The 64061-nt window shown below is 49.7% G+C and overlaps 2 protein-coding genes across 5 annotated transcripts; one reads left to right on the forward strand and one right to left on the reverse strand.

Annotated features, from left to right (window-relative positions):
• Positions 1 to 2552: 2552 nt before the first annotated feature.
• On the forward strand, positions 2553 to 8825 carry LOC147110728 (telomere length regulation protein TEL2 homolog). Its single transcript, XM_086000979.1, has 5 exons — positions 2553 to 2673; positions 3993 to 4092; positions 5895 to 5959; positions 6872 to 6987; positions 7999 to 8825. The coding sequence occupies exons 2-5, from the start codon at positions 4033 to 4035 to the stop codon at positions 8100 to 8102; spliced, it is 345 nt and encodes a 114-aa protein (XP_085857105.1). The 5' UTR covers positions 2553 to 2673; positions 3993 to 4032; the 3' UTR covers positions 8103 to 8825.
• Positions 8826 to 10746: 1921 nt separating this feature from the next.
• On the reverse strand, positions 10747 to 46237 carry LOC147110729 (SEC14-like protein 5). 4 transcript variants are annotated; one of them, XM_086000981.1, is made up of 17 exons: positions 45504 to 46237; positions 43152 to 43221; positions 37623 to 37772; positions 36568 to 36699; positions 35943 to 36071; positions 34225 to 34465; positions 33259 to 33371; positions 27235 to 27264; positions 24346 to 24535; positions 23516 to 23604; positions 21788 to 21858; positions 20491 to 20662; positions 18634 to 18768; positions 18143 to 18280; positions 17033 to 17281; positions 15483 to 15658; positions 10747 to 14787 (listed from the first exon to the last, which is right to left on the reverse strand). In XM_086000981.1, the coding sequence occupies exons 2-17, from the start codon at positions 43212 to 43214 to the stop codon at positions 14682 to 14684; spliced, it is 2184 nt and encodes a 727-aa protein (XP_085857107.1). In that variant the 5' UTR covers positions 43215 to 43221; positions 45504 to 46237; the 3' UTR covers positions 10747 to 14681. The 4 variants fall into 4 exon arrangements, with proteins under 4 accessions (XP_085857107.1, XP_085857106.1, XP_085857108.1 ...); XM_086000980.1 differs by having other exon boundaries at positions 45360 to 46237; XM_086000982.1 differs by lacking the exon at positions 27235 to 27264 and having other exon boundaries at positions 45360 to 46237.
• Positions 46238 to 64061: the final 17824 nt, after the last annotated feature.

Below are 64061 nucleotides of genomic sequence, written 5' to 3' on the forward strand. Positions count from 1 at the left end.
TAGTTTGGCAGGAATCCAATTTGGCTTTTACTCAAGACATTGTGCTCCTCAAGGAAGTTTATAAGTCTTTTGTTTATGATGCTACAGAATACCTTCCCCAGGTTACTGTTTACACAGATGCCTCGATAGTTGTTTGGGTCGATTTTGTCCCCACTTTTGTATATGGGCGTTATGAGTCCTTTGTTCCAGATATCAGGGAAATAACCGACACTCAGAACCAAGTTGAAGAGTTTTAGGATAGCCAGTTTCATTTTGTTGTCTGTGTGTTTAATCATCTCGTTTAGTATGCCATCTGTCCCGCAGGCTTTTCCTGGTCGCAGGTCCTTGAGTTTTTCAAGAAGTTCTTTTTCTGTTATTATGGCGTCCAGCGGGTTTTGGTTATCTTTTATGGCCATTTCTAGCTTTTCCAGTTTTTTGCATATTTGGTGTTGCTCTGGTCTTAGTGTTTTTTTCTGGTATAATTTTTCAAAGTGGTTTACCCATGTGTCCCCATTTTGAATGGCCAAATCGTCATGTTGTTTTTTTGTGTAGTGTTTTCAAGTTTTCCCAGAAACAATTGGAATCTATGGATTCCTCCATGGAGCTGAGTGTATTCTTAATATATTGCTCTTTTTTGGTTCTGAGTGTGTTTCTGTATTGTGTTAGTGTCTGACAATAAGTAAGGCGTAGTTCCTCGTTTTCTGGATGTCTGTGTTTTTGGTTTGATATTTTTCTAAGTTTTTTCCTCATGTTATGGCAATCTCGGTCAAACCATTTTTCATAGTTTTTTGTTTTGGGTTTGTTCTTGCGAGCTTTCAAGTTTGCATTTGTTGCCAAATTATCAAAAATATTGTTTAGTTTACTAACTGCCCGGTTTACGCCTTCTTTATTGTGAGTGTATATGTTATCCAGAAAGGTGTCTAAGAGAGCTTGAGTTGATGCATTGCTAATTGTTTTCTGGTATTTTTCCGTGTCGTTTTTGGCCCATCTGTACGATTTTTTGGTGTTGTACAGTTTACTGGGTTGTGTTTCTATGTTGTTTGTTTCTGTCTTTTTGAGGAACATAGTAATTTGACTGTGATCTGACAGTGTTGTTTGTGGTTTGACTGTGAATGCTCTGAAAGAGGATGGGTCTAAGTCTGTAATCATATAGTCTACTGTGCTGCAGCCAAGAGGTGAGCAATAGGTCGATCTTCCTAGGAGGTCTCCTATGAACCTACCATTGACAATGTACAGACCCAGGTTTCGACAGAGCTGTAGTAGCTGTTTTCCATTGGTATTTGACTGCTTGTCACAGTTATGCCTGTATGGAAGGGAAGGGATGTCAAAGTGGTTATTCCCGAAAATGTAATTGTTTCCCTGATTATTGGTGAAGTCTGGTTCTTCGCCCGTTCTTGAATTGAGGTCCCCACAGATCAACACGTTCCCCTGGGCCTGGTATTGGATAATTTCCCCCTCCATGTTGGAGAAGGTGTCCTCTTTAAAGTACGGGGAATCGATTGGAGGGATATAAAGTGCGCAAATGTAAACATCTTGGGTGTTTGAGATAATCTCCCTCTCAAGTTTGAGCCACATATGGTTTTCGCCCTTTTTTATAAATTTGATGTAATTCTTAAGTTCTGTTTTAAACCAGATCAGTATGCCTCCGGAGTCTCTGCCTTGGGTTACACTTGGTAATTTATTGGAGGGGACCACCAGCTCAGTGTACCCTTGGGGACAGCCAGTGTGTCCTTTTCCTTTATACCAAGTTTCCTGTAAAATGATAATATCTAGGTCTTTAGTTTCATCTATGAACTCTGGGGTCCTACTTTTCACTTCTCGCAGTGAAGAGCGTAGACCTTGGATATTCCAGGTCGAAATATATAAGGATTTCATGTTAAGTTTGATCTTTTACTATGATAGGTTAAAGAGTGGTACGTGTTTGTCGTGTCTAAGTGTGGGAAAAAAAAGATCACATCAGTTGTCTACAAAAGTTAATACAATTTGGTTACAGTTCTTTCTATTAATTAGTCCTTGATCCATAAGGCGGAAGTAGATGCTGCTGCACATCTGCTTATTGTCTCTTAATGGATTGTTTCTGTCTGAGGTATTGCGTACGTCCTGTGCATCTCTCCCTCTGTCTGGCTGGGAGCAGTCCTATTCCCCTGTGGGACAGGAGTGGTGCAGGTCTGATATTGTTGTTTTTCATGGGGATCCTCTCTGGTCTCGGTTGGTGTGTTGGTGGTCCTTGTAGTGTTCCTGATATGTACCCCGCTGATCTCTGGTGGTCGGGGGGGGGTCCTCTTGGAGTCTGGGTATGGACCCGGTTAAAAGCGACGTCCTTCAGGGCTTTAGCCCCCTCTCTCTCTCTGCTCCCCCCCCCTCTCTCTCTCTGCTCCCCCCCCCCTCTCTCTCTGCTCCCCCCCCTCTCTCTCTCTGCTCCCCCCCCCTCTCTCTCTCTGCTCCCCCCCCCCTCTCTCTCTCTGCTCCCCCCCCCCACTCTCTCTCTCTGCTCCCCCCCCCTCTCTCTCTCTGCTGTTGTGTGGTGATCTCAGGGCAGTATGAAGGGGAGATCCCTGCTCCTGGTGTGTTGACGGATAATCTGACTGCTCCTCTTTCTCAGGGAGCGTCGAGACCAGAACCTCAGGCCACTCCTAACAGACTGGGCCCAGTAGCGGGATATTTCTTCTTCCCTCTAATCAAGAATTATGACAGGTAATGACTTTCAGTAACATTTCTATCTGTGAATCTTTGCAAGAATTTGTGTGTATCTCTGTTCATAATTTTCTTTTTAATTTGTTATCTCACCAATCACAATCCCCAAAACTGACCAGTCACATTCTGGAAAAAATTACTTACAGCCACCAAATAAACCTTGTCCCCAATCAGCTCATTCCAGCTGCCCCAACAAGAACAGCAACAACTCGAGTGCGTGAAACATAGAAGAACATCTCAGGGTAATTAACGGAATGAACGGCAAACTGGCAAAGCAGAGTTCAGTAGATGGGATGGGAAGCTCAGCTGGAGGTGGGCTCCAAGGGAGCCCAGACAGTGGGAATAAGGAGATCGCTCTACCATCAATGGTGGAGCAAAGAGCGGGAGAATAGGCAAGAATCAGAGGAGCAGAGCACTCCAAATGGCCCTGATTAGTCTGCACTCCACCCCCAGGCCCACCTGTTAGACCCACCTGTTAGACTCAGGCCCTGCTCCTCGCTACCTCAAACCCACAGCTTCCCTGTGACCGGCCCCAGGCCCACATTGATGATATTACAGGCCAGGGTTTACTGCTCCTCAGTGAAGGCCCTGACACTCTCTGATCCTCACCTCTGATTCTCAAGTCCCGCTGCTTTATCCCCGCAGGCCTCTCTCCCTGCTTTATCCCCCAGGCCTCTCTCCCTGCTTTATCCCCCAGGCCTCTCTCCCTGCTTTATCCCCCAGGCCTCTCTCCCTGCTTTATCACCCAGGCCTCTCTCCCTGCTTTATCCCCCAGGCCTCTCTCCCTGCTTTATCCCCCAGGCCTCACTCCCTGCTTTATCCCCCAGGCCTCACTCCCTGCTTTATCCCCCAGGCCTCACTCCCTGCTTTATCCCCCAGGCCTCACTCCCTGCTTTATCCCCCAGGCCTCACTCCCTGCTTTATCCCCCAGGCCTCACTCCCTGCTTTATCCCCCAGGCCTCACTCCCTGCTTTATCCCCCAGGTCTCTCTCCCTGCTTTATCCCCCAGGCCTCACTCCCTGCTTTATCCCCCAGGCCTCACTCCCTGCTTTATCCCCCAGGCCTCACTCCCTGCTTTATCCCCCAGGTCTCTCTCCCTGCTTTATCCCCAGGCCTCTCTCCCTGCTTTATCCCCCAGGCCTCACTCCCTGCTTTATCCCCCAGGCCTCACTCCCTGCTTTATCCCCCAGGCCTCACTCCCTGCTTTATCCCCCAGGTCTCTCTCCCTGCTTTATCCCCAGGCCTCTCTCCCTGCTTTATCCCCCAGGCCTCTCTCCCTGCTTTATCCCCCAGGCCTCACTCCCTGCTTTATCCCCCAGGCCTCAGACACCGTTTGACTTCCTTGGTGAACAGCCTCTGATGATGGGACGTCTGATTCACACGTTGGCGATTCTGATGTACTTTTCTGTGAACATCCCAGTGAGTAGCAGGGCTGAAAGTGGGGTGGGGGGGAATGTCGGGGGTGTCGGGGGGGGGGAATGTGAGGGTGTTGGGTGGGGGGGAATGTGAGGGTGTCGGGGGGGAGAGTGTGAGGGTGTCGGGGGGGGGGAATGTGAGGGTGTCGGGGGGGAGAGTGTGAGGGTGTCGGGGGGGAGAGTGTGAGGGTGTCGGGGGGGAGAGTGTGAGGGTGTCGGGGGGGAGAGTGTGAGGGTGTCGGGGGGGAGAGTGTGAGGGTGTCGGGGGGGAGAGTGTGAGGGTGTCGGGGGGGGGAAGAGTGTGAGGGTGTCGGGGGGGAGAGTGAGGGTGTCGGGGGGGGGAGAGTGTGAGGGTGTCGGGGGGGGGAGAGTGTGAGGGTGTCGGGGGGGCAGAGTGTGAGGGTGTCGGGGGGGGAGAGTGTGAGAGTGTCGGGGGGGGAGAGTGTGAGGGTGTCGGGGAGAGTGTGAGGGTGTCGGGGGGGGGAGAGTGTGAGGTGTCGGGGGGGAGAGTGTGAGGGTGTCGGGGGTGGGGGGGGAGGGTGTCGGGGGTGGGGGGGAGAGTGTGAGGGTGTCGGGGGGGGAGAGTGTGAGGGTGTCGGGGGGGGAGAGTGTGAGGGTGTCGGGGGGGGGAGAGTGTGAGGGTGTCTGGGAGAGTGTGAGGATGTCGGGGAGAGTGTGAGGGTGTCGGGGGGGGAGAGTGTGAGGGTGTCGGGGGTGGGGGGGGAGTGTGAGGGTGTCGGGGGTGGGGGGGGAGTGTGAGGGTGTCGGGGGGGGGAGTGTGAGGGTGTCGGGGGGGGAGAGTGTGAGGGTGTTGGGGGGGGTAGTGTGAGGGTGTCGGGGGGGAGAGTGTGAGGGTGTCGGTGGGGGGGAGAGTGTGAGGGTGTCGGGGAGAGTGTGAGGGTGTCGGGGAGAGTGTAAGGGTGTCGGGGGGGAGAGTGTGAGGGTGTCGGGGAGAGTGTAAGGGTGTCGGGGGGGAGAGTGTGAGGATGTCGGGGGGAGAGTGTGAGGGTGTCGGGGGGGGGAGAGTGTGAGGGTGTCGGGGGGGGGAGAGTGTGAGGGTGTCTGGGAGAGTGTGAGGATGTCGGGGAGAGTGTGAGGGTGTCGGGGGGGGAGAGTGTGAGGGTGTCGGGGGTGGGGGGGGAGTGTGAGGGTGTCGGGGGTGGGGGGGGAGTGTGAGGGTGTCGGGGGGGGGAGTGTGAGGGTGTCGGGGGGGGAGAGTGTGAGGGTGTTGGGGGGGGTAGTGTGAGGGTGTCGGGGGGGAGAGTGTGAGGGTGTCGGTGGGGGGGAGAGTGTGAGGGTGTCGGGGAGAGTGTGAGGGTGTCGGGGAGAGTGTAAGGGTGTCGGGGGGGAGAGTGTGAGGGTGTCGGGGAGAGTGTAAGGGTGTCGGGGGGGAGAGTGTGAGGATGTCGGGGGGAGAGTGTGAGGGTGTCGGGGGGGGGAGAGTGTGAGGGTGTCGGGGGGGGGAGAGTGTGAGGGTGTCGGGGGGGGAGAGTGTGAGGGTGTCGGGGGGGGAGAGTGTGAGGGTGTCGGGGGGGGCGGAGTGTGAGGGTGTTGGGTGGGGGGGGGGAGAGTGTGAGGGTGTCGGGGTTGGGGGAGGTGCCGGCGGGCAAGGCATTTTCCTCTTTCCCGAGCCCAGGAGACACTGCAGCCGATTTTGCTGCCGCCACTCCCTGCCGCCTGTACTCGTGCGATTCACTGACCGCGGAGCAGTGACCGCCCGGAGACCTCCCAAATCTCGGAGGAGCTGGGCTCAGTGTGTTTCTATAAATCAGTTTCTAAAAGGCCTGTATATTCATCCTCTCCTAGATCGCCATCCACATGGGAAAGGCTCTGTTGGATTTCACCTGGGCTGTTCGGTACCACACAGACGCGTAAGTAGCAGCTCCAACGCCTGTGGCCTCGGAGTTAACCCCTTCCTTCCTGCCGCTCGAAGGCCTGTAGCCTGTGTCCTTGGCGTTAACCCCTTCCCTCCTGCCACTCGAAGGCCTGTAGCCTGTGTCTTCGGAGTTAACCCCTTCCCTCCTGCCACGCGAAGGCCTGTAGCCTGTGTCCTCGGGGTTATCCTCTTCCCTCCTGTAATTGTGATTCTACAGTTGATGCTTTGGTGCCTTTTCATTTTTTGCCACTGCATCCTTTCGCCAGTTGCTCTCTCTGATTTTCTCCGCTTGCCTGCTCTCGAGTCCCCGCTCTCCTCACGCAAGGTCACTGTTTATGTGTGAGCCGCACCTAGGGGTATGAGCAAGATATTGAACCATGGTGGGGCATTGCAGTCACGATGCTGCTCCAGCAGTCAGTTGGAGTTTGACGGGTCTGGGCAGTTCAGTACAATCGATTGCTTGCTGGGGGGGTTGCTTCATGGATATTGGGGTTGGATGGTGCACAGTTACAGTGGGGTGCCGAGAGCGCGCTCTTATGGGAGGGGAGGGGGGTTCCTGGTCCCATCGATGGTGAGGGTACCTGGGAGCAGGGAAAGGAACGGCATCTCCGACAGTGCAGTGCTCCCTCAGTGGGAACGTCAGCCTGGATTATATGCTCGAGTCCCTGGATCTGTGACCACATCACCTGGAGCCTCTGCCTGTGTCTCCCCGCTCTTCAAGCTGCTTTGGCCACCCATGGGTGGGGGTTGTGGGGGGAAGTGCAGGGTCAGTGTGTGGGATAGATTAGCTGCTCCGCGTTTGGTCACTGTAGCACTGCCCTGATGGTTTGGGCTGTGGGCTTTCTGGTCAGTTGCCTTCGGGGGAGGGGATCTAACCAACTCTCAGTCTCTCTCGATGCTCCCACAGGTATGTGCGGCAGGGGACACTGTTTGCTGTCTCCTCGGTGTTGCTGAGCGTGCCCAGCGACAGCCTCCTGACAGAAGTCCCAGATGAACTCCTGGAAGTGAGATCCTGGCTTGCAGGTGAGTCCTTGTTGGAGTTACAAGTGGTACATCGCCTGGGTAACACTGCAGGTTGGACACTGGCCTTCCCGCTCAGGGACTTGGTGTCAAACCCAGCCCACATCTACTGGATGTGAATAGGTTGGGCATTCTCAATCCACGTTCTAGTGGGAACGGAACAGACCATAAAGCTGGACCTCAGCTAGTACAAAATTCAGAGACAGAGGACGGCTGGTGAGTAAACATGTAAAGACTGAATCGTCACAAGCACCTTCAGATTCCCCCCCCTCTTTGCATCACATAATAATAGCGCCTTGTGCAGGAGACCATCGGTCCCTCGAACCATCCACACATTCTGGGGCTGGTCAGCTTTGCTCAGTGGGTAGCACTGTCGCTTCTGAGTCAGAAGCTCACGGGTTCAAGCCCCACTCCAGGGACTTGAGGACAAAATCTAGGCTGACAATCCCAGTGCGATACTGAGGGAGTGCTGCACTGTTGGAGGGGCAGTACTGAGGGAGTGCTGCACTGTCAGAGGGGCAGTACTGAGGGAGCATTGCACTGTTGGAGGTGCCGTCTTTTGGATGAGATGTTAAACCGAGGACATGTCTGCCTATTGGATGAACGGTGTAACCGCCCTTGGAAGGCGTTGCTCTGGGGATTGGAGATCTCCTGAGGCAGTTAGGGGAGAATCCAAACAATTATCTCCCTGCAGGTGTGCAGGCCCTCAGCCTGTCTCGCCTTTGTCTCAGGTGGTCCAGCAGGCAACAAGGGTAGGAGGCCTAACAAGCTAAGTGCTGCCTTACAGGTCCCCAATGAAATGGGCTTCAGGCCTGAGGTGACTGCAGCAGTGGCTGGATTTGCTCCCTCCATACCCCAATTCTGGCCACAGGCTTCTGCTGAGGGCCAGGCCTGCCTCTGGGGAACGAGCAGTGGGGTGTGAGCTGTACCCTGAGTGCTCCGGATTCCACTGTGTACAGCACTGTCTGACTCCCATTGCTGCAGCCTTGCCTTACGCTGTCGCTCTCTCGCCAGATGTCGCTGAGAATGATCCGGATGAAGATTGCCGCAGGTCGGCTCTGCAAAGCCTGCTCTTATTGGAAAACCTCAAGAAGAAACTTGGTGTCTTTCCGGAATAAATGGGTCTGTCCAGCCCAGAGATCCAGAGGAAGCGGAGAGTTCTGGCCCAGTCCCTTCCATCAGCAATCTTGGAAACTGCAAAGGACGATTCCTTGTAATCAGCTCACTGCGAACTGGAGTGTGAGGCACCGTCGGAGCCTGGGCTGGGACAGGTAGCGAGTAAATGCATCTGTTGTTGTTTGGGCCGGTGAAAGATTCAGGTGGTGTGACGGAGGGGAAGGGAGACCAGTAACAGACTATCTATCCTCAGAGGCTGACGTGGGTGGGAGAAGCTGTCTGAACCCAGAGTAATTTGTTCTCCCATGTTCAAAAGCAGTTACAGAGCAGTTGGGTTGAGGGGTCAGTGCAGTGTTAAACTGTCAATAGAAAAGTGGATCATGGTCTCACAATCCCCTAACATACGTGTGTATATTTGAGAACCTGTTAATTGTCAGTGACCTGGAAGGGGGTGCGGAGTCCCAGGTTTGCTCCTCCTGTGCTGAGTTGGTGTATCTCCCCTGCGGGAAGGGCTCACATTTGGCCTAGGTTAGCAAAATTGGCCAGTTAAGCTCTATGTTCTTCCAGCACCAACCCATCCCCCACCAGGAATATTTTCCTGTAACAGAAACTAAAAGCTGGCACCAGGGCCCAATCTGCTTTTAGTTTCTGTTACAGGAAAATATTCCTGGTGCTGATTCCACAGTCAGGGTTTCTTGCATTTTCCGAATAAAAGATTTTTCTCACTTGCCTGTTGGGAGTTTTGTTGTACAGCCAGGGATAGCAAATAGCCCCATTCTCTCTCTCTCTACAGTAAAGCTGTGTAACTATCCCTTTACCAGTGTTGGGTTTGGTCTTACTACAGCCTTGAGCTTCCCTTCCACCACCTCCCATCTCGCTTGAAGCCACACAAGCCCTGACGAGGCGTCGAGCCCAGTCAGGCCGGGGTGAGGGTCGCGGGGTGACAAACCCGGTCAGGCCGGGGTGTCAAACCCAGTCAGGCTGGGGTGAGGGGAGCGGGGAGTCAAACCCGGTCAGGCTGGAGTGACAAACCCGGTCAGGCCGGGGTGAGGGGAGCGAGGTGTCAAACCCGGTCAGGCCGGGGTGAGGGGAGAGGGGTGTCAAACCCGGTCAGGCTGGGGTGAGGGGAGCGAGGTGCCAAACCCGGTCAGGCCGGAGTGAGGGGAGAGGGGTGTCAAACCCGGTCAGGCTGGGGTGAGGGGAGCGAGGTGTCAAACCCGGTCAGGCCGGGGAGAGGGGTGTCAAACCCGGTCAGGCCGGGGTGAGGGGAGCGAGGTGTCAAACCCGGTCAGGCCAGAGTGAGGGGAGAGGGGTGTCAAACCCGGTCAGGCTGGGGTGAGGGGAGCGAGGTGTCAAACCCGGTCAGGCCGGGGTGAGGGGAGAGGGGTGTCAAACCCGGTCAGGCCGGGGTGAGGGGAGCGAGGTGTCAAACCCGGTCAGGCCGGGGTGAGGGGAGCGGGGTGTCAAACCCGGTCAGGCTGGGGTGAGGGGAGAGGGGTGTCAAACCCGGTCAGGCCGGGGTGAGGGGAGCGAGGTGTCAAACCCGGTCAGGCCGGGGTGAGGGGAGCGGGGTGTCAAACCCGGTCAGGCCGGGGTGAGGGGAGAGGGGTGTCAAACCCAGTCAGGCTGGGGTGATGGGAGCAGAGTGTCAAACCCAGTCAGGCCGGGGTGAGGGGAGCGAGGTGTCAAACCCGGTCAGGCCGGGGTGAGGGGAGCGGGGTGTCAAACCCGGTCAGGCCGGGGTGAGGGGAGCGAGGTGTCAAACCCGGTCAGGCCGGGGTAAGGGGAGAGGGGTGTCAAACTCGGTCAGGCTGGGGTGAGGGGAGTCAAACCCGGTCAGGCCGGGGTGAGGGGAGCGAGGTGTCAAACCCGGTCAGGCTGGGGTGAGGGGAGAGGGGTGTCAAACTCGGTCAGGCTGGGGTGAGGGGAGTCAAACCCGGTCAGGCCGGGGTGAGGGGAGCGGGGTGTCAAACCCGGTCAGGCCGGGGTGAGGGGAGCAGCGTGTCAAACCCGGTCAGGCCGGGGTGAGGGGAGCGGGGTGTCAAACGCGGTCAGGCCGGGGTGAGGGGAGCAAGGTGTCAAACCCGGTCAGGCCGGGGTGAGGGGAGAGGGGTGTCAAACCCAGTCAGGCCGGAGTGAGGGGAGCGAGGTGTCAAACCCGGTCAGGCTGGGGTGAGGGGAGCGGGGTGTCAAACCCGGTCAGGCCGGGGTGAGGGGTGTCAAACCCGGTCAGGCCGGGGTGAGGGGAGTGGGGCGCCAGGTGAGGGGAGTGGAGTATCAAACCCGGTCAGGCCGGGGTGAGGGGAGCTAAGCCCAACCAGGGAGCCGGCAGCTTTCGTGTACCTGCCAAGATGGCCATTCTTATGTAAATTTTAACAGCGAATGGCAGCAGGCTATTCGGCTGTGGGGGATTTCACAGCTGTGCCCAGACCTGTTCCCTACTCGGCATCAACTTCACCTGGGGCACAGAGGCTAGTTATAGCCTCCCCCTCCGGCCCAGACCCCCAACCACAGTCCTGAGCTGTAGCTCGCTCGCCGGCTGTGTTCTCGCTCTGGCGTTGCTCCTTGTGTTTTTGGATGACTGACTGGACTGCATTCTTCTGCTGGTTTTTTTTCTCCTCTCATTTAAACAAACAATGAACAGTGTTCCAGAAACACACAAGTATTTATTTCCATCTTTACAAAAGTAACAGTGCTTGTCAGTTTTAAGGAATTATAAAGCCCTTTCTCCTTCCAGTTAGTTCTCAAGGTACGGTGACATTATTCAAATTAATGGGAAATACGAGCCCAGCCTGCAACCCTTAGAACAGGGCTGGGATCCAGTGTCACTTGTTACAGGAGCGGTTTGTTATGGGAGCTATTACCTTACAGACGGGGCTCTCCGCGGTCAAAGAACCTGCAAGTGTCACTCGCCCAGCAGCTGAAGCGGTTCGTGTTTTACCCTGTGACTCAGTAGAAAATATGGAGGGGAATCAGAGACTCCTTTTGTTTTGAATTTTGTGCTCATCAAGGTGATAGGAACCCTTTCCACATAGATAACCCTGTGCCAACATCAATCACTCCCAGGGCAGGTACACCACAGGTTAAATACAGAGTAAAGCTCCATCTACACTGTCCCATCAAACACTCCCGGGGCAGATACAGCACGGGTTAGATATAAAGTAAAGCTCCCTCTACACTATCCCATCAAACACTCCCAGGGCAGGTACAGCACGGGTTAGATACAGAGTAAAGCTCCCTCTACATTGTCCCATCAAACACTCCCAGGGCAGGTACAGCACGGGTTAGATAGAGTAAAGCGCCCTCTACACTGTCCCATCAAACACTCCCAGGGCAGGTACAGCACGGGTTAGATACAGAGTAAAGCTCCCTCTACACTATCCCATCAATCACTCTCAGGGCAGGTACAGCACGGGTTAGATACAGAGTAAAGCTCCCTCTACACTGTCCCATCAAACACTCCCAGGGCAGGTACAGCACGGGTTAGATACAGAGTAAAGCTCCCTCACCCCTCTCCCATAATCTGCTTCAGACCCAATCTCGGAATCGAGGCCTCTGAGTGAGACCAACAATGTCAGTACAGCTATGTAATGTGCTCTCGGTCACTAGGAACTGGGCCTAACCTGATTTCACACACAAACCCATACAGGCAGCAGACTGAGGAGCTTTCAGCCCAGGAGCTGGCTGAATCATGGTCAGATGTAACGGCCAGTGTTTAACCCACAGTAACACCCAGTCCCTCGGGCAGGGAGTTTAAAGGATGGGTGGGAAGCTTCATCTTTGGCAGTGACTTGAGCTGTAATACGGTCTAAAGCTGCAAACCATGGCTGAAAAGTCATAACAATGGTTATAATGAACACCCTCAAACATACTGCACCTGACAGGAAGGAGCAGTGACAGTGTCCCATTCATGTACATGTCACCTGTCAGGAACAGGCGGTCCCAGGTGAGCAGCAGGTTTGAGTCTTTCACAATGCTGATCCATTATTTTATAACAAGTGGCGACTATTCCATCACACTCCTGACTTGTGCCTTGTAGATAGTGGAGAGGCTTTGGGAAGTCAGGAGGTGAGCCACTTGCTGCAGAATACCCAGCCTCTGACCTCTAATAGCCCCAGCGCTGTCAGACAATATAAAGGGGAGACTGCAAGCTTCACATGGAGATCAACACAGACTCATGTAATGTAGCTCCTGAACAAGGAAGATTTTAACACCACTATATACACCTATATTAAAATTGTACAGTACTTCACAATTAATAAAACTATCTGGTAATTCCTATAAATAAAACCTCCAGTTACTTTACAGTAGTTTAAAGTTTCAAACGTGTTAATTCCCGAGGTTTAAATGTGTTAATTCTAACACCAGGTAAATACATAGAAAAATGTGCACATCAAAAATATAGTTTGCCAGAGGCTCCTGTTCCACTGCGTACACCAGCCTTGAGCGTACAGAGTGCGGGGACAGGAATCAGTCTCACAGGGGTGTCCAAAGGGTCTCGAACCCTGGAGTCCGGGGGTCACATATGAACATTGAACTCCTGTTGCAGCAATCTCAAGTTGTTGATAAGAACAGATCTTGCTATTCTGATTATGGGTTTCATCCAATGAGGCAATGGAGCTAAAATCAGCCCCTTCCGAAATTCTGCCCCAATAGGTCAAATACAAGCTGGGTTCGAGGGCCACCGATTGGACACCCCTGCTCTATGATGCAGGCTGAAATTGTGTCTTTACTAACACTGGTAAATATAGGAATTATTGCTGGTTTCTACCATAAAAGCCCTTAAAAAGTGGGGACTCATCAGTAAACTGGGAAGAGGTATCAAAGCACTCCAGTATTATCACACTTAGCACTGCTTCTCATTATTGCGAGAGTTCACAGTGATGGATTTGCGGCCATCAGGACAGTCATAGACTGGGGAGCGGCAGGAGGTATGATCCTTACCTTGCTGACTAAACGGGTGCTGTGTGTGGGTGAGCAGCTGCACAGCTCGATCCTGGGTATGTCAACACAGAAGCTTCGAAGAGAGTTATTATCAGAAGTTCTACAGCACCCAACATGGGTCTGGTTGTTGTATCCCTGGAGCAAGAGGTCAACCAGCCGTGGCAGGAGGAGGATGTTCAAGATTTCTAAAATCCTCAGCAGAGAATCGAACCTTGGGTGTTAATGAAGCTAAAAGGACTTTTACTTCTCCTTTCCCCACCCCCACCAGTGCCAGCAGTGTCTCTGGTAACTAGGGACCCCAATCAAATGAATGTAACGCTCTCGAGTAGCAGTACGCCCTTGGAGGTGTAACCGTCCTCAGTGGGATTTGGCCCTGTGTGTGTAACAGCTCCCGATCATAAGGTTTAATAATATGATCTGTGCTCAGACTTGGGAAACCAGTTATGGATTTTAAAATCCGTCTAATCGTAAATCAGGAGGAAGAGGACTGTGTGTCTGGGTGAGGGGTATGAGAGAGATTGGTACCTTTCAAAGGGAACTGGACCAATTAATGTGGTGGAGGGCTAAGGAAAGGCAATTGCAGTTTAGTGTGGCTAAGTCTAGGACAATGTTTACAGATTTGGGAAACACAGACCTCGATGAATGAGCAGGGTTTTGAAATGGAACAGTAACTGATACACCATCAGCGCTCTCCCTACAGAGAGAGTAACTAATACACCATCAGCTCTCTCTGTACAGACAGGCACCACAGACACTTAGGAAACAAGTGATCCTAACTTTGCATAGATTATCCGTGAGGTCCCATCTGGAGTACTGTATGCAGTCTTGCACACACGACCTGCAAAAGGACATTGGTGTGATGGAGAAAGATCAGGGAAGAGCAATCTGGATAACTTTGGGACTCTCAGAATTGAACTGGTTTCTACCGGGGAAAATAAAATTGACGGGAACCTGGTGTAAGCAGGTTAATTCAGCATGGACAGTGAGCCCAGAACTGCAGAGCACAAGGATAAAATTAATCGGCATCAAGCAAGTTCTGAATTAGAAGAAAATTCCTCCCAGCAAAAGCAGTTAAAGAACTGGGTGAGTGTCCATTAGGACAGAAGTGATAACTAGAAGCATCAGTACAGATATAGACAATCAAACACAGTGTGATTTCCAACCTGCAGGGGTCACAGAGAGGTGACTGCCCTGGACAGAAGCCATTCAACAATGTACAAAGTTATGCGGTTTGATGCTCTGAAGTTTTGCTCAATGGGGAGAATTTTTCCTCGGGAGACTGAATGGGCTGAGAGGAGCCCATGTGATGGAGCACACTGTACGTGAGCCAGGGGAAGACTGGGCTAAAGGGCCCTTCTGTCTGAACGACAATGTTCACGGCTGTGCGTTCGACACACAACCTAAGGAGATCAAACAAGTGAGGCATGTCCTCTCCATACAATACATCAGACATCGAATCTTGATAAATACTGCATGGTTTCCCATGACATTATTGCACTGAAGTGAGAAGAGTGATGGGCTGGCGTTCGACCAGTGCCCAGGCTGATAGGAGCAGCCCATCGTTGCACCTGGTCCTGAGGCAGTTGCAGTTCCCTGGTTCAGTGGCTCGCGGCAATGTTTCGCAGTCCAAGAGCTTCCTATCTGGAAATGAGTGAGCTGCTGTGGGACTGGCTGGAGGAGGTGGTGCCAGCACTGAGCTGTGAGAATCCACTGTGGCAGGACTCCAGGCTAGTCATGGATCCCCTGCAAAGAGAAAGCAATTGTTACATCACCCAGGGACACCATGCTCCTCATCACATCTCTGCGGAAGGCTGTTGCCAGGCTACCTTCCGCAGTTACCCCACAGTAACCCGAGTCATAGAAACAGAAGGAGGCCATTCAGCCCCTCGAGCATGTTCTGCCATTCAGTAAGATCATGGCTGATCTGTATCTTAACTCCATCCACCTACCTTGGCTCCATATCCTTTTATGCCCTTGTCATCAGTCTTGCTGCACCAGTCTAGACCATGAGCCTCGGCAGGCTATTCGGGCATGGAAGACATCACTGTCCTGACGTCTGCATACACGCCCTTCCAGCAGGAGTCACTGGAGGGCGATCAGCGACACTGCAGCCGCTGTGATCTGCTGCTCAGGCCGAGAATCGGGCCTGGAGACTTCTGTCCTTGTGGCTCGGGGACCATCCCAATATAATTTTCTGCATTAAAAACACTGTCCTCCAAGGTGACGTGACAACACACACTAAAAGGTTAAGTCTGGCTCAGCCTTTTTACTGAGAAACGATCCAATCAGCAGATTTTACCAGTTCAGGACCCTGCTGCTGCTTCTCTCTGTTTAATGTTGGGATGCCTTGGTTAAAACAGGACAGTTGTGAGGGGGGTGCCGGGGGCTGGAAGGGGCAATGCTCATGTGTCAGCTGAAGGCAGAGGAGAGATACCCACCTGAAATCCTCAGACGCCAGCACCTCAGTGTAGAACATGATTTTGCACTTGTGGGAGGAGACTTGTAAAGAAGCCAGTACGTCATCGACACGAGGGAGGTTGGAGGAACACGACCAGGGACTGTGCATCTTCCACTGCAAGATGTAGATCCCGGGCCAGCGAGTCACGTGCGAGCCCTGGAGACAGAAAGCATTTGATCCGGAGATCCCTAAACTGACAGGATTAGCAAAATCACCCTCCAACTGATGGAGATTATAAACACAGTAACAAACTACTTGTTCTAAAAGGTATTCTTCACACTGCCTCCGCATGCCAGGCGTGGTTCAGGGGGTAGCACTCTCATCTCGAAGTCAGGAGGTTGTGGATTCAGGCCCCACTCCAGAGACTTGAGCACAAAATCCAGGCCTACACTCCAGTGCAGTGCAAGGGAGAGACTAGAAAGGGGCAGTGAGGGGCGGGATAGAAAGGGGCAGGGAGGGGGGGATAGATAGGGGCAGGGAGGGGGGGATAGATAGGGGCAGGGAGGGGGGGATAGATAGGGGCAGTGAGGGGGGGATAGATAGGGGCAGTGAGGGGGGGATAGATAGGGGCAGTGAGGGGGGGGATAGCTAGGGGCAGTGAGGGGGGGATAGATAGGGGCAGTGAGGGGGGGATAGGTAGGGGCAGTGAGGGGGGGATAGGTAGGGGCAGTGAGGGGGGGATAGGTAGGGGCAGTGAGGGGGGATAGATGGGGCAGGGAGGGGAGAGAAGTGCAGGGAGGGGGGATTGAGAGGGGTGGAGGGCGAGGGAGAGAATGAGAGGGGTAAAATGCTCTGGAATTCCCCCTCTATCTCTCCTTCCTCTTTAAGATGCTCCTTAAAACCTACCTCTTTGACCCAGCTTCAGGTCTCCCCTCCTAATATCTCCTTTTTTGGCTTGCCATCCATTTATTCAATTACATCTCTGTGAAGCACCTTGGGATGTTTTTCTATATTAAAAGCATTACATAAATACAACTTGTTGCTCTTGAAAAGTAGCGCTTAGCCTGAAAGGAAACCGAGCTCCTTGGAGTGATCCACTCTTTGGAAACTGAAGAGTTTAAATATTCATGAGAAAATGATCAGTGGGAATTCATCCAATACTTAAGGAAATGAGAAAAGTAATTGGAGTCATGGGTGGAATTATTCAGTTCATTAAATCCTGGGGTACTGTATGAGGAGAATGGAAAATAGTTCCAATTATAGAACAATTACAGTCATGGACTATGTTTAATCTGTAGCCTGGAATACAACACTGAATTTTGTGCTCATCAAGGTGACAGATTTTAACAGCAGAAAACTGAACACTTTCTGTAAAGGGCACCCAGTGTCAGTATCAAACACTCCCAGGGCAGGTACAGCACGGGTTAGATACAGAGTAAAGCTCCCTCTACACTGTCCCATCAAACACTCCCGGGGCAGGTACAGCACAGAACATAAGAATTCAGGAAGTTCTCAGTCTACACTGTTAAACACAACGTCACTAGTTTTACTGAAGTGCGAGAGAGCTGCTGTACAGCCCTTGTAACAGACCTGGACACTCTCTCCATCCCGACAGATGAGTGGTGATTCTACCGAGCTGTAGTCCACCCCCAGCACCCAGCTCTTCTCTATCAGCTGCACATTGTTCCCGCTGGGGAGGGGAACCAGCAGGCTGGCTGAGTCCTTGCGATTGACCTGAGGCACCCGCTTGGAATGGAAGATGTTAAACACCACGTCACTCTTTAGAATATCAAAGTCCCAGGTGATGACGGACGAGGCCTCCAGGATCTCAATCGCTTTCTGCAAAACAAGGCAAAATAGATTGAAAGCCAGGCCCGGGGGAAAACCACAGCTGGGGTAAAGAAACAGTCCCGTGTGAACAGGGTCAGACCAACCTGGGGAAATGGATGAATGATTCACGGCATTTGCTGTACAGGTATAGAGTTCCTAATCATTCTGCAGGGTAAGATGATTCACTACGTAACTGGAATTACTGTTTATTCACCAGGTTGAGAGTTATTCTGTAACTGTGTGGAGTTACTGTTTATTCAGCAGGGTAAGGATTAATCACTCTGTAACTGTATGGAGTTACTGTTTATTCAGCAGGGTAAGGATTAATCACTTTGTAACTGTATGGAGTTACTGTTTATTCAGCAGGGTAAGGATTAATCACTGTAACTGTGTGGAGTTACTGTTTATTCAGCAGGGTAAGGATTAATCACTTTGTAACTGTATGGAGTTACTGTTTATTCAGCAGGGTAAGGATTAATCACTCTGTAACTGTATGGAGTTACTGTTTATTCAGCAGGGTAAGGATTAATCACTCTGTAACTGTATGGAGTTACTGTTTATTCAGCAGGGTAAGGATTAATCACTTTGTAACTGTATGGAGTTACTGTTTATTCAGCAGGGTAAGGATTAATCACTCTGTAACTGTGTGGAGTTGCTGTTTATTCAGCAGGGTAAGGATTAATCACTGTAACTGTGTGGAGTTGTTTATTCAGCAAGGTAAGGATTAATCACTCTGTAACTGTGTGGAGTTGCTGTTTATTCAGCAGGGTAAGGATTATTCACCATGTAACTGTGGAGTTACTGTTTATTCAGCGGAGTTAATTACGAGACAGAATCACAAGCTATGCACTGTTAATGGTGACTCAGTACCTCGTGTGGGGCTCCTTTGAAGATGTTGGCTGACTGATAAATGGTTTCAGTCCAGAGTTTGATGTGATCTGCGTTTTCCAGCATTTCCTCCGTCTGGTACAAGGATTTGGGAACCATTCCTCCTTCTGGGATATTGCACTGTAAACAGAAACATAGCAATGGCCATGATTGACAAAATATCACAATAAACATCCCCTTCCCACAGCCCATGTACACTCTCCCCTATCATGGACTCTACTCACCTATTTTGCAGCTGCTCCAACCCAGAACAAAATGAAATTATTTTAAGGGTGGCAGCTGTTGAGAGGTTTCCACGGTTACCACATTACTGTCACAGAGCGTTTTGTAACATCCCTTACACAGCTTGAACTGCACTGCCCCGCTCACCACCCCCCGCGCTGCCCTCCCCCTCCCCCTCCCCTCGTACTGCACTGACCCCTCGCGCTGCACTCACTGACTGACCCTCCACACCAGCAGCCCCGGACTCGTACCAGGCAGTCTCCACCCAGGAAATCAGGAACAACATCTTTATCGATGTAATCGACGAGCCCCCCAGTGCCCTGGTAGTTATTGCCACTGTAGATGAGGAATTTCTGACGGGTGTTTTCGTTGATGAATGGACTGACCTGAAGAACACAAAGAAAACGAGAGGTATGTCAGGCTGTCTGTCTCGTACAAGGGCATCCACCCAAACTCACACAGCTCAGGGTGGTCCAGGCAGGTCTGCCTTTATTCATTCTCGGGATATGGGCGTCACTGGCAAGGCCGGCATTTATTGCCCATCCCTAGCCGCCCTAAGTTTGATACAACTGAGCGGCTTGCTAGGCCACGTCAGAGGGCAGTTAAATGTCAACCTCGCTGGTGTGAGTCACATATAGGCCCAGTCCGGGTAAGGACGGCAGGTTTCCTTCCAGAAAGGACATTAGTGAACCAGCTGGGTTTTTACAACAATCCAACAGCTTCGTGGTCACTTTTACTGATACCAGCTTTTTATTGGCAGATTTTTTAAACTGAATTCAATATTATCAAACTGGCACGGTGGGATTTGAACTCACGTTCTCTGGATTACTAGTCCAGTAAAATAGAACCACTACACTATTGTACCCACCTGTCAGGAGCTGGTGACACTAACACAGCATTTAACCCAATAGAAGAGCAGCTTGAAGTGTACAGACCAGAGGGTCTCGGGTTTGGTCCCTGGTCCGTGTGAGGTAAGCTGTTCTCAGAAAATGCCGCTGGTCCAGGGAGGGGAAAAAGGAGCCAAGGGTCCCGTTCTTGCCCAGTGACTGTTGCTGGTAAGTGGGCATGTGTGGATGGAGAGTGAAGATAGCTTTTGTCTGTGATTGTTCCGCAGTCCAACTGCCCACCATCTGGGCTCTAAAGAATGGTCAGTTGTTGGAGGTACCGGGGGTCCCAGGCAGAGTGGGCAGCATGAGCTGTGGGATAAAACTGAGAAAAGGACATAGAAACATAGGAGCAGGAGTAGGCCATTCGGCCCCTCGAGCCTGCTCCGCCATTCAATGCGATCATGGCTGATCATCTAAATTCAGTACCCGGTCCCTGCTTTCTCCCCATACCCCTTGATCCCTTTAGCCTTAAGAAATATATCCAACTCCTTCTTGAATATATTTAATGAATTGGCCTCTACTGCCTTCTGTGGTAGAGAATTCCACAGGTTCACCACTCTCTGGGTAAAGAAATTCCTCCTCATTTCTGTCCTAAATGGCCTACCCCTTATCCTTAGACTGTGACCCCCTGGTTCTAGACTCCCTGACCATCGGGAACATCCTTCCTGCATCTAGTCTGTCCAGTCCTGTTAGAATTTTATAAGTTTCAATGAGATCCCCTCTCATTCTTCTAAACTCCAGCGAGTACAAGCCCAATCGACCCAATCTCTCCTCATACGTCATTCCTGCCATCCCAGGTATCAGCCTGGTGAATCTTCGCTGAACTCCTTCCATGGCAAGAACATCCTTCCTCAGATAAGGCGACCAAAACTGCACACAATACTCAAGATGTGATTCACCAAGGCCCTGTACAACTGCAGCAAGACATCCTTGTTCCTGTACTCAAACCTCTCGCTACGAAGGCCAACATACCATTTGCCTTCTTAACCGCCTGCTGCACCTGCATGCTTACCTTCAGCGACTGGTGCACAAGGACACCCAGGTCTCGTTGCACTTCCCCTTCTCCCAATCTATTGCCATTCAGATAATAATCTGCCTTCCTGTTTTTGCCACCAAAGTGGATAACCTCACATTTATTCACGTTATATTGCATCTGCCATGCTTCTGCCCAATCACCCAACCTGTCCAAATCATCAGGACCAGCGTCAGTTTGTGACTCACCAGCGTCCAGAGGACAGGGAAGACCCTGGGTGCCCTGAGGATTAGCAGCCTGCCCAGCGTCTCTGGGTAGTTCGCTTCCACCACCTCGATGATCCTCAGCAACGCTTTCACCCCCGGCCGCCACAGGTGCCTCATGTTTAGCCCTTCCAGGTCAACCAGGCAGGTCCACGATCTACCCATTCAATCAGAAACCAGAGTTACTCACTCACCCGGCACTCACAGGCAACAGCACATCAACAATTGGGAGGTTGACATGACAAGTCAAGAATTCATCCATTGCAGCTAATTGTGCAGATCTTCATGGCTCTGCTTCAACCACCCAGGCTCCTGGCCTTGCCCCTGCTCCCCCCCGGCTCCACCCACTATCCCAGCTCCTCCCGGCTCAGCCCCACCCCCACAGTGCCAGCCCCTCCTGGCTCATGCCCCACCCCCACTGTCCCAGCCCCTCCCAGCTCTGCCCCACCCCCACTGTCCCAGACCCTCCCGGCTCTGCCCCCACTGTCCCAGACCCTCCCGGCTCTGCCCCCACTGTTCCGGGCCTTCCCAGCTCTCTCCCCTCCCCCCAACCCCACTGTCCCAGCCCCTCCCAACTTTTCCCCCACCCCCGGCTGTGCCCCCACTGTCCCAGACCCTCCCGGCTCTGCCCCCACTGTCCCAGCCCCTCCCGGCTCTGCCCCCCCACTGTTCCAGGCCTTCCCAGCTCTCCCTGCCCCCACCCCCACTGTCCCAGCCCCTCCCAACTCTTCCCCCACCCCCGGCTCTGCCCCCTAGTTCCAGGCCTTCCCAGCTCTCCCTCCCCACCACTGTCCCAGCCCCTCCCAACTCTTCCCCCACCCCCGGCTCTGCCCCCTAGTTCCAGGCCTTCCCAGCTCTCCCTCCCCACCACTGTCCCAGCCCCTCCCAACTCTTCCCCCACCCCCGGCTCTGCACCCACTGTCCCAGCCCCTCAGGGCTCAGAGGAACCTCCCACCCGTCTCCCCGGCCTTGGTGAATTGTGCCCACAATCAGTCCCCATTGAGCTGCACCAGCTCCCCTATATTTACACTCACCGAGCACCCCCCTCCTGTTCTCTCGTATAACTGACTCAAAACTTTATATCCTTGGAAGAAAGAAAGGGAAAGAGAGAGTGAGCGGGTGACTGAGCGAGAGAAAGGTGAGTGAGTGAGTGAGCAAACGAGTGAGAGAAAGTCTGTGGAACTGTATCCCAGCAAGAGGCAGTGCTTTCAGGAGCAATGGGGGGAGGGGTAATCGAAAGGGGTAGAGAGAGGAAGTGGGAGGTGTACAATACTTCACTGACGTGATTGGGCGGCCAAATGCTTTGGTGTTCTCTTCACATCTCTTCTGCCCATCCTCGTTGATTGACAGAACCTGGAAAGAGAAGGAGAGCTGTTAGCAAATGGCTGTCAGCTGCAAAGCGAGTGCTGAGGTTTCAGGGCCCGACCTGACCTGACCCCAGGAACCGCCTGTGACCGAGCCCGCAGCCCAGAGCTGCAGTTTGGTGAGTCTGACCCATTCTCGCTGATCTGCGCAATGACACCAAAAAAAAACCATCTTACGGTACATGTTTCTCTGGCCACAGGAGTCAGAGGGGATGAAGCCACAATTAACACACTGACCAGATAGAGACCCTTAATCACCCTCCTCCCCTCCATAAACAACAACATCAACTTGTATTTATACAGCGTCTTTAACTTCACAAGAGCATTATCAAACAAAATTTGACACCGAGCCACATAAGGACATATTAGGACAGGTGACAGGTAGGTTTTAAGGAGCATCTTAAAGGAGGACAGTGGTGGAGAGGCAGAGAGCTTTAGGGAGGGATTTCCAGAGCTCAGGGCCTTAGCAGCTGAATGATGGAGTGATGGAAGTGGGGAATGCGCAAGAGGCCAGAATTGGAGGATTGTAGATCTGGAGGAGGTCTCCAGCGGCTTTGCTTCTCCCAGTCATGGGAGCTTGCAAGATCACATTTCGTTGTTCATGTACTTGTGCAATGACAATAAAGTTGAATTATTATTAGATAGGGAGGTGGGGGGGAGGCCATGGAAGGATATGAACACAAGGATGAGAATTTTAAATTCGACACATTGCCAGTCCAGGAGCCAGTGTAGGTCAGTGAGCACAGGGGTTGATGGGTGAACAGGACTTGGTGCGAGTTAGGATACGGGCAGCAGAGTTTTGGATGAGCTCAAGTTTACGGAGGGTGCAAGATGGAAGGCCGGCCAGGAGTGCATCGTAATAGTCAAGTCTGGACACATTCAGAGATCCTGCTCACTAATGTTGAATTCTGAACCAGAGCCAGAGAGAGGAGCTGAATGTTTAATTGAAGAAAGAAGTAAAGAAATCTTCACATGAAGTCGGGTCTGGCGGTATAGTGGCCATGTTACTGGACTAATAATCCAGACAATGTAAGTTCAAATCCCATCATAAACTTTCTTTCAGTTTAAAAAAAATGTCTAGTCAGTGATTTCTATTGGCCTTGGAGGGGGTGCAGCGCAGATTCACCAGAATGATACCGGGACTAAAAAGGTTAAATTGAGGACAGGTTGCGGAGACTAGGCTTGTATTCCCTCGAGTTTAGAAGATTAAGGGGTGATCTAATCGAGGTGTTTAAGATGATTAAAGTAGTTGATTGGGTAGATAGGGAGAAACTATTTCCTCTGGTAGGGGAGTCCAGAACGAGGTGGAATAACCTTAAAATTAGAGCTAGACCGTTCAGGAGTGATGTCAGGAAGCACTTCTTCACACAAAGTTAATGGAAATCTGAAACTCTCTCTTCAAAACAGCTGTTGAGGCTGGGGATCAATTGAAAATTTCAAAACGGAGATTGATAGATTTTTGTTAGGCGAGGGTATTAAGGGTCACGGAACCAAGGCGGGTAAATGGAGTCAAGATACAGATCAGCCATGATCTAACTGAATGGCGGAACAGACTGGAGGGGCGGAATAGCCTCCTCCTGCTCCTGGCCGAGGATTATCAAGCACTCGGGGCTGAGTATCACTCACTGACCGCCTGGTTTACTCACGTGTCGTAGAATTGCCTCCTCCCCCAGAGCTTTCAGCAGCCCCTTAGTGTCCATCTGTCCCAGGCGCAGGATGTACAGTGGCCGGCCATCTTGGTCAAGGAAAGAGAAGGAAAATCAAGATTTGTGTTCAAAGTTGCAGCCCCAGTGCAAGATCCCCAAAACTGACCAGTTTGTCACTGGCTGCTCACCAATACCCCTCGGTGTTACCCAAGCAGGGTGTGCCAGCCGCAAGGTATCTGCAGGCCATGGCACGATCTTATAGACGGTAGGTGAGTTAATGGGAACCAGTGATGCCGGTCACTATGGTCTCCTTTAGCTCGATCGCTTGTGGGGGTCAGAGAGGAATTGCCCATGGTTTTTTCCTACATTGGTCTATGGCATTTCCCCCATTTTTGCCAATTCCAGGAGTTTGCATGACTGGCGGAGGCTGCACGATATTGCGATAGGACAGGCTTGACGGACCGTACTGGTCTACTGCTGTCCTTCTCGCATTCTCATATAATGAAAGCTACACCTTTCAATGAAACACACTGCACACATAAGCGCTTACAGTTCAACACTGAGCAGTCACACCACACATGTGCAAACCCACACTGGGAGCTGTGGGCCAGTTCAGGTGATGTGGGATCCTCAGGGATAGATCAAGAGACTTGTGTGTTACACCAACCCCTGAACAGCTGTACAGGAAGGCAGGGACTGTCTGGAGCCCCGATCTCCCCGGGACTGTCTGGAGTGTGGTTCAAACCCTGCACCTTCTGCCCTAGAGGCGGGAGCGGTCCCACTGAGCCAAAGGCTGGCTCCCAGTTAAAGTAATTAACCTGAAGGATTACCTCTGTCGTGATAATGCCAGCCTCCTGTATAATACTCGACCAGCGCCTTTGGTGGTCTCCACATCTCGAGGATATAGTCCACCTGGTATTGTTTGCGCCAGGTGAGTGACTGACACATGATCTCTCGCGCCTTGTCAATATTAAAATCCCGAGCCCGCAGGAAACGTAAAATGTGTTCATCTTTGGGAATCTGGAAAATACAACAGTGTCTTTTTAAACACTACTTTCACACGCACGCACACACAGCGGTTGTGATGAAATATATTCCATTCATCACTGCCTGTTTTCTGTGTCTTCTAACTGCCTGCTTTCTGTGTCTTTTCCCTTCCCCCAGTCCTCATGTATTATGCATTGGAATGTGCTGGAACTGGTTGTGTGCAGGGCTCCGCCCATACCTGGCTCCTTTGTAATCTAACTTCAGTCCGGCATCAGCCTCCTGAAGGTAGACATCTCTCTATTTTACGTGTTATGTTCTGAGTTAATAAAAGCCTTACTTTTGTTCTGCTAACTTCGAGTCTCGGAATAATTGAGGCACATCAGCGGTTATACCAGTGCCTGGTGCTCGCACTCCAACACTACTTATACCAGTCCACACAGCCACACACTCACAGAATCATGGAAAGTTACAGCACGTTAGGAGGCCATTTCGGCCCATTGTGTCTGCGCCGGCCAACAAAGAGCTATCCAGCCTAATCCCATGTCCCAGCTCTTGGTCCGTAGCCCTGCAGGTTACAGCCTCCCAAGTGCACATCCAAGTACTTCTTAAATGTGGTTAGGGTTCCTGCCTCTACCACCCTTTCAGGCAGTGAGTTCCAGACCCCCACAACCCTCTGGGTGAAGAAATTTCCCCTCAAATCCCCTCTAAACCTTCCCCGATTACTTTAAATCTGTGCCCCCTGGTTTTTGACCCCTCTGCTAAGGGAAATAGGTCCTTTCTATCCACTTTATCTATACTCCTCAATAAGGTCTACCCTCAGCCTCCTCTGTTCCAAGGAAAACAGACCCAGCCTATCCAGTCTTTCCTCATAGCTAAGATTCTCTACTCCCAGCAACATCCTTGTAAATCTCCTCTGTACCCTCTCTAGTGCAATCACATCTTTCCTGCGGTGACCAGAACTGCACGCAGTACTCTAGCTGAGGCCTAACTAGTGTTTTATACAGTTGAAGCATAACCTCCCCCCCCCGCTCTTGTATTCTATGCCACGGCTAATAAAGGCAAGATTCCCGTATGCCTTCTTAACCACCTTATCTACTTGGCCTGCTACCTTCAGGGATCTGTGGACATGCACTCCAAGGTCCCTTTTTTCCTCTACACTACTCAGTGTCCTACCATTTAATGTGCATTCCCTTTCCTTGTTAGCCCTCCCCAAATGCATTACCTCACACTTCTCCGGACTGAATTCCATTTGCCACTGTTTCTGCCCACCTGACCAATTTATTGATATCTTCCTGCAGTCTACAGCTTCCTTCTTCAGTATCAACCACACAGCCGATTTTAGTATCATCTGCAAACTTCTTAATCATACCCCCTATATTCAAGTCAAGATCGTTGATATATACCACAAAAAGCAAAGGACCTAGTACTGAGCCCTGCGGAACCCCACTGGAAACAGCCTTCCAGTCACAAAAACACCCATCAACCATTATCCTCTGCTTCCTGTCTCCGAGCCAGTTTTGAATCCAACTTGACACTTTGCCCTGGATCCCATGGGCTTTTAACTTCGTGACCAGTCTGCCACGTGGAACCTTATCAAAAGCCTTGCTAAAGTCCATATACACTACATCAAACGCACTACCCTCATCTACCCTCCTTGTTACCTCCTCAAAAAATTCAATCAAGTTTGTCAGACACGACCTTCCCTTAACAAATCCGTGCTGACTATCCTTGATTAATCCATGTCTTTCTAAATGAAGATTTATCCTAGCACTCTGTCTACACGGGAGATTACTGGTGTAAATGAACAATGCATTTACACCAGTGCTCACTGAGCAGTAGTACTGTACTTACACCAGCACTCAGTCTAACACTAGTACTGCCCTTCCACCAGTACAGGTGAGGGAGACCTGTCGGTCCAGCCAAGTCATCCTTCCATTGAAACCTAGAGTTCCTCATGTAGGAAACCCAACTGTGCGGGGTTTGTATCACTAAACCATTGGAGACTGTGATTCGAGTGTACAACACACTTGAATTCGGGCCTGTCCTTCTGCAAAGTGTCATTGGTTTCAAACTCAGCGACTCTCTTGATACCTGAGGCAAGACTACGGAGGCTGACACAAGTCTCAATTCCCTCCTGATTTGTTTTGGATTAGTTCAGAAGCCGCTTGTCCTGCCCACTGGAATTCCCGTCATGTTCAGGGGAACAGATTACCCAATCAACACGGCAAACACATGCAGATCACTCAAACTTGCACACATGTATATCCTCCTCTCAGTGTATATGCATGTTGGAATTTATGGGTGCATATACTTATATTTGAGGGTGGGTGTGCGTGCGTGTGTAAGGGTTGTGAGTGCTGTGCAAATTTTCCTGAGTGGACGTGCGTTTTCAAAACAGTGGTATGGCCATCTTTTGGGAGGGGTTCAAATAAATGCTCTATGTCCTCCTGATGACTGTTAGACACAGAGGACCCCATGTAAAGATGTCCATCCAAATCGTTAACTTTTATCCAATAAGGCAATGAGACAAACTCATTAAGACAATTCAGCTCAGGAAATATGACTGCCCTGGTTATAAGTTAAAGGCAGCATGTCAGATAGGTGTTGACTGGAGGACACAGCGAGAGTTGTATTTGAACCCGTCTTCCTAATATCACACACTAGTCCTACTGGGCAATGCTCTAAATCACACTGACATGCAGTACACTCACACACACACAGGAAAACATTACCTTTTCTGGCTTCCAATCACCTGCCTCAGACTATAAAGAGTACAGAGAAAGACATGACTTTGAGGTGCAGCACTTGGATTGAGATATACTGAATTCACACACAGCAATGGCATTGCTAACTAAATCTTCAGTCTTAATAAAGCAGTTCAGAGACACAATCCATTGGTGTACTCATGTCAAGCACTCTCTGGTAATAGGATGTCTCTCCCTGGCATGAACCAGGTAAATCACTGGAAGGTTTACAATGGTTCAGGAATCATATGTTGGAGAGAATGTGTCTATTCCAAATATCCAGGTACCGAATAAGGATCCCAACCATTCCTCAGGAGTGTTTTTTCCATCAACCTCAAAACCCAGAGACCATTTTAACCCTATGAAGGACCCTGAGGTGGGTAAACCTCCCTATGACTAGAACATTCTTCACCAGGCTCAGCAAGGACCTCTCTATCACCTGCACAGTGATCACTGTGACTGATGTGTGTGTCCTACCATACATAATAATAATAATTCAACTTTATTGTCATTGCACAAGTACATGAACAACGAAATGTGATCTTGCAAGCTCCCATGACTGGGAGAAGCAAAGCCGCTGCATCGGTGCGCGCCGCCATTCCATTTCCACCATTCCGACAATCTTCAGCCCAACACCCGGGCCTGCTCACCAGCCGCTCCTCCAGAGCTCCTTCCGTGACCTTCTCACCAACCGCCCCTCCTCAGGGCTCCTTCCGTGACCTTCTGCACCTGGTCTTCCCTGATGGTCATCCCTCCAGGTACTAACCAGGCCTGGCCCTGCTTAGCTTCCAAGCCTTGCCAGTGACCCTGTCCCTGTCCCTGTCCCTAGAGCTTGGCTGTACTTCTACGGAGGATCAGGGACACCATTGAAAACCACTTCCCAGTCAACCGAGAGATTCAGGACCCATTCTGTCTATGCATGAGATATCCTACTGTTCCAGGCTCCATTCTATCTATCTTAGATATCCAGACCCATCCTACCCACATGTACATGTCCTGGGCCAATTTCATCATTACACTAGATATCCAGACCCAATCTATCTGTGTGTTAGATATCCTGGATCCACTCATTTAAACCCTCTGCTAGATATCCAGCACCTATTCTAACCAAGCAAAGGATCTCCAAAAGAGCCACGATTTATTACAATCATGCATTACATATCCATGCATAAGGAATCCTAGAGACCCGAGAACCATTGTATCCATGCAACAAATATCCCAGCTATCCTGGACCCATTCTATGAGAGTGATATATCCTGGACCCATTCTATCAGTGTGAGATATCCTGGACCCATTCTATCAGTGTGCGAGATATCCTGGACCCATTCTATCAGTGTGAGATATCCTGGACCCATTCTATCAGTGTGAGATATCCTGGACCCATTCTATCAGTGTGCGAGATATCCTGGACCCATTCTATCAGTGTGAGATATCCTGGACCCATTCTATCAGTGTGCGAGATATCCTGGACCCATTCTATCAGTGTGCGAGATATCCTGGACCCATTCTATCAGTGTGCGAGATATCCTGGACCCATTCTATCAGTGTGCGAGATATCCTGGACCCATTCTATCAGTGTGCGAGATATCCTGGACCCATTCTATCAGTGTGCGAGATATCCTGGACCCATTCTATCAGTGTGCGAGATATCCTGGACCCATTCTATCAGTGTGAGATATCCTGGATCCATTCTATCAGTGTGTGAGATATCCCGGACCCATTCTATCAGTGTGAGAGATATCCTGGACCCATTCTATCAGTGTGAGATATCCTGGACCCATTCTATCAGAGTGAGAGATATCCTGGACCCATTCTATCAGTGTGAGATATCCTGGACCCATTCTATCAGTGTGAGATATCCTGGACCCATTCTATCAGAGTGAGAGATATCCTGGACCCATTCTATCAGAGTGAGAGATATCCTGGACCCATTCTATCAGTGTGCGAGATATCCTGGACCCATTCTATCAGTGTGCGAGATATCCTGGACCCATTCTATCAGTGTGCGAGATATCCTGGACCCATTCTATCAGTGTGCGAGATATCCTGGACCCATTCTATCAGTGTGCGAGATATCCTGGACCCATTCTATCAGTGTGCGAGATATCCTGGACCCATTCTATCAGTGTGCGAGATATCCTGGACCCATTCTATCAGTGTGAGATATCCTGGATCCATTCTATCAGTGTGCGAGATATCCTGGACCCATTCTATCAGTGTGAGAGATATCCTGGACCCATTCTATCAGTGTGAGATATCCTGGACCCATTCTATCAGAGTGAGAGATATCCTGGACCCATTCTATCAGTGTGAGATATCCTGGACCCATTCTATCAGTGTGAGATATCCTGGACCCATTCTATCAGAGTGAGAGATATCCTGGACCCATTCTATCAGAGTGAGAGATATCCTGGACCCATTCTATCAGTGTGAGATATCCTGGACCCATTCTATCAGAGTGAGAGATATCCTGGACCCATTCTATCAGTGTGAGATTTCCTGGACCCATTCTATCAGTGTGAGATATCCTGGACCCATTCTATCAGAGTGAGAGATATCCTGGACCCATTCTATCAGAGTGAGAGATATCCTGGACCCATTCTATCAGTGTGAGATATCCTGGACCCATTCTATCAGAGTGAGAGATATCCTGGACCCATTCTATCAGTGTGAGATATCCTGGACCCATTCCATCAGAGTGAGAGATATCCTGGACCCATTCTATCAGTGTGAGATATCCTGGACCCATTCTATCAGAGTGTGAGATATCCTGGACCCATTCTATCAGTGAGAGATATCCTGGACCCATTCTATCAGTGTGAGATATCCTGGACCCATTCTATCAGAGTGTGAGATATCCTGGACTCATTCTATCAGTGAGAGATATCCTGGACCCATTCTATCAGTGTGAGATATCCTGGACCCATTCTATCAGTGTGAGATATCCTGGACCCATTCTATCAGAGTGAGAGATATCCTGGACCCATTCTATCAGTGTGAGATATCCTGGACCCATTCTATCAGAGTGAGAGATATCCTGGACCCATTCTATCAGTGAGAGATATCCTGGACCCATTCTATCAGAGTGAGAGATATCCTGGACCCATTCTATCAGAGTGATAGATATCCCGGACCCATTCTATCACTGTGAGATATCCTGGACCCATTCTATCAGAGTGAGAGATATCCCGGACCCATTCTATCAGTGTGAGATATCCTGGACCCATTCTATCAGAGTGAGAGATATCCTGGACCCATTCTATCAGTGAGAGATATCCTGGACCCATTCTATCAGAGTGAGAGATATCCTGGACCCATTCTATCAGTGAGAGATATCCTGGACCCATTCTATCAGAGTGAGAGATATCCTGGACCCATTCTATCAGAGTGAGAGATATCCTGGACCCATTCTATCAGTGTGAGATATCCTGGACCCATTCTATCAGAGCGAGAGATATCCTGGACCCATTCTATCAGTGAGAGATATCCTGGACCCATTCTATCAGTGTGAGATATCCTGGACCCATTCTATCAGAGTGAGAGATATCCTGGACCCATTCTATCAGTGAGAGATATCCTGGACCCATTCTATCAGAGTGAGAGATATCCTGGACCCATTCTATCAGAGTGAGAGATATCCCGGACCCATTCTATCAGTGTGAGATATCCTGGACCCATTCTATCAGAGTGAGAGATATCCCGGACCCATTCTATCAGTGTGAGATATCCTGGACCCATTCTATCAGAGTGAGAGATATCCTGGACCCATTCTATCAGTGAGAGATATCCTGGACCCATTCTATCAGAGTGAGAGATATCCTGGACCCATTCTATCAGTGAGAGATATCCTGGACCCATTCTATCAGAGTGAGAGATATCCTGGACCCATTCTATCAGAGTGAGAGATATCCTGGACCCATTCTATCAGTGTGAGATATCCTGGACCCATTCTATCAGAGTGAGAGATATCCTGGACCCATTCTATCAGTGAGAGATATCCTGGACCCATTCTATCAGTGTGAGATATCCTGGACCCATTCTATCAGTGTGAGATATCCTGGACCCATTCTATCAGTGAGAGATATCCTGGACCCATTCTATCAGTGAGAGATATCCTGGACCCATTCTATCAGAGTGAGAGATATCCTGGACCCATTCTATCAGTGTGAGATATCCTGGACCCATTCTATCAGTGTGAGATATCCTGGACCCATTCTATCAGTGTGAGATATCCTGGACCCATTCTATCAGAGTGAGAGATATCCTGGACCCATTCTATCAGTGTGCGAGATATCCTGGACCCATTCTATCAGAGTGAGAGATATCCTGGACCCATTCTATCAGTGAGAGATATCCTGGACCCATTCTATCAGTGTGAGATATCCTGGACCCATTCTATCAGTGTGCGAGATATCCTGGACCCATTCTATCAGTGAGAGATATCCTGGACCCATTCTATCAGAGTGAGAGATATCCTGGACACATTCTATCAGAGTGAGAGATATCCTGGACCCATTCTATCAGTGTGAGATATCCTGGACCCATTCTATCAGTGAGAGATATCCTGGACCCATTCTATCAGAGTGAGAGATATCCTGGACCCATTCTATCAGAGTGAGAGATATCCCGGACCCATTCTATCAGAGTGTGAGATATCCTGGACCCATTCTATCAGAGTGAGAGATATCCTGGACCCATTCTATCAGAGTGAGAGATATCCTGGACCCATTCTATCAGTGAGAGATATCCCGGACCCATTCTATCAGTGAGAGATATCCCGGACCCATTCTATCAGAGTGTGAGATATCCTGGACCCATTCTATCAGAGTGAGAGATATCCTGGACCCATTCTATCAGAGTGAGAGATATCCTGGACCCATTCTATCAGAGTGAGAGATATCCTGGACCCATTCTATCAGTGAGAGATATCCCGGACCCATTCTATCAGTGAGAGATATCCTGGACCCATTCTATCAGAGTGTGAGATATCCTGGACCCATTCTATCAGTGAGAGATATCCTGGACCCATTCTATCAGAGTGAGAGATATCCTGGACCCATTCTATCAGTGAGAGATATCCTGGACCCATTCTATCAGTGTGAGATATCCTGGACCCATTCTATCCGTTTGCTTGTTGTGCAAAAAAAAAGAACTTGCATTTATGTAGCACCTTTCATGTCCTCATGACCTTCCAAAGCGATTCACAGTGAACAAAGTTCTTGTGAAGTGTAGTCACTGTTGTAATGTATGAAACGCGGCAGTCAATATGCGCACAGCAAGATCCCACAAAAGGCAATGAGTTAATTGAGCAAATGAAGGGTGTACCCATTGGAACCGTGTGCTAGATATCCTGGAGATCCAGGACCTATTCTGTCTAAGAAAGCAGAAGGTGCTGATAAATGGGCAAGTTTCTGCCAAGAGGCAATGACTAGTGGGAATCTGCTCAGCTCTGTTATGCATTTGCTGCAGTTTGCACTTCCCACAAATAATATGGATGGTGGTCTGTCCTGTTATACTATAACATTTACTGATGACACCAAGCTACGTGCTCAGGTGATGAGTATAAAAGAGAGTTGGACCAATTAAGTGGAAGGACTATGGAATGGGGTGGATTTTACTATAATAAACGTAAGCTGATCCACAATGGAGCAGGAAAGTGCAACCACATGTAGACAATGCTCGGGTCTCTTCTGCCAAAGATCAAAAAGGAAAAGAATTGGAGGGTGATGATTGATAACTCACTGGAATGTCTAGGCAATGGGATGCGGTTATCAATAAGAATAATCATAGACTATGATGATGTTCAGGACATCTGACCATCCATCCACACAGTTTATTTTAACTCATTAGTGAGGTCACCTTTGGAATGCTGTACCCTCCTCTGCTGGCTCCAAGATCCCAAGTCTAAAAGGAATCAGCTTTGTTCACTCTTTAACCCACATTTGACTTGTTTGATTGGATTGACTTGTGTCGCCCTCAGATAGTTTCACCTGCACCCTGCCCATCACGCACCTTGCCCTTGTGTGTTTCTTGGAGCCACTGTCGAAGTTGGATCAGGCAGCTCTCTTGCATCGGGGTCAGTTGCCCCAGGTACCGCTCAATGTAATCTGCATCAAGCTTGTCAGCTGAAAGACATACAGATAAACCCAATGTTGATTGTTGTTTTGATTGAAGAACTCAACAGTTTAGTCAATGCCACTCATTGAGATCTACGCACAACAAAGCACTCGTGTCTCATCTTTTGATTCCTTTTAAATAGCAAAAAAAAGCTGAAAGTACGAAGCAGTGTGGACAGCTGATAGACTAAGCTTGGAGGTAATTGAGCCATTTTGGGTAGTTTACCTTTTTGACCTAACCTTTGGTCATTTCACCAGACTTCTCTCCTACTTTCTGCTGTGTCTACTGGTTCCACTGTAAAGCATCTTGGAGTATTTCGGTAATTGAAAGCAAGTTCATAAACTCGCAGAACGAGCAGGTGAGAGGGACTAATTGGAGAGCTCTTTCAATGAGCCAGCACAGGCACGATGGGCCGAATGGTCTCCTTCTGTGCTATATGAATCTATGAAGTTGTTGTTTCATTAGGACACATACCGTCTAATTCAGATCAAGCTGGGGTTCTGGTTGACTGATGTCTTTAAGGAATGTTGGCGCACTGAAAAACAAGGACAAACTGACTGTGTACCTCCCTGCCACCGTGGTGGATACCCCACCATTAATCTCCCCCCACGAAGGTAAGGGTCAGTGACCAACCTTTGCCACACCATTAACAAATTTATACCCCTCAATTCGACCACCTACCCATTGCCTCCTTTCAAAGCTGCAAAGACCAATTTTACCCCACTCTCCTCTGATGCTGGTGATCAGCCCTGTGGCTCTCCATAAGCACTAAACTTATTACTCATCTGATTCTGTGTTATATTAAAAAAAACACCCACGTGGGAAGAGAAAGAGTCACACCTGATGCATGCAGGCACTTACCATCTGGTGCTGTGGGCAGTGTTTCCTGCCCACACAGGCTGGTCAATGGTTCTTTGGTACTGCTATGTGCCAGGGCCTCCAACAGCTCTCTCCTGATATCTGGCAATGGCGCTAGTGCTGGTCGTTTGGACTCTGGCACCATCTCCGCCCCGGCGACAGACACAGGAGTCGTCCAGCGGGGAATGTGTCGGATACCCTGTGCAGTCAGCTCGTTCAGGTAGTGTTCGATAACTTCTTTACCCTGAAACATAATGGAATCAGTTACAAATATAGCACCTTTCATTTCATGAAGAATTAGACCAGCAGCGTTGAGGCACTTTGGACAACATTCCCACTCACCACCAAACCAAGAGGAAGTATTTTCTGACTAGTGGTTCACTAATTTACCAACAGCTAATTTGTCAGCTTGGCTCAGTGGGTAGCACTCTGCCCTTTGAGTCAGAAGGTCATGGGTTCAAGTCCCTCTCCAGGATTTAAGCCCATAATCTAGGCTGACTCCCCAGTGCAGTACTGAGGGAGCGCTTCACCGTCGGAGGTGCCGTCTTTTGAATGAGACGTTAAACCGAGGTCCTATCTGCCCCCTCAGGTGGACATAAAAGATTCCACAGCCACTATTTCAAAGAAGAGTTCTCCCCGCTATCCTGGATAACATTTATCCCTCATGCAACACCACTAATCCATTCATTTTCTGCTTGTGGGATCTTGCTGTGCTCAAACTGGATGCCATGTTTGCCTGTGTTACAACAACTTTTATTTATATAGCGCCTTTAATGTAAAAAAAAATCCTGAGGTACTTCATGTAGGCATAAGGAAAAAAAAAATAACAGTGACAGCACTTCAAAAAAGTAATTAATTGCTTGTAAAGCGCATTGGAAGGCTCTGATGATGTACTGTATTAAGATGCAAGCTCTTTTTTAATATTAAATTACCCAATGGGAAATTTGTTAAAATGATTAAAATTTAGCACTCCGGAGGACTTTTAGTGGGTGAAGTCACCACCTAGTGAGGTCCTGAGCCACACAGGCCAGGTGCTGCCAGGTTGAATTCTCAGTCGAGATAGCAGTTAAGGCTGCTACAATTGCATTCAGCTTCCCTGGGCCGAGGAGAAAATCAGCCAGGGTTCCTGCTCCTGGTCACGCTGCAGAAAAGTGTGTGCGTCTGAAGTTCAAGGAAGGGCAGGACTGGGGTTCAGCTGTGATGCCCCATAGCTGAATAATCTGCTGTCTAGGCTCACACATGAAAAGTGGACACTTGAATGAGGTGCCGGAAAGTTGCTGGCTTATGTAAAATGTACCCGTAGGATCGGCTCGACAGCTATTGCGAAGCGCCCAACTAGAACATGACCAGTTGAATCCTGGTTGACGGTCTGTTGGGTCGGAGATGATCTGGTGATTTAAAGGCAAGTTTGCTGTCCGCTCCTCAAAGGGAATCAGGAAACGTTGCCCGTATTTCGGTGTCTCAAAGAGAGCAGCGCTGTTGGTGGACAGAACAAGTCAGAGCGCTGGACACTGGAGTGAGACTGCATCAAACCCATTTCACAAAGGACCCTTGCAGCCAGCGCAGAAAGGAGATTTCCATCATATGGATTTCCATCATATGGATTTGGCCTGGATTTGAACCTATATCCCAGGGATGAAATCTAATTCACTGCACCATCTGTCCATAATCCTGTTAGCCCCCTCACTGAAGACAAAGGAGAGAACAGAAAAGTCTCCTACCCTCTTGACGTTGGCAGTGTACTGTCTCATTGCAATCTTTTCCACTGTGCTTTCAAACCCAAAGAATGACTTGATGTCCAGCGATGCAGACTGCTCGAAGCAAGTCCATTCCTCATTGTCAGGGTGAACCTGGAGTAGGGAAATCGACACATTTAAAACCAAGACCCACACAAATTCCCCATTCGGACTCTGCGCCAGCTGCTCATCAACACGGACACAGCAGGCTCCAGTAATGCAGCCAATGCAGACAGTGTCTAGACAGCATGCAAACAGACCTTAGACATTGTGCAGACAGAACACAAACAACAACCAAACAAAGAACAGAAAGTGGAAAGCCCACAAACAGAAAGCACGGTCAGTGTACACAACAACTTGCATTTATACACACCTTTAACATAGTAAAATGTCCCAAGGCGCTTCACAGGAGCGATTATCAAACAAAATTTGACACCGAGCCACATAAGGAGATATTAGGGCAGATGACCAAAAGCTTGGTCAAAGAGGTAGGTTTTAAGGAGCGTCTTAAAGGAAGAGAGCGAGGCGGAAAGGTTTTGGTTTAAAATCGAATTTTAAAATACACAGAGCGATACAGCATGACTCCCAACTGCTGGACTCTGCAACTCACGCTGTAACTGCAGATCTCATTGACGAGGACCCTGCTGGAAAACGTCTCATTGTGAGCCTCGATCAGCAACGTGCGATCCTTCCAGTTCACCGTATTCTTCTGGATGAAGTAGACATATTCCACCCCTGCGATCTGCAATGGGTCACAGAGGTTCGTCCCAATCAGACAGGCGGATTGCAAGGGGAGCATGGCCAGAGCTATACCGGCTTGTCCCATCACCGGGCACCAGGCACAGACTCAAATGGCAGAAGGCCCAGAACGAGTCCAATACTCTTCAAACAGAGCACAACACTGCCTGAGTTCAATACTCAGAACGCAGCCCAGGGTATGGTAGATACTCCCAGCCCTGCCCTGGTCATAGAATCCTAGAATGTTACAGGAGGCGGCCATTTGGCCCATCATGCCTGTGCCGGCTCTTTGAAAGAGCTATCCAATTAATCCCACTCCCCTGATCTTTCCCCATAGCTCTGCAATTTTTTTTCCTTCAATTCCCTTTTGAAAGTTATTATTGAATCTGCTTCCACTATCCTTTTCGGACAGTGCATTCCAGATCACAACAACTTGCTGCGTAAAAAAAATGGTCCGCTACTCTCAATCTAGTCCAGGTCCGTTACACAACCCAGCAGAGGTCCGATATTCCCAGTCCATCCCTGCACAGGTCTGATACTCCCAGCCTAACCCTGCCCAGCCCAGGTCCGATACGCCCCGCTCAGCCCAGCAGAGGTCTGACATGCCCCTCTCAGCCCAGCAGAGGTCTGACATGCCCCTCTCAGCCCAGCAGAGGTCCGACATGCCCCTCTCAGCCCAGCAGAGGTCCAACACTCCCATCTCAGCCCAGCAGAGGTCCGACATTCCCATCTCAGCCCAGCAGAGGTCCGACACTCCCATCTCAGCCCAGCAGAGGTCTGATACTCCCATCTCAGCCCAGCAGAGGTCTAATACTCCCAGCCTGGGTCAGGCAAGCACAGTTCTGATGCTCCTGGTCCACTGTGATGTGTTGCCTGTGAGGGGCCTGTCTATAAGAGCTGGATTTGGTGATTACAACACTCGCTCACCTTCTTCAACAGCCGTGGTGCATCTACATTCAGCTTGCAGCTCCTCTCCACAATGTGCAGTGATTCATCTTCACTCTTGTACTCACTGAGTTTCTCGCTACCCAGGAAAACCGGGATCAACGGGCTCATTGGGAATCTCTTCTCATAAGCCTGGAATAGAAAGATCATTCCTTCAGCGAGCAAAGGAATAAACAGGGCTTAACCCTTGGCTTTCCTTAGCATCAATAATCAAATCAACACCCGAGACTAGCAATAACTGGTGGAACGACCAAGTCCAACAGTACAACCATTTCCAGGTCCTCCGCATCACATCAGCTGCTTGGTTATGTTTGCCAATTTCTCCCTCTCCTCCTGAAGGCCATGCCTCTTGCTGGGCTACAGCTTGACAGCAAGCAGCGGCCCTCCAGTCCTTCGCCAAACTGACTATTCTTCATGTGTTCCATTTTTTTGGGTCTGTCCAAGATATTGGGACAATGAGTTTCCCAATGGGAATTCCCGTTTATTATGTTAACTGAGGGATCTGGTGGATGAACAGTGGAGGGATGCCAGTTAGCGCATGTGACCCTGTGGCAAACTGTGCCCATCTGCCAGTACCCTCCCTCATATTTACAGGCAGAGGTGCACCTAATACGCAACAACCTTGTGGGATTAGCTACAGGTCAACACAGCTGTACCATCTGTTGTAAGGTCACCTGCAGCTAATATGCATGATGGGGTGTTCGCTGACCTACTCCAGTCAGGCAATGCCTCGATTTTAAAATTCTTGTCCTCGTTTTCAAATCCCTCCATGGCCTCGCCCACCCCTATCTGTGTAAATCCTGCAGCCCTACAACCCTCCGAGTTCTCTGCGCTCCTCTAATTCTGGCCTCTTACACATCCCTAATCTTCTTCACTCCACCACTGGCGGCCGTGCTTTCAGCTACCTCGGCCCCAAGCTCTGGAATTCCCTCCCTAAACCTCTCCGCCTCTCTACCTCTCTCTCCTCCTTTAAGACGCTCCTTAAAACCTAACCTATTTGATCAAGCTTTTGGTCATCTGCCCTAATGATTTCCTCACTGTACAACGAGTGTGGAATACTGACAATCTCTTCCACTTTACAATCACAGTGCTATTTAAATAAAGCAAACACTCCTTTAATAGAAGATGTCAATGAGGAGGTATTGTGCCAGCATGCCTCATAGACTATCCTGAGAACATGAAAAAGGTCCCATGTGTGCGCACGCACAAGAGAGAGTCAGAGAGATGCATAAGTCTGTCCCATGTGCATGAGACAAAGAGATACATACACACACATATAGCTGTGTAAAAAAAAACTTGGATTTATATAGTACCTTTCACAACCTCAGGATGTCCCAAAGTGCTATGCAGGTTGTATATGTGTATATATCTCTGTCTCACACACACATGGGACAGGCTTGTGTCACATGTAGATTCAGGATAATCTATGAGGTATTCTGACACAATGCCTACTCATTGACACCTAAAAAAGGAGTGTTTGCTTTATTTAAATAGCATTGTGTAAGAGAGAAATATACATACACACTGTGGGTGTGAGAGAGGGGAAGAGACAGATAGACACAGCCAGTCCTGATTATTTCTGAGTGAGAGAAAGCAAATGAAAGGCAATGATGGATGTCCATCTGTAGCATCACTAACATCAGCTAGCAGCCTCTCAGAAAGCCTGTGGACAAATGCAGTCCTCCTGGGGCTGAGAAAATGTTTCTGGACAATTGAGGGGAGGGAGATGAAACAGAACCTTTTGAGCCTCTCCTAACCAGTTTGAACAGCATGGAGGGAGGTGGCAGGTGGCAGATTCCTGCTGCGATGCTCTCGTCTCCTCTCCTCGTCTACACAAGCTGATCTCAGACAATGGTAACCCTGTGTGATGAGCAGCAGACACATCTGCTCTGTAGGAAGGAAAGAAGGACCACATGACCACACTCACAATAAGCTGCTGTCTGATGTTTGTAATCCCTGGGACACAGAGCGACACTGCTGGTTCTAATTGTTCATTCCGAATAGTTCCCTTGAAAAGGTTTCCCCCCTGAAGGAGCTGACTCTTTCTGGGCTTGTTTCATGGATATCCAGTGCTTTCCAGTGCCTTGCTAAAGAGGGTATTTCTTCATGTGTCACTTACTCAATTAGGTTTGGGAGGGCAATCACCCATGGGGACATCACAGCTGAATCTGATTCATCCTCAACCAATTTCCACTCACTTTCCAGCAGGACTGACTGCAGCTTCTGATCAGTATGGCTCAGTACAATGCCCAACAGTGTATTCACCCACTAGAGGCATCAGGGTAGCTCTAGTTACTAATGGACACTCAGAGCTGACAGCAACTTGCAGCCATTTCGAACTCTCGGTCCATGGTACAAGACTGGCTCCAGTTCAAGCACAAGACTCCTGGGTTCCGACACCAAGTGTTCAGAACAGGATTAGAACGTACTATCTAAAAAGTCACATTCAAAATCAGAATTGAAGGAAGATTGCTAACTTTCACACCCTTTGTCCTGCTCATTCTTAAAATATTTTGCTTACAAGTTATGTTGATCACAAAAGATAGGAAAAGGCCATTAGGCCCAAGCCTTTTTCACTGATCAACCCCACCTTCCCATCACATCCTTCGATCCTTTGTTGTTTCAGAAATGCATCAAATTGTTTCTTGAACCCTCACCATCCGTGTCCTTCGCTGGTAACTTATTCCACAACGTACTTACCTTTTGAGTGAAAATGTTACTTGACATGTTAAAGGCGAAAGTTTTTTTCCCTCTCCTTCCTATTCCCATTGCCTCTCCCGTTCCCTCATACTCACTCCGTAACGTGGTCCTTCTCTCCTTCCTACAGAGCAGATGTGTCTGCTGCTCATCACACAGGGTTCCCATTGTCTGAGATCAGCTTGTGTAGACGAGGAGAGGAGACGAGAGCATCGCAGCAGGAATCTGCCACCTGCCACCTCCCTCCATGCTGTTCAAACTGGTTAGGAGAGGCTCAAAAGGTTCTGTTTCATCTCCCTCCCCTCAATTGTGACAGAGGTACTTTTCCCCTTAGTAGAGGGGTCAATAACCAGGGGACATAGTTTCAAGGTAAGGATCAGGAGGTTTAGAGGGGATTTGAGGAAAAACTTTTTCACCCAGAGGGTGGTAGGAATCTGGAACTCACTGCCTGAAAAGATGGTAGAGGCAGGAACCCTCACAACATTCAAGAAGCATTTAGATGAGCACTTGAAATGCCATAGCATACAAGGCTATGGACCAAGTGCTGGAAAATGGGATTAGAATAGACAGGGCTTGATGGCCAGCGTGGACACGATGGGCCGAAGGGCCTCTTTCTGTGCTGTATAACTCTATGACAATATTGAGGGTTCTAATGGGAGGGGTTACTGAGTGACAGTGTGAGGGAGCTGGATTAACATCAGTAGAGATAGTCAGTAACACAGGGTGCTGGAGGAGGGGTTACTGAATGACAGTGTAAGGGAGCTGGATTAACATCAGTGGAGATACAGCCAGTAACACAGGGCGCTGGGGGAGTGGGGTTACTGAGTGACAGTGTGAGGGAGTTGGATTAACATCAGTAGAGATACAGTCACTAACAGAGGACACTGGAAGAGAGGGGCTACTGAGTGACAGTGTGAGGGAGCTGGATTAACATCAGTAGAGATACAGTCAGTAACAGGGCGCTGGGGGAGAGGGGCTACTGAGTGACAGTGTGAGGGAGCTGGATTAACATCAGTGGAGATACAGTCAGTAACACAGGGCGCTGGGGGAGGGGTTACTGAGTGACAGTGTGAGGGAGTTGGATTAACATCAGTAGAGATACAGTCAGTAACACAGGGTGCTGGAGGGAGGGGCTACTGAGTGACAGTGTGAGGGAGCTGGATTAACATCAGTAGAGATACAGTCAGTAACACAGGGTGCTGGAGGGAGGGGTTACTTCTGGACAGTGTGAGGGAGCTGGATTAACATCAGTAGAGATACAGTCAGTAACATGGGGTGCTGGAGGGAGGGGTTACTGAGTGACAGTGTGGGGGAGCTGGATTAATATCAGTAGAGATACAGTCAGTAACACAGGGCGCTGGAGGGAGGGGTTACTGAGTGACAGTGTGGGGGAGCTGGATTAACATCTGTAGAGATACAGTCAGTAACACGGCGCTGGGGGAGGGGTTACTGAGTGACAGTGTGGGGGAGCTGGATTAACATCTGTAGAGATACAGTCAGTAACACAGGGCGCTGGGGGAGGGGTTACTGAGTGACAGTGTGGGGGAGCTGGATTAATATCAGTAGAGATACAGTCAGTAACACAGGGCGCTGGGGGAGGGGTTACTGAGTGACAGTGTGGGGGAGCTGGATTAACATCAGTAGAGATACAGTCAGTAACACAGGGCGCTGGAGGGAGGGGCTACTGAGTGACAGTGTGGGGGAGCTGGATTAATATCAGTAGAGATAGTCAGTAACACAGGGCGCTGGGGGAGGGGTTACTGAGTGACAGTGCAAGGGAGCTGGATTAACATCAGTAGAGATACAGTCAGTAACACAGGGTGCTGGAGGGAGGGGTTACTGAGTGACAGTGTGAGGGAGCTGGATTAACATCAGTAGAGATACAGTCAGTAACACAGGGCGCTGGGGGAGGGGTTACTGAGTGACAGTGTGGGGGAGCTGGATTAATATCAGTAGAGATACAGTCAGTAACATGGGGTGCTGGAGGGAGGGGTTACTGAGTGACAGTGTGAGGGAGCTGGATTAATATCAGTAGAGATACAGTCAGTAACACAGGGCGCTGGGGGAGGGGTTACTGAGTGACAGTGTGGGGGAGCTGGATTAATATCAGTAGAGATACAGTCAGTAACACAGGGCACTGGAGGGAGGGGTTACTGAGTGACAGTGTGGGGGAGCTGGATTAATATCAGTAGAGATACAGTCAGTAACATGGGGTGCTGGAGGGAGGGGTTACAGAGTGACAGTGTGAGGGAGCTGGATTAATATCAGTAAAGATAGTCAGTAACATGGGGTGAGGGGTTACGGAGTGAGTATGAGGGAACGGGAGAGGCAATGGGAATAGGAAGGAGAGAGAAAAAAACTGTTTCGCCTTTAACATGTCAAGTAACATTGTCACTCAAAGGGTAAGTACGTTGTGGAATAAGTTACCAGCGAAGGACATGGATGGTGAGGGTCCAAGAAACAATTTGATGCATTTCTGAAACAACAAAGGATCGAAGGATGTGATGGGAAGGTGGGATTGATCAATGAGAAAGGCTTGTTGGGTCTAATGGCCTTTTCCTATCTTCTCATCTTCACCCGGTTAACAATAACCTGTAAACCCTTGAATAGAGCATCACCACCTCGAACTACAGGAGCATGCGGCACCTGGTAACACGACTCATCTGCCCGAGCCCAACATGCGAGCCATGCTTTTTGCAAGGAGTAAGTACGATTCACTCATACACTGTTCATCAGGAGTGAGCAAATCTCTCGATGTGCTGATTACAGTGTGTGTGGCAGGGCATCCAGTGTAATTAAACATCATTAACTCACCGCCATCACCATCTCAAAAGGGTACTTGTAGACCCGTACCGGAGACTGGTATTTCTGCACCATCTTCTCGCTGCAATTTCAAACAAATCCATTATTATTTAAATGAATATGGAATGAGTAAAGCCCACCATTGGTTGCATTCATTCTTACACATCACATGGCTGATTTCAAGTCAGCCCTTTCCTTGTTTTCCCCGAGTCTAAACCAACTAGTGCCAACTCCAGCAGCTGCAGGGAACCGCACAGAACCCTGGTCAGACCGCACCTTGAGTATTGCAAAATAACAACAGAGAATGCTGGAAAAACTCAGCAGGTCAGGCAACATCCGTGGAGAGAAATTTGAGTTGACGTTTCGGGTTGAAACCCTTCTTCAAAACTGGAAAGAAAATAAAAAGATCGAAGGCAAAGTTTTGAAGAAGGGTTTCAACCCGAAACGTCAACTCAAATTTCTCTCCACGGATGTTGCATGAACTGCTGAGTTTTTCCAGCATTCTCTGTTGTTATTTTGGATTTCCAGCATCTGCAGTATTTTGCTATCCCCTTGAGTATTGCAGTCAGCTTTATAGACACCACGACACATGGGGAACATTCAAGTAATTGAGGTGATGCAGAGAGACCAAGCTGATCATCAGCTTAGAGCACACACACAAAATAAGTTCAACTTCAGAACTAATTGACAATTTCATTCCTATATTCCTAAGCATAGTTATTGTGCAACTTGGAAAAGATTTACACCAATGACTTTTGTCTTCTCCTGAACCAGTGCCACCAGGAACCTCCAGTGAGGAACCACTGTATCACACTGGCTCAACCAGTGAGGAACCACTGTATCACACTGGCTGAACCAGTGAGGAACCACTGTATCACACTGGCTCAACCAGTGAGGAACCACTGTATCACACTGGCTCAACCAGTGAGGAACCACTGTATCAAACTGGCTCAACCAGCGAGGAACCACTGTATCAAACTGGCTCAACCAGCGAGGAACCACTGTATCAAACTGGCTCAACCAGTGAGGAACCACTGTATCACACTGGCTCAACCAGCGAGGAACCACTGTATCACACTGGCTGAACCAGTGAGGAACCACTGTATCACACTGGCTCAACCAGTGAGGAACCACTGTATCACACTGGCTCAACCAGTGAGGAACCACTGTATCAAACTGGCTCAACCAGCGAGGAACCACTGTATCAAACTGGTCAACCAGTGAGGAACCACTGTATCACACTGGCTCAACCAGCGAGGAACCACTGTATCACACTGGCTCAACCAGCGAGGAACCACTGTATCACACTGGCTCAACCAGTGAGGAACCACTGTATCACACTGGCTCAACCAGCGAGGAACCACTGTATCACACTGGCTCAACCAGTGAGGAGCCACTGTATCAAACTGGCTCAGCCAGTGAGGAACCACTGTATCACACTGGCTGAACCAGTGAGGAACCACTGTATCACACTGGCTCAACCAGTGAGGAACCACTGTATCACACTGGCTCAACCAGCGAGGAACCACTGTATCACACTGGCTCAACCAGCGAGGAACCACTGTATCAAACTGGCTCAACCAGTGAGGAACCACTGTATCACACTGGCTCAACCAGTGAGGAACCACTGTATCACACTGGCTCAACCAGCGAGGAACCACTGTATCACACTGGCTCAACCAGTGAGGAGCCACTGTATCAAACTGGCTCAGCCAGCGAGGAACCACTGTATCACACTGGCTGAACCAGTGAGGAACCACTGTATCACACTGGCTCAACCAGTGAGGAACCACTGTATCACACTGGCTCAGCCAGTGAGGAACCACTGTATCACACTGGCTCAACCAGTGAGGAACCACTGTATCACACTGGCTGAACCAGTGAGGAACCACTGTATCACACTGGCTCAACCAGTGAGGAACCACTGTATCACACTGGCTCAACCAGTGAGGAACCACTGTATCAAACTGGCTCAACCAGTGAGGAACCACTGTATCACACTGGCTCAGCCAGTGAGGAACCACTGTATCACACTGGCTCAACCAGTGAGGAACCACTGTATCACACTGGCTCAACCAGTGAGGAACCACTGTATCAAACTGGCTCAACCAGTGAGGAACCACTGTATCAAACTGGCTCAACCAGTGAGGAACCACTGTATCTCTGGCCTTGAGCACCGTCAGCGGGGAAGGTTTTGTAGGTTTTTATTAAATCAGTTACCTGGCAGCAAACAACCGCAATCTTCTCACACCTTACATTTAATGTAAACTTTGTGGGTCATGAAAAGAGGCACCTGGGATGAATTCACAATGAAAGCATCAGGTCAAAGGCTCTACTGAAACCGATACTCAGCCGGCCAACCACCTTTTTTTTGTCTTCAATTAAACTCCTCGCTCTTTTCTTCAGACTTTGACTCGCTAACGGGACCCCTGGCGGGACCCTCCGCCTCCCCCGGCAGCAGCTCAGGACGGGTTTAAAGAGCTAATTCAGCACCGATGGCTGCGATCAAGAATCGTCGAGCTGGTTGGGTTCGGTGGCGGGCTCGGCATTCCGTCAGTCAGCCGGCAGCTACATGCAAGATCCTCTCGCTTCATTCCATCAACACGGCTCATTCACCTCCAGTTGCGCAATGCCCTCACCTGGACGGATATTAAAGCTTCAGAGTCCCCAGGTTGTGGCCATCAGTCTTTCGGAATCTTTGAAGAATCGTAGCAGCATCCCAGTTCTGACGAAGGGTCATCGAGCTGAAGCGTTGTTTCTCTCTCCACAGATGCTGAGTGTTTCCAGCATTTTCTCTTTTTATATTAGCATCCCTGCTGCCTTCAGTTAGACCCCCAAGGTCCTAAATCATCCCAGTTTCATAGCACTTCCATTACAAAGACTGCCGAAGTCCTAAATCATTTCCACATAGAATCCCAGGCTTCGAAATCACTTTCTTCAAAGACCTCAGATCAAACTGCAAGGATCGGAAGAGAAACAAACTGCGATCGGTGCAAGGCAGGATTTACACCATTATCCGGTCAATTCAAAAAGCTGCCACATATCTAGGGAAAAATATCACACAGCGAGTTTATACTCGAATTGAGCGACTTGGCTCCTCCCTCAACCAAGCTGCCTGGCAACCAACCAAACGACAGTCATCAACATCGCAGCGAGCTAAGCTGGGACATGATTTCTCTGCGTGAAGCTGTACTTTCAAACTCCTTATGCACCATGACAGAATGTAAGAAGTGCAATGCCAAATCAAATTTAAAGAAACACGCTTCATTGCCACAGCTTGGGCTCTCCCAGAGTTTGCTTCTAAGAGTTTGCTTCTAAGCTTCACTGCCGCTGTTTCTCTGCGAATCGGCAGCGAAGGGGCCACAACATTTTAGCCAAGGCGCGGGCTCAGGGCATTGGAGTGAAAGTCAGGACGAAGACAATACACATGCTAGCACGCCATGAATTCACTTCCAAAATGGTTTACTCGCCCCATTAACACTCAGTGGAAAAACGGGTGTGCTTTGAAGCCAGTCTATAAAAACAATCAGGCAAGTTTACAGCCGGCAGCGAGAGCCCAGACTGGGAGAGGAAGCGACCAAAGCGCACCGTGACAGTGGCCGGAGCGTAGATTCTGTTATTTCTAGTTGTCAGGCTCGATCCCTTTGTTGTGGATCTGTAGCTATAATACTGAACAGAACTGCAACCAGAACACAATGGCAGCCCCTGGGCAAGGCTTTTTCCCCTCGGGGAGTAGCTGTGAATTATTTTTAACGGGTGCTGTCTTTATGAAGTCGCCGTTCAGGAAACATTACCTTCTGTTGCAACACATGACCCAGTGACAAAGAAAACTTCAAACACCCATCGCCCCACCGATCACAATGGAAACGTGGCTCCAGCTCGCCACTGTCAAAATACAATGTTTGCCAAACAGTGTTTTTTTCCCCTTTAATTAATGAAAGTGTCAGCCCCCCGGGAGTACAAGTTCAGCTCCCCCTCACACCGCCCCCCCTCTCCCCAGGTCACTTAACGTTTGTTTCACCCAACATGAATCCTGCACAAAGCAACCCAGGCTCATTTCTCTATGGATATCTATTTAATTCTCCTCCCCTCCTTTTTCTACTGATTTTTTTTCTCTTTTTCTCTTGAAGGTGCCGACTTCCTGCATGAATTGCAGTTCCACAGTAGCTGGTCACCCTGCGGCACCTTGCCCGGGTTTACATTCCTAGTATGTAAGCTCGACAGTGAGTGCGTCGATGGGCTATTCAACTGCAGAGCCAGCTCCACCCTCTCCTCAGCCAACACCAGAGTCCAGCGGAATTCTTTGGATAGCGATCTGGAGCATGTAGCTGAACCAGGGCAACCACAATGACTGAGCTAACCCAGCACAGAGCGGGAATCAGCTCGGGTCCTTCTTCATCGATGCAGCCCAGTTACTCATGGGATAGACTCGCCGAGCCATCGGAGAACTGCAGAGAGATTCTACTTGACGTTGGTTTAAAAACCTCAAAGATACTTGGAGACCATCAGTGGGAATGGGAAGGGCCAGATACAAGAACATGGGTTCATTCAATGCCCAATTCAGCAATTCAACAAGTTTATCATTCTTTCAAGAACTGCAACTTTATACATTTAAACATCAAGAATATACAGTAACAGTCCATGAAAGCTGTGCACGTTCACAGTACAAGGAGCCGTTTTAGGGTTCAGGAGCTAAATTAATATCTCTACTCTCCCACCCAGCTAAACAGTGCTCAGATGGTCACTAGCCATTGATGCTCGCAGGGTTCATCTCACTCTCCTAGTTCCAATATTCGCAGGGTTAATCTCACTCTCCCAGTGCCAGTACTCGCAGGGTTCGTCTCACTCTCCTAGTTCCAATATTCGCAGGGTTAATCTCACTCTCCCAGTGCCAGTACTCGCAGGGTTAATCTCACTCTCCCAGTGCCAGTACTCACAGGGTTAATCTCACTCTCCCAGTGCCAGTACTCACAGGGTTAATCTCACTCTCCCAGTGCCAGTACTCGCAGGGTCAATCTCACTCTCCCAGTGCCAGTACTCGCAGGGTTAATCTCATTCTCCTAGTTCCAATATTCACAGGGTTAATCTCACTCTCCCAGTGCCAGTACTCGCAGGGTTAATCTCACTCTCCCAGTGCCAGTACTCACAGGGTCAATCTCACTCTCCCAGTGCCAGTACTCGCAGGGTCAATCTCACTCTCCCAGTGCCAGTACTCGCAGGGTCAATCTCACTCTCCCAGTGCCAGTACTCGCAGTGTTAATCTCATTCTCCTAGTTCCAATATTCACAGGGTTAATCTCACTCTCCCAGTGCCAGTACTCGCAGGGTTAATCTCACTCTCCCAGTGCCAGTACTCACAGGGTCAATCTCACTCTCCCAGTGCCAGTACTCGCAGGGTCAATCTCACTCTCCCAGTGCCAGTACTCGCAGGGTTAATCTCACTCTCCCAGTGCCAGTACTCGCAGGGTTAATCTCACTCTCCCAGTGCCAGTACTCGCAGGGTTAATCTCACTCTCCCAGTGCCAGTACTCGCAGGGTTAATCTCACTCTCCCAGTGCCAGCACTCGCAGGGTTAATCTCACTCTCCCAGTGCCAGTACTCGCGGGGTTAATCTCGCTCTCCCAGTGCCAGTACTCGCAGGGTTAATCTCACTCTCCCAGTACTCGCAGGGTTAATCTCACTCTCCCAGTGCCAGTACTCGCAGGGTTAATCTCACTCTCCCAGTACTCGCAGGGTTAATCTCACTCTCCCAGTGCCAGTACTCGCAGGGTTAATCTCACTCTCCCAGTGCCAGTACTCGCAGGGTTAATCTCACTCTCCCAGTGCCAGTACTCGCGGGGTTAATCTCGCTCTCCCAGTACTCGCAGGGTTAATCTCACTTTCCCAGTGCCAGTACTCGCAGGGTTAATCTCGAACCCAGTAACTCCCAGTTGACGGGCCTGTCTCGGCCTGAACACCAACACATAACCTGCAGCCGCGGTGTCTGCCCTGGACCGCGAGAGACCACAACTAGATGCAGATCCTCTGAACACATTCTCCGCCCGGAATGGGTCCCTGTTGTCTGGTGGGGGTGGGGGTGTGTGACATTAACATAATCCGACTTTACCTAAAGAATTGTCTTCTGTGCAGCCATTAACAAGAAGGGGCCTGGGTGACCTGCTCGTACAGTCCCTGGTGCTGCAGTACCATGCAAGTCAGCATGTGCTCGATGTACTCCCTGCACAGAGCTTTAATCAGGGTAGATTACTCGCTCATTCCCATCTCAATCATTACATCACTGGACTCCGCAAGTAGGAGCGTCTCTGTTTCAAAGCGAGCGCTGGTAACACATTATATACAGATCTGTGGGACCAAAGCACCCCGCACAAAGCCACAGCAGAACTGTAAACACTTAAAACCCAACAGCAACCTAGAGGAGTCCTGGTCTCTATACAAAGAGCCTGGGTTTCCCAGTGTCACAGCCCAGCTTTTGAATCGTGGTGCATTGAAAAAAAATAAAAACCTGCGCCCCCCCTCCATCTCACACTTTGGAGGTGTTAGTTACTGAAGTTTGGAATTAATTTTCATCAGCACAAAAGCCAGGAGGACGAGGAGGAGGAATTATTGATAGTGTGAGTGTCTTACACGGGTACCTGTCAGATAGCCTGTCAGAGCATCTGTATGGAATTCAGAGACAATACCATTCTCATGAGCTGGTCATTCAGTTTTAGCTGAATTGTGTTTTAGGGAGCCAATTCCAGGATTCCACGTGTTTCTCGTGTACTCTTTTTGATAGGTACATAAACAAATAGACTGTAACTAAAATACTTCAGATGAATACGTGGCTAGAGGAATGGTGCAATGGGGAGGGATTCAAGTTCCTGGGACATTGGAACCGGTTCTGGGGGAGGTAGGACCAGTTCAAACCGGATGGTTTGCACCTGGGCAGGGCCGGGACCAATGTCCTAGGGGGGAGTGTTTGCTAGTGCTGTGGGGGAGGGTTTAAACTAAAATGGCAGGGGGTTGGGAACCTGAGCAGGGAGACAGAGGAAAGGGAAACAAGGATAAAAGCAAAAGATAGGAAGGAGAAAAACAAAAGTGGCAGTCAGAGAAATCAACGGTTTAAATCAAACATGGCCACAGTAAATAATAATTCTAATAGGTCTAAGAGCGTTAAAAAAACAAGCCTGAAGGCTTTGTGTTTTAATGCGAGGAGCATTTGTAATAAGGTGGATGAATTGGCTGCGCAAATAGAAGTAAACAAATACGATTTGGTTGGGATTACGGAAACGTGGCTCAAGGAAGGCCAGGACTGGGAACTCAACATCCAGGGGTATTCGATATTCAGGAAAGATAGGCAAAAAGGAAAGGGAGGTGGGGTAGCATTACTGGTTAAAGAAGGGATTAACATAATTGTAATGAAGGATATTAGCTCTGATGAGGTGGAATCTGTATGGGTAGAATTGAGAAATACTAAGGGGAAAAAAACATTAGTGGAGTGGTTTATAGACCTCCAAACAGTAAGGCGGAGGTTGGGGAGCAGTTTAGGATTCAACAAAGGAGGACAAAGGGATTAATTAAGAAAGGGAAAATAGAATGAGAGTAAGCTTGCAGAGAACATAAAAACTGACTGTAAAAGCTTTTATAGATATGTGAAGAGAAAAAGATTGGTGAAGTCAAGCGTAGGTCCCTTGCAGTCAGAATCGGGGGAATTTATAATGGGGAACAAAGAAATGGCAGACCAACTAAATACATATTTTGGTTCTGTCTTCACAAAGGAGGACACAAATAACCTCCCAGAGATGCCGGGGAACATAGGGTCTGATGAAAGGGTGGAACTGAAAGAAATCAGTATTTGTAGGGAAATGGTGTTAGGAAAATTGATGGGACTGAAGGCCGATAAATCCCCAGGGCCTGATAATCTACATCCCAGGGTACTTAAGGAAGTGGCCCTAGAAATAGTAGATGCATTGCTGGTCATCTTCCAGAACTCGATAAACTCTGGAACGGTACCCATGGATTGGCGGGTAGCTAATGTTACCCCACTATTCAAAAAAGGTGGTAGAGAAAAGGCGGGGAATTATAGACCGGTAAGCTTGACATCGGTAGTGGGAAAAATGCTAGAGTCCATTATAAAAGATGTAATAGCAGAGCACTTGGAAAGCAGTGACTGGATCGGACAAAGTCAACATGGATTTACAAAAGGTAAATCATGCTTGACTAATCTACTGGAATTTTTTGAGAATGTAACTGGTAAAATAGATAAGGGAGAACCAGTGGATGTGGTGTATTTGGACTTTCAGAAGGCTTTCGATAAGGTCCCGCATAAGAGATTAGCGTGCAAAATTAAGGCACATGGGATTGGGGGCAAGGTATTGACTTGGATAGAGAACTGGTTGGCGGGCAGAAAGCAAAGAGTTGGAATAAACGGGTCATTTTCTGAGTGGCAGGCAGTGACTAGTGGGGTACCGCAAGGATCGGTCCTAGGACCCCAGCTGTTCACAATATATATTAATGATCTGGACGAGGGAATTGGATGTAATATCTCCAAATTTGCAGACGACACAAAGCTGGGTGGGAGGGTATGCTGTGAGGAGGATGTCGTGAAACTCCAGCACGATTTGGACAGGTTGGGTGATTGGGCAGAAACATGGCAAATGCACTATAATGTGGATAAATGTGAGGTTATCCACTTTGGTGGCAAAAACAGGAAGGCAGATTATTATTTGAATGGCAATAGATTGGGAGAAGGGGAAGTGCAAAGAGACCTGGGTGTTCTTGTGCACCAGTCGCTGAAGGTAAGCATGCAGGTGCAGCAGGCGGTTAAGAAGGCAAATGGTATGTTGGCCTTCGTAGCAAGAGGGTTCGAGTACAAGAACAAGGATGTCCTGCTGCAGTTGTACAGGGCCTTGGTGAGACCACACCTTGAGTATTGTGTGCAGTTTTGGTCGCCTTACCTGAGGAAGGACGTTCTTGCCATGGAAGGAGTGCAGCGAAGATTCACCAGGCTAATACCTGGGATGGCAGGAATGACGTATGAGGAGAGATTGTGTCGATTGGGCTTATACTCACTGGAGTTTAGAAGATTGAGAGGGGATCTCATCGAAACCTATAAAATTGTGTCAGGCCTGGACAGACTAGATGCAGGAAGGATGTTTCTGATGGCCGGGGAGTCCAGAACCAGGGGTCATAGTCTAAGGATAAGGGGTAAGCCATTTAGGACTGAAATGAGGAGGAATTTCTTCACCCAGAGAGTGGTGAACCTGTGGAATTCTCTGCCACAGAGGGCGGTGGAGGCTAGTTCATTAAGTATATTCAAGAAAGAGTTGGATATATTTCTTAAGGCTAAAGGGATCAAAGGATATGGGGAGAAGGCAGGGACCGGGTACTGAATTTGGATGATCAGCCATGATCTCATTGAATGGCGGAGCAGGCTCGAAGGGCCGAATGGCCTACTCCTGCTCCTATCTTCTATGTTTCTATAACTTTAAATAAAACTTAAATTAAATTAAAATGGTGTTGGCCAGGGTGATGATGCACTCCAGTCCCCGCGGTGCCCACAGGTGGCGGAAGGCCTCGAGCGTGCCAACGGACACCACATGCTCCATCTCCAGGGCCACCCGGGCGCGAACATAGCCACGGAAGAGAGGCAGGCAGTCGGGCAGAATGACCCCGTCGACCGCCCGCTGCCTGGACCAGTTAATGGCCAGGCCCAGGAGCAGTCCCACGAGGAGGTCCCCCAACCTGCCCGCTCCCCTCCGCACCGGGTGGTGTTTCTCATGTAAACCAGAGGCACTGATGGCACAATTTACCCCATCATGGACACCACCCTATCCCGAGGGGAAATTCTGGATAAATACTCCCCGAAGCCCAAAGGTCATCAAGCAAACCCCCAGAATACCCATCTCCACTATTTAGCTTTGCTCTGGTTACTTTCCACAGATGACATTTCCATGGTCCCTGCATCACGTGTCCCAGAGTACTCGGATTACCTGTGTGTGCAATCTAACCTTCAATCCACTGCTAGCCCGCTATTTATCCAGCAGAGTGAATCGACCCTGCGGTAACGACCTTAGATGGGAATAACAACAGAAAACGCTGGAAAAACTCAGCAGGCCAGGTAGCATCCGTGGAGAGAGAAACAGAGTTAACGTTTCAGGTCGATGACCTTTCATCAGAACTGGAAAAAAACAGGAAAGGGGATAGATTTTAAAGCAAGTCGGGGCTGGGAAAAGGGGGAGGAGATGAAAGAACAAAAGGGAAGGTCAGCGACAGGATAGAAGGCAGGAGAGATTAAGAGACATTAAGAGATATTCAAGGAACAAAGGATGGCTCTGGATGAAGTGTGAATGGCCCTGGCAGAATGAAGGACAGCTGCCATGTGGGAGGGAAGAAAAAAGCTCAGACGAAAGTGTGGATTAAAAAAATATATATATATATATATGATAGGGGCCGAGGTTATGATCTGAAATTGTTGAACTCTTATGTTGAGCCCAGAGGGCTGTAGAGTGCCTAATCGAAAGATGAGGTGCTGTTCCTCGAGCTTACGCTGAGCTTACGTGGAACAATGCAAGAGGCCGATGAGGTCTGAGTGGGAATGGGTGGTGAATTAAAGTGACAGGCCACCGGGAGCTCGGGGTCCCCCTTACGGCCTGAACGGAGGTGTTCCGCAAAGCGGTCACCCACTCTGCGTTTGGTCTCCCCAATGTAGAGGAGACCATTGATGCGCTATCAATTCTAATAAGAGGCCGAGCAGAGTTCAGAACGACAGGCTTTTATTAACTACTGAATTGCACTTCAGACAGATCAGGACTATGCCTCTAGTGGACGACCGAATGCCTGGAGCTGCCATGCGGCCGTCCTTATACTCGGTAGCCGAGGGCGGAGTCAGCTGAGGCATAGTCAGACGTAACAGTGAAACAAGAGTGAACGACAACAACAACAACAACAGCAACAACAACAAGTGAACACAGTGAACTACAGTGGTTTACCACATTCACCCCTCGTTTAAAATTAAGTCCGGCGGGGTGAAGTGTATCAAAAGTTCGAGTAGGCGAGTCTGTCGGGCGGCCTCGTTTGCCGTCGAGATCTTCGTGGCGACGGTTGCGATGTTACAGCTTCCAACGACGCGTCTTGAGCGGGGTTGGGCACCGGTGTATCGTCCCCTTTGGTGTTGGGTGGGCGAGTGGACTCCGGCTGGTCCTGGGGTCGCGGCATGCCGTCTACTGGGGTGGAATGGATAGGGGTGAGAATTTGGTCTACTGAATTTTGGGCCGTGTCGAAGGGGGTCGTGGTGGAGGGCAATGGTGACGGGTCAGTGGACCCCGAGGGTGCCAGATCTCTAATGGAGACTGTATCCTCCCGCCCGTCCGAGTATGCCACGTAGGCGTACTGGGGGTTGGCATGGAGGAGGTGAACCTTCTCTACCAGGGGAGCCGTTTTGTGGGACCTTACATGCTTCCTCAGCAGGATGGGCCCTGGAGACGTCAGCCAGTGTGGTAGTGAGGTACCGGATGTGGACCTCCGGGGAAAAACGAACATTCGCTCATGGGGGGTGGCGTTGGTGGCCGTACACAGCAGTGACCGGATGGAGTGGAGCGCATCAGGTAGGACATCCTGCCAACGGGAGGTCGGAAGGCCCCTAGATTTTAAGGCTAGGAGGGCCGCCTTCCAAACCGTCGCGTTTTCTCTTTCAACCTGTCCGTTCCCCCGGGGGTTGTAGCTGGTGGTCCGGCTTGAGGCAATACCTCTCATGAGCAGGTACTGACGGAGTTCGTCGCTCATGAAGGACGAGCCCCGGTCGCTATGAATATAGCTGGGAAAACCGAACAGAGCAAAGAGGTTGTGCAGGCATTTAATGACCGTAGCGGTGGTCGTGTCCGGGCAGGGGATGGCGAAAGGGAAACGGGAGTACTCATCAACTATGTTGAGGAAGTACACATTACGGTCAGAGGAGGGGAGGGGCCCTTTAAAGTCGACACTCAGGCGCTCAAAAGGGCGGGTGGCCTTGATCAGGTTTGCTCTGTCAGGCGTATAGAAGCGCGGCTTGCACTCTGCACAGACTGGGCAGCTCCTGGTCATGGTCCTGACCTCCTCGATGGAGTAAGGCAGGTTGCGGCCTTTAATGAAATGGAAGAACCTGGTGACCCCCGGGTGGCAGAGGTCGTTGTGGAGGCCCCGTAGTCTATCGATCTGCGCGGTGGCGCATGTGCCTCGCGATAGAGCATCTGAGGGTTCGTTGAGTTTCCCGGGCCGGTACAAGATGTCGTAATTGTAGGTGGAAAGTTCAATTCTCCACCTCAAAATCTTGTCATTTTTGATTTTGCCCCTCTGCTTGTTGTTGAACATGAAAGCGACTGAACGTTGGTCAGTAAGCAGGGTAAATCGTTTTCCAGCCAGGTAGTGCCGCCAGTGGCGCACCGCCTCCACAATGGCCTGGGCCTCTTTTTCCACAGAGGAGTGTCTGAGTTCGGAGCCCTGGAGGGTTCGTGAAAAAAAGGCCACGGGTCTTCCCGCCTGGTTAAGGGTAGCGGCCAGGGCAAAGTCGGATGCATCGCTCTCCACCTGGAAGGGGATGGACTCGTCTACCGAGTGCATGGTGGCCTTGGCAATGTCGTCTTTTATACGGTGAAAGGCTGAGCGGGCCTCCGCCGTCAGGGGGAAGGAGGTGGACTTGATAAGTGGACGGGCTTTGTCCGCATAATGAGGGACCCACTGGGCGTAATAGGAAAAGAAGCCCAGGCACCTTTTGAGGGCCTTGAGACAGTGGGGCAGGAGAAGTTCCATCAATGGGCGCATCCGGTCAGGGTCAGGGCCGATGACTCCGTGTTCCACCACGCAACCAAGGATAGCGAGGCGGGCTGTGCGGAATATGCACTTTTCCTTGTTGTACGTGAGGTTTAGGAGTTGGGCCGTGCGAAGGAACTTATCAAGATTGGCGTCATGGTCCTGCAGGTCATGGCCGCAGATGGTCACGTTGTCCAGGTAGGGAAACGTGGCCTGTAACGCATTCTCGTCGACCATCCGGTCCATCTCCCTCTGGAAGACGGAGACACCGTTGGTGACGCCGAAAGGAACCCTGAGGAAGTGAAAAAGACGGCCGTTTGCCTCGAAAGCTGTGTACTGGCGGTCCTCGGGGCGGATAGGGATTTGGTGGTATGCTGCCTTGAGGTCAATGGTCGAGAAAACGCGATATTGCGCTATCTTATTAACCATGTCGGCTATGCGGGGGAGAGGGTATGCGTCCAACTGGGTGTACTTGTTGATAGTCTGGCTGTAGTCAATGACCAGGCGCTGCTTGTTGCCAGTCTTAACGACTACCACCTGAGCTCGCCAGGGGCTGGTACTATCCTCAATAATCCCCTCTTTCAGGAGCCGCGTCACCTCAGATCTTATGAAGGATCTGTCCCCGGTGCTGTATCGCCTGCTCTTTGTGGCGATAGGCTTGCAGTCGCGGGTGAGGTTGGCGAACAGGGGGGGGGGGGTGATTTTGAGGGTGGAGAGACTACAGGTGGGGCGCGGCGGGCAATTTAAAAACTGCTGGTTGCAGACAGTGAGCGGGGGAAGAGGTCCACCGTATGTCAAGGTGACGCTCTTAAAGTGACAATGAAAGTCCAACCCCAGCAGAACGGCAGCGCAGAGATGTGGCAGGACGAATAGCTTTACATTTTTATAAACGGAGCCCTTCACCAAGAGGGTCACTACGCAGTAGCCGCCGACGTCTGCTGAGTGAGATTTTGAGGCCATGGAGATCCGATGGCGCGTTGGCCGGACCGAGAGGGAATAATGCCGTACCGTATCAGGGTGTATGAAGCTCTCCGTGCTCCCGGAATCAAAAAGGCAAGTTGTGGCGCGGCCATTTACCTGGATGTCCATCGTGGACCTGGCTAGCTGATGGGGTCTGGATTGATCCAGCATAATGGAGGCCGCTGTGGAGTCGGGAGCGTCGCTGTAGAACCCCGGTGAGGCGGCGGTGGGTGAGTCGGGGGCCCGTTGGCAAAATGGCGGACAAAATGGCGGCGTCGGAGAAGAAGGACAAAATGGCGGCGCCCATGACGATCCCGATCCCCACGAGGCTGGAGGAAGGCAAGATGGCCGCTCCCACGAATCGCACGCGGCGCTGCTGGAGGTAGGGGTCTTCTGACTTCTGCAGACGCCAGCGTAGTGTCCCTTCTTACCGCAGGCAGAGCAGACCGCGTTTTTCGCCGGGCAGCGCGCCCTGGGGTGTTTGGTTTGGCCACAGAAATAACATTTCTGGCTCGGGCGGGACATCGCTGCAGCAGTTGAGGCCGGGGCCCGTGGCGGCACCGCGTCCCAAGATGGCGGCGGCTGCGGCATCCATGAGGCGGCCGCGCGGTCCGGGGAATAGGCCTCCATGTTCCGGTGGGCTACGTCCAACGAAAGGGTGAGTGAAATCGCCTTCTTCAGGTCGAGCTTGCTACTTTCCAGCAGTCGCTGCCGTGTGTGAGTGGACCTGAGGCCCGCAACGAGGGCGTCACGGATGAGCTCCTCCGTATGTTCCGTGGCTGATACTTGCTTGCATTCGCAGGCTCGGCCGAGTTCCTTCAGCGCCCGTATGTATGCTTCTGTGGGTTCCCCGGGCTGTTGTTTGCGAGACCCCAGGAGATGTCTTGCGTAAACATAGTTGACCGGGCGTGCGTATTGCTCCTTCAAAATGTCGATAGCCCCCTGGTAGCTCGTAGCATCCCGGATAAGGGCAAAAGCTCGGTGGTTTACTTTAGAATTCAGCACCCTGAGCTTGTCGGCGTCGGTGGCGACGGTCTCGCCGGATGCAGCCAGAAAGGACTCAAAACAGTTCAGCCAGTGCGAGAACTTAGCAGTCGAGTCCGGTTCTTGCGGGTCGAGTTCCAGGCACTTGATCTTAAGTATCTGCAGCATCGTTATTATTATTATTTTTTTTTTTCAGTAGTTAATAAAATTGATGCGCTATCAATTCTAATAAGAGGCCGAGCAGAGTTCAGAACGACAGGCTTTTATTAACTACTGAATTGCACTTCAGACAGATCAGGACTATGCCTCTAGTGGACGACCGAATGCCTGGAGCTGCCATGCGGCCGTCCTTATACTCGGTAGCCGAGGGCGGAGTCAGCTGAGGCATAGTCAGACGTAACAGTGAAACGAGTGAACGACAACAACAACAACAACAGCAACAACAACAACAACAAGTGAACACAGTGAACTACAGTGGTTTACCACAACCATATCGTTCGCAAATACAATATACTAAATTGCAAGAAGTACAAGTAAATCGCTGTTTCACCTGGAAGGGGTGTTTGGGGCCCTGGACAGTGGGGAGGGGGGAGGTATAAGGGCATGTGTTGCATCTCCTGTGCTTGCACGGGAAGGTGCCGGGCGAAGGGGAAGGGGTGCTGGGGGTGGTAGAGGAGTGGACCAGGGTGTCGCGGAGGGAGCGGTCCCTACGGAATGCTGAAAGGGGAGGTGAGGGGAAGATGTGTTTGGTGGTGGGATCACGCTGGAGGTGGCGGAAATGGCGGAGGATGATCCGTTGAATGTGGAGGCTGGTGGGGTGAAAGGGGAACTCTATCGTGGTTCCGGGAGGGAGGGGCAGGGGTGAGGGCAGAAGTGCGGGAGATAGAACGGACACAGTCGAGGGCCGTGTCAACCACAGTAGAGGGGAATCCTCGGTTGAGGAAAAAGGAAGATATGTCAGAAGCACTGGTATGGAAGGTGGCATCGTCAGAGTAGATGCGGCGGAGATGGAGAAACTGGGAGAATGGAATAGAGTCCTTACAGGAGGCGGGGTGGGAGGAAGTGTAGTCCAGGTAGCTGTGGGAGTCAGTGGGCTTGTAGTGAATGTTTATCAATAACCTATCCCCAGAGATGGAGATGGAGAAGTCGAGGAAGGGAAGGGAAGAGTCGGAGATGGACCATGTGAAGGTGAGGGAAGGGTGGAAATTGGAAGCAAAGTGAATGAAATTTTCTAGTTCAGGGCGAGAGCAGGAGACGGCACCGATACAGTCATCAATGTACCGGAAAAAGAGGTGAGGGAGGGGACCCGATTAGGACTGGAACAAAGAGTGTTCCACATATCTCACAAAAAGGCAGGCATAGCTAGGACCCATGTGGGTACCCATAGCAACACCTTTGATTTGGGGAAAATGAGTGGAGTCAAAGGAGAAGTTGTTCAATGTGAGAACAAGTTCAGCCAGGCGAAGGAGGGTGGTGGTGGATGGGGACTGGTTGGGCCTCTGTTCAAGGAAGAAGCGGAGCGCCCTCAGGCCATCCTGGTGGGGGATGGAGGTGTAGAGGGATTGTACGTCCATAGTGAAAAGGAGATGGTTGGGGCCAGGAAACTGGAAACTGTTAAAGTGGTGGAGGGCGTCGGAAGAGTCGCGGATGTAGGTGGGAAGAGACTGGACAAGGGGAGAAAATAGGAAGAGATAAGTTCCGTGGGGTAAGAACAGGCTGAAACGATGGGTCTACCAGGGCAGTCCTGTTTGTGGATCTTGCGAAGGAGGTAGAAGCGGGCTGTGCGGGGTTGGGGAACTATGAGGTTAGCGGCCGTGGGGGGGGGGTGGTGGGGAGTTCTCCAGAGGAGATGAGGTCAGGAACAGTCTTGGAAACGGTGGCTTGATGTTCGGTACTGGGGTCATGGTCCAGGTGGAGGTAGGAGGTGGTGTTGGTGAGTTGACATGCAGCTTCCGCTAGGTAGAGGTCGGTTCGCCAAACAACAGCACCACCCTTGTCAGCAGGTTTAATGACAATGTCGGGGTTGGATCTGAGCGAATAGAGTGCTGCAAGTTCAGAAGAAGGTAGGTAGATGGGAGCCTGCTGCATGTGTGCACTACCCTGGTAAATATATCATTTGTTGTCTGTGGTCTTCCTCGAGTCTGACTAACTTTAATCTGCTTCTATTTAGATCGCTTTGTTAATTGAGAAACTTAGGTTGAGGCCCAAGTGCGGAACTCCGCCAAGTTTGAAGAGTTGGAGAGAAGACACCACAGATTAGGAAGTTGTAGTTAATTGGTGTAAAACTTGCGTTTTAAAAGCCTGACGTTTATTAAAAAGGGAAAAATGAGGCAGATAAGGAGCTGCCGGTTTGAAGAAAGAGGTTTTAAGAACATCGTTTGCAATTCAGACTTCACAGTAACATGTCAATAGTATTAAAAAAGCACAAAAAGCACTTGTATTTATAATAGCGCCTTGACCTCATGACATCCCAGAGTGCTCGACAACCAATGAAGTACTTCTGAAGTGTAGTCACTGTTGCAATGTAGGAAACGCGGCAGCCAATTTGCACACAGCAAGATCCCATAAACAGCAATGTGATAAATGACCAAATTTGTTTTAGTGATGTTCCTTGAGTGATAGATGTTGGCCAGGACATGGAGAGAACTCCCCAGCTCTTGTTCAAATAGTGCCATGTGATCCTTTACATCCACTTAAACTGAGGCCCTGTCTGCCTTTTCAATGTCTCGTCCGAATGACGGCACCTCCGACAGTTTCAGCACTCCCTCAGTACCCCACTGGAGTGTCAGCCTGGATTATGTGCTCAGGTGCTGGAGTGGGACTATGAACCCACGACCTCTGACTCAGAGGTGAGAATGCTACTCACTGAGCCATCAGAAAAAGCAAGGCAATCATTTCATGCTGGAGGTGAAAATGTGCAAGCTGCAAGTTGTTGTTTCATGCAGTTTTATAAATCATCCCTCACCAACAACAATTGAACTCCAAGTGACCTCCAGCTTCTGTATAACTAGGACTGGGAAACTATAATGTACTGTATTAAATTTATAGCTTAATTAGTTAAACTATTTAATAACTATAAATAATCATTGAATAAAGACTTTCATAGAAACATAGAAGATAGGAGCAGGAGTAGGCCATTCGGCCCCTCGAGCCTGCTCCGCCATTCAATGAGATCATGGCTGATCATCCAAATTCAGTACCCTGTTCCTGCCTTCTCCCCATATCCCTTGATCCTTTTAGCCTTAAGAAATATATCCAACTCCTTCTTGAATATATTTAATGAATTGGCCTCAACTGCCTTCTGTGGTAGAGAATTCCACAGGTTCACCACTCTCTGGATGAAGAAATTCCTCCTCATCTCAGTCCTAAATGGCTTACCCCTTATCTTTAGACTGTGGCCCCTGGTTCTGCACTCCCCCGCCATCAGGAACATCCTTCCTGCATCTAGTCTGTCTAGTCCTGTTAGAATTTTATAAGTTTCAATGAGATCCCCTCTCATTCTTCTAAACTCCAGCGAGTATAAGCCCAATTGACCCAATCTCTCCTTATACGTCATTCCTGCCATCCCAGGTTATTAGTCTGGTGAATCTTCGCTGCACTCCCACCATGGCAAGAACATCCTTCCTCAGATAAGGCGACCAAAACTGCACACAATACTCAAGGTGCGGTCTCACCAAGGCCCTGTACAACTGCAGCAAGACATCCTTGCTCCTGTACTCGAATCCTCTCGCTAACATACCATTTGCCTTCTTAACCGCCTGCTGCACCTGCATGCTTACCTTCAGCGACTGGTGCACAAGGACATCCAGGTCTCGTTGCACTTCCCCTTCTCCCAATCTATTGCCATTCAGATAATAATTTGCCTTCCTGTTTTTGCCACCGAAGTGGATAACCTCGCATTTATCCACATTATACTGCATTTGCCATGCATCTGCCCAATCACCCAACCTGTCCAAATCATACTGGAGTTTCTTGGCATCCTCCTCACAGCACACACGCCCACCCAGCTTTGCGTCATCTGCAAACTTGGAGATATTACATCTAGTTCCCTCGTCTAGATCATTAATATATATTGTGAATAGCTGGGTCCTAGGACTAGGGTTTATTTCTAGAAGGATAGAATTGAAAAGTAGGGAAGTTATGCTAAACACGTATTGAACCTTGGTTAGACCACACTTACTGCGTGCAGTTCTGGTCGCCATATTATAAAAAGGATATAGAGGAACTGGAGAGGGTGCAGAGAAGATTTACAAGGATGATACCAGAAATGTGAGGGTATACATATCAGGAAAGGATGAACAGGCTGGGTCTCTTTTCTCTTGAAAAAAGGCTGAGGGGTGACCTAATAGAGGTCTTTAAAATTGAGAGGTTTTGATAGTGTGGATACAGAGAGAATGTTTCCACTTGTGGGGAAGAGCATAACTTGAGGCCATCAATATAAGATAGTCACCAAGAAATCCAAGGAATTCAGAAACAACTCCTTTGCCCAAAGAGTGGTGAGAATGTGGAACTCGCTACCACAGGGAGTGGTTGAAGCGAATAGTATAGATGCATTTAAGGGAAGACTGGACAAGCATATGAGGGAGAAGGGAATAGAGGGTTATGCTGATAGATTTAGATGAGGAAAGACGGGAGGAGGCTCAAGTGGAGCATAAAGCCGGCATGGACTGGTTGGGCCGAATGGCCTGTTTCTGTGCTGTATATCCTGTGTAATATTTGCAGCAGTTAGGCTTTGTGGTCTTAAAAGGGACAGCCCAACTGAAACATAGCTCCACCTTAGCAGCAGAATAGTGCTCTGTGCATTATATATCAGACTCTTGTCATTAGAAGACAGAGCCTCCTCTGACTTAGTGAGCAGGAGATCCACTAGTATGAATGTAGAGTATCAGGGGGTGGAATTTGCATAGAGGTTCTCCTGATTCCACGCCATTACTTCAGCAGGAACTCCAGAGAAATGGTTCAGGGGCCACAGGTTGGACACCCCATTCTACTTTTGTTTACTGGCAGTTGGCAAGGACAAGTGGTGGGGCTTCTTGAGCTGCTGCAGTCCTTGTGGTGAAGGTGCTCCCACAATAGTGTTAGGGAAGGAATTCCAGGACTTTGGCCAGATGACATTGAATGAATAGCGATATATATCCAAGTCAGGATGTGGGGGCCTTGGAAGTGATGGTGTTCCCATGACATTGCTGCTCTTGTGCTTCTAGGTGGTAGAGGTTGTGGGGCTGAGCAGCGCTCTCACAGTAGCCTTCGTGAGTTGCTGCAGTGCATCCTGTAGTTGGTTATATACTGCAGCCACTGTGCACCTGCAGTTAATGGGGTGGACACTGAGTCCCAGTGGCAGGGACACCAAGTGTATCACAGTAACTGGATAGTAAGTTAGTGTTATTTTCACTAGTGAATGTTCTAGAAAATATCCATGAAGTATTTTGACTCTTTTCTCTTTGTCTTCAGTTTCTCCACCTCTTTTATCTCAAGAGGTTAACTTGTTTTCAACTATTCTTCACCCATTCTGATGCTGGATGATTGTTCTAGTATTGTGTTTACATCTTTCATCAAATGCATCCCTAGGGCCTTTTTTGCAAATCTTTCCGCTTAACCTGTTTATGGAAATTTCCTTCTTTGTCCTTCTAGTTCTCGTAACCACAGTTGAGAAGAACGATTTAGAGCGTTTCGTAATTTGGCCTCGTAGGAATTTTACTTCTTTTAGTAAACAACTGAAAGACCTGAGGTGTCATTAGCTCACCTGCTGTAAGCTCTCGTCTTTAGAATCAGCACTCCACTTCCTCAGTTTCATCCTATCCTCTCCCGACGGTGCTGGATCTTGTTGGAACATGGTTCTACGAGTGCAGGCAATCCACTGATACTTTGTCAAAATGGCTAATCCTCCATGTGTGAGTTTAGACAGTGAGTGCCAATAGCTATTCGGCTAAGGAGGGGGGGGGGGGTGAGGGGAGAGGAGAAAGAGTACCAGAGCCAAGCCCAAACCCTAGGTTCAAAGATACACGCTTTTCAACAGGTGTCACTGGCTTGTGTGATCAGGAGCAGGAATTCGGCTGATTTCCCTTCCTCTTCCCCAACCCTCAGACATGCTGAGGCCAATACACCACTGCCCCCAACCAACTGAAATTGATTAAACCCTTCTTTTCTTTTCCCCACTGGTTCAGTTACTGGGAATATTTTCCTAACAGCCCCTCTGCTGTGTTCTAATTCACAA

The sequence above is a fragment of the Somniosus microcephalus genome, chromosome 11 (assembly GCF_052327205.1).
Source record: "Somniosus microcephalus isolate GS21.2 chromosome 11, FLI_Smic_1.0, whole genome shotgun sequence".
Taxonomy (NCBI): domain Eukaryota; kingdom Metazoa; phylum Chordata; class Chondrichthyes; order Squaliformes; family Somniosidae; genus Somniosus; species Somniosus microcephalus.

Excerpts from the sequence above, each read along its gene's own strand:
- LOC147110728 (XM_086000979.1), top strand. The coding sequence starts at position 4,033 with ATGATGGGACGTCTGATTCACACGTTGGCGATTCTGATGTACTTTTCT. Across the intron at positions 5,960-6,871 it reads GTTCGGTACCACACAGACGC|GTATGTGCGGCAGGGGACAC; the intron begins GTAAGTAGCAGC and ends ATGCTCCCACAG. Across the intron at positions 6,988-7,998 it reads AGTGAGATCCTGGCTTGCAG|ATGTCGCTGAGAATGATCCG; the intron begins GTGAGTCCTTGT and ends CTCTCTCGCCAG.
- LOC147110729 (XM_086000981.1), bottom strand. The coding sequence starts at position 43,214 with ATGGTGCAGAAATACCAGTCTCCGGTACGGGTCTACAAGTACCCTTTT. Across the intron at positions 20,663-21,787 it reads GCATTTGGCCGCCCAATCAC|ATCGTGGACCTGCCTGGTTG; the intron begins GTCAGTGAAGTA and ends TTGAATGGGTAG. Across the intron at positions 17,282-18,142 it reads TCAAAGGAGCCCCACACGAG|AAAGCGATTGAGATCCTGGA; the intron begins GTACTGAGTCAC and ends CTTGTTTTGCAG.